The 72,089-nt window shown below is 40.4% G+C and overlaps 1 protein-coding gene across 1 annotated transcript; it reads left to right on the top strand.

Annotated features, from left to right (window-relative positions):
• The first annotated feature begins 39,425 nt into the window (after positions 1–39,425).
• On the top strand, positions 39,426–70,113 carry RNF144B (ring finger protein 144B). The gene is made up of 7 exons (XM_066545105.1): positions 39,426–39,592; positions 52,591–52,695; positions 60,911–60,971; positions 65,592–65,796; positions 66,954–67,098; positions 68,818–68,907; positions 69,105–70,113. The coding sequence occupies exons 1-7, from the start codon at positions 39,428–39,430 to the stop codon at positions 69,243–69,245; spliced, it is 912 nt and encodes a 303-aa protein (XP_066401202.1). The 5' UTR covers positions 39,426–39,427; the 3' UTR covers positions 69,246–70,113.
• Positions 70,114–72,089: the final 1,976 nt, after the last annotated feature.

The following is a 72,089-nucleotide window of genomic DNA, read 5'->3' as shown; positions in this document are numbered from 1 at the left end:
CTGGAGTCTAGGAGAATTGTGAGAGCTGAAGAAATCTCATAATCTCCTGTGCAAGTTTCATGTCTCTAAGGTGGCAGTCTTATATCCAACACTTTGCTGTTGCTAAGACCAAAGGCTCTGTCTGTTCCTCAGTAAATACAAGATATATAGGTCCTCAGCTAAACTAGAGGGCAGGTTTGGTGCTTTGGGGAGCTTCACAGGTTTTTTGGGTTTTTTTTTTTTGAAAGCTTCCTGCAGAGTCTGGGTATGGACTTTTGTATGATTTGTATGATACTGGCGTGTGTTTGTAAGTATATGTAAGTGTAAGTAGTTTCTTAAATTCAAAGTGCAGAGAATGTATATTTCTTTCACATCTGGATTCTGACTGCAGTTGACAAAACAGTGTTTCTAAGGTATAAGTGACAGTAAATTTCTGATATTAGGATAAGAAGAGGAAATTAGTTACAATTTTGTATTAACTTCATTCTAATATTACAGCTGCTTGGATTAGAATCAATTTCCCCTTAAAAATGGGAATGGTATTCATTCTAGGATAGCTGGCAACTACCCTTCACTGGTAAATCCATTATGTGATTGTTACTGGTGGGGGTTGGAAGATTCAATAACAAGTACTGTGCTGCTAAATGAAACTTTTTTAGGAACAGGAACTCAGCATATTGGACATTACAGAGTGGATCAAATTAGTCTATCAGTAGACTTCCTCCAGACAAAATGTAAGAAAATTTTGTGCAATTTTATGGATTGCCATATTTCTCTCTTGCAGCTCTTTTCAGTGGAGAAATTGGTTAAAATCCTTTTTCAGATGGTGGATAGGGAACTTGAAGCCATATTCTCTATGTGTTTTTTCTATAGCCTGTTGTAGCACTGAGGAATGTTGTGGTGTGGTTTACAGCTTATCTCCACAGGCAGTTTTGTTGACCCAAATGAGGGAGTGGGGCATGTGAATGAATAAGAAGTCTTAAGCTAATAGCACCTTTTCTCCACAACATGATCTGGAGGTTTTTATTTAAAGTGAATTAATTGTTTAAAGTGGAATGGGGTGGTCCTTCATGAACTTACCTGAATAGAACCTCTGTGGAAAAAAATACCTCTCTGGAGATGATTGCAGCGTGGCTCATTAGTCACTGACTTTCATCAGTGGTGACTGAGAGAGCTGAATCATTTTGAAAACTGAAGGCTCTTTTTCTATATATAAATAAACTTATTAGTTTATTAAAATTATTAGTGGATGACTGAAATGTTGTTTAAACTCATGAGTCCTTTAAAATTATAAGAAAACAATGTTAAACATATTTTCCAAATAACAAACTATGGAATTTAAGTTACTTGCTACATGTATCATCCAGTGCCTCAGATTCATTTTTTTTCCCCTTAGCTGGAGGTGTTTGGTAGAGCTAATAGGCAGAGATTTGCAAGGAAGTTCTTTACTTATTTGAGATAATATATTATGGTTGCCGTCAGTGAGCACTAGAGGGCTCCTTAGACTAAAGCAAAAGAGTACAATGTCATGTTTGTCATCAAGCATATGTCTGAGGCATTTTGGTATCTTGAATTAAACAATCAAAACCACTGTTTTCATTACAATAGTTTAAGGCTTCTCTTTTCAAGAAAAAAATAAATCAATGTATTTGAAAGGAGAGGAATATAGCCTATTGTTACATAGCAAGTGTTTGAATTTTTGAGAAGCATTGCCTTTATACGTAGGCATCCTACTGGCTTAAATTTTTATACATTTTTTGATTAGCAGTAAAGATTTTTTTCATGTTCCCTTTCCAAGTGGTTTATTTTAAGATAGCTTAAGTGCATGGTTTATATTTCTTTCTGCTTATCTGTCCACCTTTAAATGTCTTTCCTTACATGGTGGTTAGTTTATAATTGCCCCTGCATTATGAAGCCCAAGTCTGCCTTGTAATCTAATAAAAGTGATTGCTGTATCCAGAGATGAATGTAAAATGTAGCTATGCTTCTTTGGAAGTGTTTTTCAATCACTTTGAACTTGCTTTTCAAAAAAGGGCTGAACATTATATATTTCATGAATATCAAAAATGATTCTTAGCTGGTCTGAATTTCTAGTGCAGCCCAAAGAGGCTTTACCATCTTACACTGGCTGATATGTGGACTGAGTGTGTTTATTCCAGTGTTAGTTGATGCCTAGATAGTTGATTTGGGGGAGAGAGGAGGACCTATAAAACCTACTCTATGCTGATGGGAAAAAAAACCATAAAAAAGGACCACTTTATAAGCTGTAGGGGAACAGTGGTCTTGTTGTCTTGGTTTACAGAATCTTTGTAGTCAGATATATTTTTTTCATACATCCTCTTGATTTTTCCTTGTATAATGGTTCTTGTGCAGGATTTTTTGAGTATTTTTCAAGGACACCATGGTGTTGCAGAAGGTAATTGATATTAGAGAAAGTGAGAGACATTAAAAATTGAATTAGTTATTATAGTACCCAATTTACATCACTCTAGGTAGCATAATTTTTTATTGTCAGAGGGAAGCCTGAAATTATGAGCCAAAATTAGTTCAACTGTGCTTTCAATATGTAAAGCTTTTACATAGACACAAATGTACACTTGTTTCAAGTGTAGACTTTGCAGAGAACAATGAGTAGGCTGCTTATTTAGAAAAATGAAGGGCATTTTTTTCCCAATAGCAAGTCAATCATCAAAGCAGCAAATGGGACTTTAAATAAAGGCTGAGAGATAGTTTATTTATGGGACCAACGTCGTAGAAGCCAGTGGAGATTTTTCTGTCTTAAATAATGTTGGCAGCAGCAGCAGGGTAATTTTACTTAAAACACTTTCTTTGTCTGTCATACATTCCCCACTTTCTTGTATTTTCCTGGCCCTGATGTACTGTTTCCAGTCACAGGTATATGCAACTTATTTTTAGCCCTTGGTGGTGGTGTTCTTTACAAAACATTCTGCCTCCAAGTGGAATTTTTGGAAGTAAAGAAATGTAATGATGTAGTGGGCCCAAGAGCAGGAGACCTAGTTGAACTGTTTCAAGATCAGAGTGATCTATTCCCATCTGGCTTCTCTTTCAGGTTCCTGAGACTTGGTGACTCAAAATATCCATTGTTCAAAGGGGGACTATGAATTTACAAGAAGGAATCTTTTCTAGTCAGAGAAGATTCTTACTGATGTTGAGTGAAGTGTTAACTGACCAGAACAGCTTGCAAAGAGAGCAAGGAAAGAACATTGTGGTCCATTTTATAATTTTCTCTCCCCCACGTCCCATCAGGTTCACTTAATTGTTCTTACATGCTCTTGGGGGGAGTGGGAGAAAGAGAATATTTGGAGAAGGGTATCTAAGAGTGATGTAGGTGGAATTGGGGTGCTTTTCCTGCCAGGGAAAAAGATAGGGAAAGAAGACACAGTGTTGAAAAGCAATAGGCTGAGGCATCTGCTGTACTGAGGTCAGACTGTGAGGAGGAGTGGGGAAGGTTAGGGGGAAAGGAGACAAAGAAAACCTACTACAAGCACAAATTGTCCCTGGCTGCTCCTAAACCTTCTACCCCTCTCAGAACCCTCTAATCTCTTGCTGGTACCCACTCCCTAGGGACATTTGGGAATCCCTCCAGACCTCTTTCGTATCCTCACCCTTTCTCCACTGCAGTCCAACAACTTTCCCACCTACCATAACCCCACTCCTATCACCTCTGCCCTACCTTTATCACTGCTCTGCTACTGTTTCCAAATATTGCTGGCACAGGAATGAGTACAGAAGTATTAGTTTCTTCTCATCCTCGGGGCAGTAGCATTTAGTTTTATCCATCTTGCTGAGGTGCCTTGAAGTGATTCCATGGAGGATAGCATAGCTCTCTTCTCCCAAACACTGCCAATATTAGACCTAACAATTACCAGAATCAAAGTAATTTCATTTTTCTTTGAGGATGAATGCACTGTCTGTGTAGTTCAGTTTGCTGCACACAAAGTGAATTTGAGCTATGGATGTTAGACTTCATTAAAATGTCTTCTGGACACTCTATGGCCAAAGACGTGTCCAGATGCTATATTTCTATTTTTCATCACTGATGAAGCATGATGCTTGTGGTGACTTAGATTAGAAGATGACAGGCTTGGATCTGTCTCAGCTGCTGCTTCTAACTATCATAGAACCAAAATAGCATAAGCTACAACACAGTTCATAGAGCTTGCAAAACACACTTGCCTAGGGAAAATGCCAGCCAGGTATCAAACACTTTGGCAATGAGAAGGTTCCTTTGATATAATCAGCAGTTTATCCCATGAGTGCAGTCTAGGATTTAAGGGGAGGCTGTGTTGGCACTAGGCTGAACACACTGAATGCTCAGTGAAAGGAACATAATGCATTTAGAAAATATTTCAGTCTTCTGTGTCATGGTTAGCTCTATTTGACTAGGCTTTGTTTGAATAAAAAACAGAATGTGAAATTCTGTGATTCTGGGAAGCCTGAGCTCATTTCCTAGCTCTACTAAGTTTTTTCTAATGTGACTTAATATATACATATATGTAATTCTATGTAATTCCTACTTGAAATAATATTTTTAGCTTTTTCAAGTCTAGGTTTTAGGGCAAGATTCAAATAATTGTCAAGAATTGCAGCACATCAGGAAGAAACTAAATTGTGACAAATAGAGTCAGGAAAGATTAATGTATTTCACATTATTAGAAGATAAAGGCTTATGTTTAAAAGAATCAAGTAATTCTAAAATGCTAGCTTGTCTGAGGACAGGGTTCTTTGAAGAAGAATAATTTTGTTCAGTATTATATAAATTCTGAAGCAAAAACTTGCTGCAGACAACACTTGACTATACTGCTGATAAAAACATTTTAAAAAATTAATGAAATGTATAATTTTGACATTTTGTAAACAAGTAATTATGCCAAGCCTAATCATCAACAAAAAAATCAAGAATTAAAAGCACATTTAGAACTCTGTCTTTCTGATGAAAGAAATTCTGCTGGGAATTTTTACAAATGTAGGGATTGGGAATTTTAATAAATGTGGGGAATCCTCTTTCATATATAGTATTATTTGCCTCAATGCCTCTTTCAGTTTATAGTAAATTATATTAATACTGTTCTTCAAAGGCATGGCTCTTTCTAGAGAAAAAGAGAAAAAGGTAATGTCTACCTGGATTGTAGAGAGGCAGTGAAAGAAAAGGAAGGGAAGAAAGGGAAATGTTAATGTTAGACCCTGACTTCTGCTGATAGAAAACAGTGGTGATGGGGCCAAACCGATTCCCATTCTTTGTATACCAGTAGGTGTGGGAATGCTGAAGAGGTATATGGTTTTGATGAAGTTTATAAAACCCACAGATATTTAGTAACCCATATAAGCAATATAATTAATGTTAATATCTTCTCATATAAATGCAGCTTATTCTTAATCTCAGAAGGTGGGAGTTGGCGGCTATTATCACAGCTACTTTTCTTTAATAGGTATGCAGATATATTTTTCTCTACCCATTATCTAAAATTGATGTTTCCCAGTTTTCAGCTGAGAAGTTAGCTGGAAGTGGGAAATTTTATGTGGGTGGTGGTAAAAAATAACCCTCTTTCCAATGCAAAACATACAGATACTCTCAGTGTACCCATGACTGTGTCCCTATCTTTCCATTCTTGCTTTTTATTTAGTTTTCATGGGACAGCTTGTCCAAAGATTCACAAAGACAGGCTGGATCCTGCGGACTATCCCCAACTATCCATGTTCGTTTTGCCAAGAGTTCATACTTTTTCCAATTGCACATTTCCTCCATAAAGCAAATTTTGCTCTAGGCTCCATGACACAGTTTAAAAATACGAACACAAAAACTGCCTGACTGCTATTGAGATCTCTCTTATAACACAGCAGCCAAAACCTTATTAAATCTCTTGCTGATACAGCTCTGATATCTCACAGCTGAGGTGAGAAACTGAACAGCTTGCCACAAGTCCATCTTTTTTGAGGAACTGCATAGTGCATCCTCTTCTGTTATGCCAAGGCCTTTCTGTAGATGGAAGATAGGGCTGAGAACCTCAGTCTGAGGCCGCAGCACTGATCTTCTTAGACAGCTTCTTACTGGCTTTAATAAAGTGCATAAAACTTAATAACACACCTAGTGGCTATTTTCTCTCTTTTGGGTTAGCTGTGCAAATAAACTCCCAGAAGCAGAAGTTGTGCAATGAAAATAATTATCTCAGACAATTTTGAAGGGTAAATTTTCTGGTAAGTCTGTCATGCTGATGTGTTTCCTGAAAAGAAGCAAAAGGAAGCATCTCAGCAGCCTTCTCAAGAGATTAGATTTTCTGCTTTCAAAGAAAACACAGTGTGTGCAACCACTCTGTGTATCCCTTTGTCGGTCCATCTTCCCTCTCATGGTATTGGACTCACTGCCCAGCTTGTAGTGGTTCCTGCTAGGTTGGAGGAGACAGAGCACAGATCTAGTTCATTATGTTCAGCTGCTGCTGGTCACCCCTCAGTGCAGGTGTAGCACTAGGCTGGCAGGAGTTGGGAGGGATGAAGGACAAGTGCGGAGACTCTGGGAAGGGGAAGGGCATGGAGAGGAGGCAGTGGAGAAATGCTGTGGGAGGACACTGGGGCAGAGCTGTGTGTGTTAGAGCAGTTCAGGTATTGTGCCAGATTGCTGTGAGGGAACATAGGCAATACAACTGTGTTGCACTGGAGGGCTCAGACACTGCATTACACTGTGGGTGCTAAATGTAGGACATGATTCTGAAGGAAACCAGGCTTCATTAGTCCTGCTGTTCCCAGGGTGACTTACAGAACAGTAGGCATGCTTTCACATATGGCTGTATACCAGCAAAACTTTCTGTGAATGGCTGGAAGACTGAGTGCTTTCTTTTGTTCCAAAGACACATTTTCATTTCTACAGAAAATGGAATTATTGAGGGCCTGCTGAGGATAGAAAGCCTGTAATTTATCGGGGAACTGCACTGGTAGGCATATCTAATCTGCTTAATCCATTGCCATTAGCATTGAACAGACAAAATGTTGAAAGCATACCTAAGCCTGCTGGTGATACAAAAGCGCCTAAAGCTAAATAGATTTTTTTGTTTCTTGAGATTTATAGCTCACATATGTTTGCTATGCAAAAAAACCCAAATCCAACTGAATAATATTACTGTAACTTAGTTAAAGCTTTTCTATTGATGGTATAAATCATGAGGACAAAGCTAGATTCCATTTTATATGCCTTTAGAATATTGATATAAAAATAGATCTTTTTCTGTTCATATTTCTTCACAATAGTTTAAAAGAATGCAGAGGCAGTTGCTCTACTGAAATGTATCTTTAAAATTGAGACTGGCATGTAGTTGCATCAAAAGGGAAATTCAAGCTTTTCTGATGAGCCACAGTTTTGGAGGGGATGGAATCATATTTGGTCCTTCTGTGCAACTCCTCTGCTGATTCCCACTGAATTATTTCAAAAGGATACTTTTTTCTAACATTCACAAATGTGATTGTTTAACAACGTTATCCCACACATTGTAATTCAGAGCAAAATAAAAAGACAGAAAGAGGAGTGAATAAAGCAGCTATGGTCAGTGTGGAAAAACAAACCAAAAAAAAATAGGTAATGTGTAGTTTGGTACTCTGGATCTCAAAGGCATTTATCCTGCAAGTGAGCCACTGGGAACACCAATAACTTCCTCCTCCAGCAGTGTCTATCTGATTTCAGTTAACAAAGATCCTCATGAACCTGTTTGGTGTAGTCTGATGAGATAATGTGTTAAATCCTGTGATAGCTGGTCCTAATTGCACTTCAGATATTATTAATCTTTTACACAGTAGTGTGTTTTTCTTCAGCCTACTAATGCCAGACACCATCCGGTTATCACAGCTCTTAATTTGCATTCTCTCTTAAATGTTTTCTGTGTTTTTTTACTGCAGTAGCTTTGACTGAGTAGTCTTCTATTTTATTGACTATTCCCTTTTAAGCTAGGGTAAATAATAACTGTGACCTGCATTTTGAAGTGTTCAGTATTTATTTTGTTCTTGAAGATCCACTGAATAACTGGTCAGAGCTGGTTTTCAGGTGACCTTGTAGCATGTTCATTTAGCACTTTGCTCAGCAGCTCTTTGAAGGAGATGGGGTACAGAAGCAAAGGGCTTTTATCACCTTTTTTTTTGCTTCTTGGAAATCTTACTGGAAATTCACACACAGTGCTAGGATGCATTAGTGATTTTGCCTTTTGCAGAAGTTGAAAAGCTCATTAGATACCATCAGGTTTGTTTTGTGCATGACATTAAGACAAATAATGCAATTGTATGATCAAAATACTTGACTAAAGGTTGTCCAACACTCCAGATGTTGGTAACATTTTTTGACTTTTGACTTTCAGGCCAGACCCCTCTGTCTGTGGTTTTTTGTTTTACTGTAGTTTTACCCAACATGGAGCAGTTGTCCCAAGAGGAAGTCTATAAATGTAGCATGGCCCAGAAGAGGCTGAATAGGTGCAGGAAGCACAAATGGGCCAATACTATTTTTTGTAGTGGGTGTCAGTTTAGGGGGAAGGGACTGAAATATATATATATATATATATATATATATAAGAGAGTAGCTTGTTCAATTGGGTCAGGCTGGCAAAAAAGATTAATTGTTCTCACTTGGAAGTGGAGGTGGAAATGGAGGAGGAGCTCTGGAGGCCATGATGTTTCTCAAAGGCCGAAATCTTTCCCAGTGTCTAAAATCATGGCAAAGCAATGCTCAAGAGTTATCTGAGCTTCAGGGTAGCAGAATACTGTTCTGCACACACTTCATGAGTTTCAATTACTCTGCCAGACAGTATTGAGTAGTATTGAATCTGCCACTTGAGTGGAGGCGGGCTTGATAAAGACAGCATTCATGATAATTAAATGGCTCAAATGGACTTTGAAAAGAGAAACGTGTCTAGCTAAGGACTGGGACAGTTGATCCCTTGCTGACTTTGTCAGCAGGGCTTGGGCCTTTGTATCCAAGAAAAGGCAAAGCTTTGTGTGATACTGCAAGGGGACTGAGTCAGGGGATCACTAACCTGTCTGCCTGGCTACTGCCAACCCCAGTGACAGACAGACAGAAGCTTTCTAGAGCCTAGTCTCTGCATTCTTCTATGTCTGTTTTTCAGGAAGCTAAACCACACAGAACTGTTCCTCCAGAGTGATCTGTGGAGCGCTCCTTGATTTCATGGCATTTAAACACTCTGTTTTGTTTCTATCTCCTAACTAAGAGCTAATCCCTCCTAGAATAGTTTCCTTGTATCATTTTTCAGGACAATCAGTTTCTGAAGTTCCAATTACAAATGCCAGGGAAAGTTCCTCTCAGTTGTGCATGTCAGCAAAATGTCTTCCTTTATTAAGGTGACTCCCATTGTGGAGGAAGGCTACATGGCAAAACAGAGACTCTGCCAGAAACACCTCCACATCTGAGGTGTTGGCAATATTTGTGTCATGATGAAGTAATTGGAGCACCCTACTGATTACTAAAACAGGTTCTCCCCAGACCTGTCTGAAACAGTGAGGATTTTTGAGGTGGTGGGGGGGTGGGGTTGGTGGGTGAACTAGGAAAAGTTGAAAAGGGGGAAAGTCTCCCAGGAATTGTTCATTTAATGCCATGCAGGGACTGTCAGCTTTGTGATAAAATGTTTGACATCAACTGATGCAGGAGTGCTTCATGGGATGGGGCTCTTGAGTCTGGAAAAGTGTTCTAGCCAATGGATAAAATCTGCTTGAAAAAGTTTGTTGTTGTTTTGGGGATTTTTTGGGTTTTTTTGAAGTGACAAAATGACTGATTCTGGAAACAAGTGAAAGGAAATGTGTGGTTTTGTTGTGAGTGTTTTTCAGGCATTAGGTGTTACCATCAAATATCCTGTGGTGGTGGCTGTGGGTGTTTAGCTGTTTGTACAGTCCCTACACTGGCCTGTAGCTCATGCTGAGAACCCTCTCTCCCAACCACAACCTTTCAGAAGGGAGGATTGCTGCTTCTCCTCTCTACCTTTCTGATCCTCCACAACTCACTGCTACTCCCTTGTCTTCTGCCACTGATGTCATCCTTGCTTGTGTTGTTATGTTCTATGTGGGCCCATCTATAAAAAAAAGCACCTTGCCTTATTATTCATAAGGGAAACATCTCTTCTTTCAGCTTCTTTGCTTCCTCTATGACTTGTACCAGTGGCTACCCAACAGTGATGACTAGTTAATGCTGGTCAAGAATTGTAACTATTTATTTTCTTGATGAGGAGGAAAGGAGGCTCAAGAAGAAATATCAAATATTCAGACTGGTTTAATTGTGAACAAAGGTATCTTGTATCTTCTTCCTGTCACATTCTTCCTGCCTTGCTTTTTGTGTTATTTCACAACTCTTCCTCTGGTTCCCTCTGACTGCAACTCAGACTGTGAACTCTTTCTGACAGTGTGTTTGGGTGATGCCTTGCAGGGGACTGCAGTCTGAAGCAGGGCACAGAAAATCTGTAACATAAAAAGTATTGATACCAGGCTACTTCATAGTCTTACAAAGTACAGCCTCTGATCATTACTTTTAAAAGTAGAAATGTTAGCAGTTAGGAATTGTCAAATAGGTGTTACCTGAAGGAGTTGCCTTCTGATAATCCTATGCACACATTAATGACAAGCATTAAAATGTCATGGTCATGCACATTACATTGGCAGTAGCACAGGAACCCAGATGTAAATACTGAAGAAAAAATTGTTTGTTCAACACATTTCACAAGAAGGGCTTTAAGGCAAAAAAAAGATCAAGCACACTGGAGCATGTTATATATTTCTACAGATACAAAAAGTCATGAGCTAGTGCCATATTCACAGTGGGATATTTGGGATTTTGTTTACTGATGGAAGTAACTATTCTGAAGAAAAGGTGAAAAGATTTTATACTTTTAGAGTAGATTCAGACAGGTTTCAGACAGGTAGTGCAGGAAGTTTTATGAACTGTCTGCCAAACATTTTGTGTGGCTGAGATAACAAGATAGAAAGGGCATGAGTCAAAGGGAAGATGGTGGGAAGGTGGGAGGAAGAATACAGGAAGAGATTCAGAAATGAGAGGTATCAGTAGCCCCTTGGTTCCTCTGCAAGAATTTGCATTTATTTTGTATTAGCATCTAATATTTAGGCAGGTAGAATGTATATGGCATTTATCTCTCCTACCTCAGTTTGGCAGGATTGATGGAAACACATGTAGACACTTTGTATTATTTGAATGATCACTTGTATTATCTTCCAAACAAATATACTTCATCAGATCAGTGATGTTCACTAGAAAACTTATTTTTATAGGGACTAACTTTTTATCTTTTAATTCACTCCAGATTTCCCTTTGAAAATTTGTGTTTCACTGCTTTGCCCTTGAATGCAAGACACTTTACAGTCTGTAACAAAGTATACAGGACAGCTGAGGCATGTGTTGTATACTTTGTATACAAGTAAGTAAGTGGTGTTACAGATGATAAAATTACTGTGCTTTTCCAAGGTCAGAGGGTGTTTGTGGCAAAGCATAGAAAAGAAGAAGAAAAAATTCTAAACCTTTTATTTGTGCTCCAGGTGGTTTTTGTTAAAGAGCTGGAAAGCCTATTGCAAAACTCCTGAAGCTGACTTCCAATGGTCAAAACCAGCATGTCAAATGAAAGCGTTTCCTCTTTACTTCCTACTGTGTATAATGAAACTGAAAGGCTGGGTACTCTCCACACGTTTGGAGAGTACCCAGTAAAGACCCCTGACTTCTGCTATGATTTTGTGAAATAATCAGTCTAATCCTTAAAGGTTTGAACTGATTTAAGTCTCCTGCTTAAATGAATTTTTTAGGGTAATAGAGCTCATGTGGATTACACTATTTGTCTACTGATACGCTTGACAGCTTTCTGAGCCATAGATGTAAAAAGGCAGGCAGGGCTCCCTGTTGTACATTTTCTGGTACATCCAGTCAAAAAACCAGCATCACATATAAGGCTCAATAATAAGTGTGCATGTGGGGCAGTGCAGTTTATGACTGCTGCAGGGGCACTTTGGAAGCAATACCAGGGAACTAGGGTTATTGTTTTAGTAGTCTTAAGGCACATAAATCCTTAGAAACCAGGCTTTGTGAGTTTAGCTGCTCAACCATTTCTTCACATACAAGTTTGGAGCATAAAATTTGCCGAATTAATACACCTCCATTCCTGAGGAAAACCATGGTTTGCAATGCCTTCTGAGTGAGGAAAATAATTTACTCACTGGCTGTCTTTCAGCCACATGCTGGAAACACTTGTACAACTGTTCATTATTTTAAATTCATAAGCTTTTGGGAATCTTTTCACAATAGAAAAAATAAAGTTGTTTGGCAATGGATGGTATAGAGAGCAGAGATCTTGAGCAGCAGTTCAGGATACTTAATTGTGAGAGAATCTTAAACCGTCATACAGTGCCAATAACAGAGTTTGTGTGGTCTAGACAGAGTGAGGGATGGGCCTTGTGGCCCATAATAGTACTGAAACTCAAAACATCTTGGTATGTGGAGTGTTGCACATTTGGGTTATCACTAAGAGATAAAAAATTTATTGCGCACTTGTTGCCATTTGAAGGAGGCTGAAGCAACTTCTCTGTTTCCTGGAAAGACAATCAAAGAATGAAAGCACATTATTGGAATTTTTCCTTCACCATCACTATCTCCATTCCCGTCATACTCTGCTGTGTTTAGTGGAAATTAACTGCAGCAGAACATCCAGAGAACATCTGATTTCCTGTAAAGCATTAATTTTATTTATTCTTTCTACGTGTTTTTCAGTTCTCTCCTCTCCTTCCTAGTCCTATTGACAACAAAAGAAATCACACAAAAGATCAGCTGTTGGCTTTATGTAAAATATTGCATCAAAATAATGATTCATTAGAAAAAGATTTCACACAGTAAACACACTCACAAATACCCACTCAGGCCACAAAAACAAAAATGTTATAAATAAGGACAAAGGAAGTTGTTATTTTAGTTTTGAACAGTCTTGATTCATGTTTCCTGTCATTTTCCTTGGGGAAAGAGAAAAAATTATCCTTAAATAAACAATTTATCAGAACTGCCAGAAATTCTTCAAATCCTTAAACCAGTATTATCAGGAATAAATCCATAGTTGAAATAAGCTATGTTCTCCTGCTGTCCAAATTTGGTTTCCACATACAAGTTTGAGTGCTACATCTCACATCATTATCTGATACTGTTTTTAACCCAAAGGTGAGAAGCCATTGTTGTAAACCCTGTTCCTGTGGCATAGTGTGATGATCACCATATTTCAAGAGGATCTCAGGTGGAGTTTCTTGGTTCTTACCAAGTTGTGCTGCATAATTACTCTGAGGTTTGCTCAGTAGGAAGCAGCCTGTTTGTTCCAGTTTTGTCAGCTCAGAGAGATGCTTTGTGCTGAAGCCTGTGGCAGCTTGCTCCCTGGGACACCCAGAGACTGGTGGGATGTTTGTGATCACCAGGAGGGGTGCTGGGGATGCTACACGTCTAGATTTTGACACTGAGTTTGTTCTCTGCAAAGCTATTGGGAAGCACTGTTTGTCATCTTTTTGTTTATGTTGTTCAAAAAGCCATGAAGATATACAAAGCTAAAAGGTCTTAATGTTTTTTCATACAATGTTAGAAATATTCTGTAAATGTGTATGATTCTTCTTCCCTTTCACTTGCTTTTTTTTCAGTGTAGCAAATGTACTCTATTCATGAACCAAAACCAGAAAGACTGGAGAGTGTTATGCTCAGTCTCTTCATGCTGCTAATTTCATATTCAGGAGAATCAAATGGTTTCCCTGCCTTTTGGCCTCTGTTAGAATTATGGAGCATTTTGGCTTGAAAGGACCTGTCTAGTACAACTCTCCTGCAATGGGCAGGGACATCTTCAACAGGCTGAGGTCTCTCAGAGCCACATTCAACCTGACCTAGAACATTTGCAGGAATGGGGCATCACCAGCTTACTAGGCAATGTGTTCCAGGGTTTTACCACCCTCAGTTCCTCATTTCTAATTTAAACTGACTCTCAGTTTAAAGCCATTCCCCCTTAACCTGCCACTACCCACCTTTGTAAAAAGTTTCTCCCTAGCTCTCATGTAGGTCCCTGGAAAGTGCTATAAGGTCTCCCTGAACCCTTCTCTCAGCCTGTCTTCGTAGGAGGTGTGCTCCAGCCCTCTGATCATCTTTGTGGTCCTCCTCTGAACTCACCCCAGCAGGTCCATGGCCTTCTTGTGTGTGGGACCCGAGAGGGGTCCCACAAAATGAGAGCAGAGAGGGGGAGAATGCCCTCCCTCACTCTGCTGGCCATGGTTCCTGTTACACAGCCCTGCATACAGTTGGCTTTCTGGGCTGCAAGTGTACATTGCTGGGTCACGTCCAAACTCTCATCCACCAAACCTTCCTTGAACTTCGTGTTGAGTTCCTCCTTAAACTTCATGTTCTCTCACACCTCCTTGGCAGATTTCAAGATCCTGGAAGTTTGTTTCCATCTGCCTTCTGCAGGTGGGATCTGGCCTAGCTTTGCTCATTTGGTAAGTGAGAGAGGTGTCAGGACTTCTTCCTTGCAAGTAGGCCAGTTGTTTCTCCTTTTGTCTAAAGTCTCTTTCTCTTCTTCCATAATGCAGCATTTCCATTGCCTGTGATTTAGGATATTGTTTTTCCCAAGCTATGTAAATTGCAAGCATGTAGAGAGTTATCCTAAGGATATAGTAAGAAAAAATTTAGTTTAGAAAAATTTACTCACAGTCAGAGGTCACTAAACAGATTTCTTCACCTTGTAAGACAGAACTCATGGAAACTAAAAATTCAGAGTTCACACTTAAAAGCTTTATTTATATATTATATATATTTGTTTATATTGTATAATGCAAAATAATTCTCAGTGGAAACAGATTTTTTGATGCATTTTGCCCTGACTATGTTTTGTCATATATCAGGCAGTATATATACATGTATAAAATCAAAACTTGGAGGAAATACTTGATCTGTTTAAATTTCTTCCTGATGAGTATAGGGCAGTTAAGTGGAGCCAGGGGCTTTTCAAAGATGAAGTCAAGTTTAACAAAAAGATGACCTCACTTGTAATTTCTTCAATGACCGCAGATAGTACTGAAGCAAAAAACACTATTTGCTTGGATTTTAGCAGTGTTTGGAAAACCAAAGGTTTTGGTATTCCTCTTGCCCTCCTGCCCCTGATCAGTCTTGTAAAACTCAGATTTCTTTTCCTAGAGATTCTCTCTGCCCAGCTGGGTATCCCTAATTTTATAAGAGTCTTAAACAAATTGCTAGGTTAAAAGCACCTATTTTTAATGAAGTTACCTGGCAGTTGACACAAAAATAAACATTAACAAAATTTGTAACAGACACAAATTTAAATTGAATTTTAACAGAAACAAAAATAAGTATTAAGCAAACACTTCCCAAATTATTTCAGTACAACTGAATAAATTCTTACGTCACTTGCAGCAAGCAAGCCACTTGCTTGGTTTTGAGTTCCCACTATCATAATTTTGGAATTGTTGAATTTAACAACTGCTTGCTAGCTGGTGTGTGGAAGGTGTCCTTTCAAGGAGATTGTTGTAATTGCTGTCTGCTCTGCTCTGAGCAAAGAAAAAAGTTTTATCACTCTCCTAACGAGAATGTGAAGCAATCTTGGATTTTGTTACTACAGCTGTGATGTGATAAGAATGCTGCCAGCAAACAATTGCACATGTTTTAACACTTTGCTGCTTCTCATCTGGGAAGTGGTACTGTGTCCTTGTTGGATGCTGCCATTACAAAGGTGGCCAGCCTAAAGCAGCAGGGAGAAAACAGGATGACTCAAACATTGCCCTGCTGTGGTGCACTGAGAGGCTGAAATCCTTAGAAACTATTAGTTGTGTTACCTGACCAGGTGATTGAATTCCATAGAGAGAAAAGTGGATCTGGACAAATCTTTTCATATCTGGTCTCATCATAAAAGGGCGAGATGTAAATTCTGGTGGGGAAAGGAGACTGTAAAAGGGGAGTGGAATGGCATGGAAGTTGAGTAAGGAGAGGGATGCTGGGAGAGAGGATCAAGTTCTTGATTTTCCCCTATAGGTATGCTTCAGCTCCATTATTTCCCTGCATAGTCAGTCCATTGGAGTAAACCCTCTCCATCCCCTCTTGGAAACTATTTCTCACCCTAAATAAACCAAAGACTGTGTGTGTCATACTTAAATACTAAAGAAAAGTTATGACTCAAAGGTATATATTAGCTCCTCACCTTGGTCCTTCCTGCCAGATGTCAGTGAAAGCCCTCTTGTTGGCTTTTATAGCCATAAAATTAAGTGCCTCAGCTCTGTCTCATCTCTGACTTGCCCATCCTTGGCTTCAGAGATTAGTTAAATCAACCAAGTCTGGGCTGAAATGTATTATTAGGTGCCCCCTGCCACCCTCTCCTCCAAATTCTACCTGTCTTATAAATCTGTACATAGAGTCTCATCAGGCTAAGGCAAAACCATCACCTAGGAGACTGGCTTGGGTTGGAAGGAATAAAGCTGTCTCTATTTCCAAAAAAAGCAGTCAAGAGCTTGAGGCAGGACAGAAAACACAGTAGAATTGGAGACATGAAAACAGTGCACATTTTTATCTCATGACAAGGACAGGTTGATGACCTCCTCTGTTACAGAGGAAGCTTCCTGTATTGGCTGCCAGGATGGTTTTCCCCTCTCAGTTTTTAAACTGATGGTGATTCTGATGTCTGAAGTCATTGCAATTCCAGGTACATTACCAAAACACTTTGTTAAAAGTCAACAGAATGTGTCATTTTGGGCACACAATCAAAAGGAGAAAAAAAAATCTATGCATGATTGAAGGTCTGTGCCATGCTCTGAAGTTAGCTATAAGCACTGTTAATAGAAAAGAAATTAATTTATCTGAGTCTTAGGTTATCTCCATTCAATCATTATATACTCTTGTTAAAAATGTGTGCTAACTTTAAGAGAAGGCAGGAGAAGCGGACAACTTCAGTCCCTCCTCTTTCATGTGTATTTAGTATGGTTCCTTCAATGCTGCTTTATAAATTACTCTTTTCACAGCTAGAGAATCTCACCTGTTACCTGATGCCCATAAGAACTGAGCAACTCCACTTCTGTATGTGTAACACATGAATACGAGAGCAAAGCAAAGTGTTTGGTTCCATTTTATTTTTTATCATCAGTTCATGAGGTGGTGCTGGTTTGGGAGGGCTACATTTGCTGTCCAGCTGGGCCTGAGAGGTGTCCCATGAGCCTGGCTGCAGTGTCTCCAGAAGCAGTGCTGTCACCTCATTGATGGCCACTGTGTGGCTGGGGAGGGACAGAACTGCCTTGTGAGATGGTGGCTGGCACGCCTCATGTCACAGGAGAAGGTCAAGGGGGAGTGTGACAGCAGCCTGCCCCTTCCCTGCGTCCCAAGTGCAAGGAGGTGGCTGAGGATGTGCCCTGGGCTGAGGGTGCAGCTCTGGCTGCCCCTGGGCTGGATGACTGCTGCTCACTGGCATCAGTGTCTTATTTATGGCAGGCTTATAGGAACTTAGCTTGTTTTCTTCTAGCAGGCTGGTTCTTCATGCACCTAGTGAGCAGGAAGGAGTTAGCCTAAGCAAAAATTTCTGTAGAGCTGTTCCAGAGCAGTTTGGTGCCAGTGGCAAAATGCCCACTCCTGGTGGTACTGCCAGTAGAGCTCTGCCACCAGGAGGTTTTGCTATAGGGGCAAATCCACTTTGTCTCTTTTGATGCTTCCAGATCCCAAGGAGAGAAGTTGCACTGGAATTCCAGTAATACACTGTCAAAGCCATCAGCTTGGATCTTTAAGCTGAAATTTCTAAGCACCTGAAACTTACCCACTGGGGTAGCAGGCTGACTTCTCATGGTTTTCTGCTGAGGCTCTATTTTATTTTTTCCCCTCTAGCACAGTTCTGTATGGATCAAATACCAAAAGATAGTTTAAACACAGGAAAAAATATGGATGGAGAAGAAATATAGAACTTATGGAAGCCATATGATTTTGTTTGGAGATGATCCACTATGCCAACAAAGTCTAATGAATATTGCATTTTGCTTTGTTCGTAGGAACAGGATCAGTGTAAGTCACCTACCACTCTTCTTTGTGTCTGAGACAAATCCACTCATTTTTGAGATCATAATCATAAATGTTCAGTAGAGACAGTGTGCCATCCCACTCCCTTTTTTACTGTAAAATTAAAAGCTCTTTACATTGCACCAACAATTATTTCAAAATAATTTAACTTGATTTATTTCACTCTAATAGAAAACTCCTTATAATAAAGTTTTATGTTTTAGCTAAAGGGATTAATGAAGATTTCAAGCCTGGTTTGTCAGTGAGTGACTTGCATACCAAGTCAGAATTGTAGAACAATAGGTTTATTTAAACAGAAAAAGATGTGGTCCTGATTTTCTTGTAGCTATACTCATTAAAGCTTGTCTGCGTGCAAAATATTACATAGCTCTGTATTTTTCTGCACTGTCATCTGATTTCTAGCACTGTGTGATTATAAAAATACATATATGGAATAGAGATCCCTTTTTAAAACATTTGGTTTATGAAGGTACCACAAATGACTTTTTATGGTGTAATTCCCCTTTAAAATAGTTCCCATTGAAGACAACTATTAATAGTCCATGACATCAGGGGCGTCACACTTTCAACTTCAGATAATATATGTATACTCCCTGTGCAAAACCCCTTCCTGTTTTGTTTTCAACATTGGTTATGTTACTCATTAGTATCTATTTTTGTTGTGAAACTGTCTCTCTCACATCTACAAATACTTTCTTTTTCCATAGCAAAATGGATTATTTGCATGTACACTAAATAAAATTGATTAGGACTCATTTTTTTTAGTCAGGCTCTGATTTTAAAAAGCTTGTTATAAAACCTATTTTTGTATTACACCTATGGATGCCAATTGCTTTTCAGGTGATTTGTTTTCTTTTAGTTGAAAGCTGTGAAACAGGGCAGTGAAATTTTATTTTTCCCCTCGTAAGCTAGTCCTGTTTTCTTTATGTAGAACTGCAATGAAACCGTTAGTTATACACTAACTCAGTGTTTTCACTCGCTGTTAATGGTATTTTGTTTGTGGGATGTCAGCGATCTTTTCACTGGTTACGCTATTACTTTTTTACCCATCTATGTCAAAAATTAATTAGCAATTTCAGTTAATGAAGAGTGGCTTAGTCATTTCTGAAGTATTTCAAGTCACTGCAAGGATGACACAGCCTTGTTAGTAATTACTTAGGTCAGCCTTCATTCTTATTTTGGCTAGTAACTCAACTAAAAATTTCCAGTGATAGTGCATTTTGACATCTCAAAGGCTCAGCTATTCCCCCAGTCTGGAGGTATAAAAGCATCAGTTAAACATGTCCAAAAAGTTAATTGGACCCTTTCAGTTTTGTGCTTTATATCACAGCTGTCCAAGAAGAAAGCAAATGGGGAGAACTTAGCTTGTGCCTTGTCTTGGAATTGTGTGACAATGTGAAGTTTTATTTGCTGGCTCAGAAAGGAAGCCAATCAGTCTGGGTTAAGAGATTCAGGGATTTGAGCTGGGTAGCAATTTTAGCATGACTCAACACTTCATAAAATTAGCTTGCCAAGAAGATGTGCTTCTGTGAAACTGTGAAGTACCTGGGCTCAAAGTACAGCTGGAAGAGAAATCATTTTGACAGAAGAGCTCATAAAAGTCCAACTCACGTCTTTGGGTGATGGCAATTGAAAGAATCATCAGTATTGATCATCTCAAGTCCTTATAGCCTGAGCTCCTGCACAGTGCCACATCACCTTCAGCTCCCCTTTGTTGTGGAGATCCTGGAGAAGCAGAAAAGTAGGGGCAAATACTGAAGAGAAGATGGGAGCAGAGGCATAGCCAGCTGTCCACAGAGCATTAGTAAGTGATTGTCTGGAGTGAAAATTCGGGCCCCACAGTTTAGGACTTGATACCCTAGAAGTGGAGTGCTTGGAACAAGCATATCTTAACATTTCCAGTTAATTAAATGTCTCGAGAAACATTATTTTTCTCACCAATTTTGTGAAGTCTAAAGGAAAATAAATTTTTTGTAAGCAGTTTTGCACATTTATGCAATCACATTATAACTTGCATGGAGACAGTAGGAAATGGGATAAAAATACTATGGGATGTTTGTAGCTGAAGTTTCCAGAATTTTTGTGCATTTTAATGTACTAGATCTATTTTTCATAGTTTAAAAGAACATCCCCCCCAGATACAAGCTGGCCTCATCATTTATCTGAAGGGAAGATGGCTAATCTTTGTTGTAGTTCTGTCTCTTCACTGGTGGAGGCTACTTCAGTGAAGCTTGTTTTTGTTTTGTTGTGCCAGCAAGGAGTAAGTACCAAAGCAGATGCTACTTTTGCTACTCTGTTATTGGCAGCTGCCCTGCTCTGCTTCTGAACTTAACTGCCCTGATATTTTTCCTACACCTGCATGAATGACCTGATTTCCTTCATCCTCCCTCTCTCACCACTCTCCTCCTTGAGATAATTGCCTTTTGCTGTTCAGGTGCTGTGGTGCTGAGCACAGGGGCTGAGAACAGGAAGAGTTTTCATGCTGAGCTTATCAGTACTTGTGTGATCGAGGCAGAGTAGCAAAGGGGGCAGCTGCAAGAGGAAAATATGGGAGCTGGAAGCAGAGGGAAGGTAGTGAAGGGAGTAGTGCTAGAGGCTCAAGCTATTTCATACTAGAACAGAACATGGAGGATAAAAATCTAACCACAGAAAGAGAATCATTTTCTACTCGTAAAGTTTTCCAAGGAACTCCACATTTTCAGTACTGCTCTAGAGCCTAAAAAATAGCTCTGAGCCTTCAGTGTTTCTTGAGTCTTGTCTAGGACTGTCCACTGCTGAGAAAATGTATGTCTGCATCTGCTGGGAAATGCTTTGCTAGCTCAAGTGGCAGTAAATGTGACATGGCTCTAGTTTGCCTAACCTTGTTGTAACCCTGTTGATGAACACCATAAGGATCAACAAGATCCCACATGTTGGAAAAGCTATATTTTTTCTGGGTATTATCCTCTCCCTCCCTAAATATATATAAATATATAAAATTGTATCTATAAAATTATATAAATTATATAACTATATCTAAAATTATTTATAACACCCAATGTTAAATATATAAATTCTAAGTTTTTTCTTATTCTGAGAGGAAAAGAGTATATGATGATGACTCAAGCAAAGCTGTAATATAAAGGAATAATTCAGCAAGGAGGCTGAATTGAAGTTGCACAAGCTTTTTTTTTTTTTTTCCTTAAATTAATCTGATGCAGTATAATTGTCTGAAAATATCTAAAAGCTCAGCTGTGAGCTTTTATACACCCCGGAAGACATGCCTATATATAATTTTTCACAGGAAAGTACTGAAGGCAAAATGCCAGCAATGATTGCATGAAGTACAAAGTAAATTTATTTCATCATAAGAAAATTGTAGATTAACATTTATACTTCCTTCTGGTTTTCTGCACTCTCTGCACTCTGGTATATCTATATTTCTTATCTATGGGTGTGGTGCATTTCCTACAGCAGGAAAAGTTCTTGAGGGTTTGGTGTCATGTGGCACAATTAGATATTCTCCTGCTACTTGGCTGCTGTGAATCACACCCTTAGGTCTGGAATACGGAACTGCAGGATTCCCAACCCCTCTTGCACATAGGGACAGCTTAAAGAGTGTAATTTTAGTATTGACAGAGTAAGATGAGCACCATCATCATTAAACACTCAGATATGAAATTACACGGGTACTTTACTTTTGAGTTTAGATTTTTTGCTCACTTCCCCTCCAACGTGAAGAAATAATTTTTTTTTTAAGTTTTTTTTTTTGGATGACATTTTTCACAAGCAGAAGCCAGCGAGGTTTCAGACATCAGCAGCTATGCAAACTGCTCTCCCCAAACAGGTTAATTTGGGAGGGCTTTGATGAGTGTCACATCTGAAGCCTCGCTGCTTTCAGTTTTACCCTGTCAGGGCTGGGGTGGGAGTGGTGGCTGAGAGCTGCCCAGAGACCCAGAGCAGAAGGTGAGGGTGTGCCCTGGCTGGGAGCTGCCCGGGTGCCGGCGATCACCTGCGGCTGAAGTGAGTCTCGGATGGGAAGTAGGAAGTGCTGTGCTCACGCTTCCTGTACAAATAAATGCAGCTTTCCCACAGCCACTGCATGCGGGCTGTGAGGCGCCGGTAAGATATAATGGCAGCACGCACTTAATAGTAGGGAGGGGATGATTTCTCGGAGTGGCATAGGGGCTGGGAGACGAGCCCTGCTGCAGCCCTTACAAGTGTTCAGCTGTCAGAGAGCCAGGGACGAGGAAGGACGTGTGAGAGCAATCGGCTCCGCTCCTCGCTGCGAGCTCCGCGGCTCTGTGGCATCGTGGTTCTTTGGGAATGCCCGAGTCTGAGTGCAGCCACTGAAAAGTCACACAGCTGGCAGTGAGCGCTACTCTCCTTTCAAGGTATGTTGGAATACAGCTTTGTCTGTTTTAGAATACCCGCAAAGAACAGAAAGCCAGCATTTGCTATTTGCTTCTAATGGAAGAAAATGGAAAAGGCTTTTTTTTTTTTTTTTTTTTTTTTTTTTTTTTTTTTTCCCCAAGGTAAGGACTAGAATGGTTAAATAGCTAAAATAAATGTTATCTGTGGTTTGGCTAAAATCAATCTACGTGGTGCTTAGAGCTGAGGCAGAAGGAAAACTTGGTGTCCTGACTGTTAAAAGGCTGAAAATAAATACACGTCAAGTACTTCCCAAAAGGGTGAAATGACTTTTGTCAGTGTAACTTTTGGAGAAATATCTATGTGAAGTGTTTGAAAATGCTGCAGAATTAGGATATGTCTGGGTGAAAGGCAATTGCTAAAATGCCTTATGTTTTAGTTTAAATAGAAGAACTTCTTTCATACTGAAAAAATACCTGATTAAGCTGGAGGAAGCCTGAGTTTAAAATGCTGATACTTCCTCCTGGTTTAAAGGCATTTCTTCTGCCACAGTTTCATGCAGCTGGTATCAGGAAGGAAAAAAGACGTTCATCTGTATTGTACATGTGTTAACTTCTAATCCGTGTTAATGTACACTTCTAATCTGATCAGGGTTTAGGGTTATGTCATTTATGTAAGCACATACAAAATCTGCCATACTTTAGTTTTCTAGTTTGCATTTAAATTTTTTTTGATGCTGAGAATAGACAACTGCATTTACTGGAATGTTTGCCCTGCTTTCTCATCATAAGGCTTTCTCAGTGCAAAGCAGCTTTAGTAATAAAGATCTTTCAGTCTAGTTTATTTTACAGCTCTGTATTTTCTGTAATACAAAAGCACTTTGCTTCCTAACTGCATGCAGCAATATCGAATGTCTTCCTTCAGAGAGCACTGTAAGTTGTAAAATATTTAGAATTACTATAGTAAAGAAAGCATTGCAGGGTGCTTTTGAATCCTCTTGGTCAATAGACACTGAATGCTTTAAAGAAGTAAATTTTAGCAGAGATACACAGGCTGTGACTGAAAATACCCCCATGCAGCTTTCCAAGTGCCTGTGAGCAGGCAGAGCAATCTGATATGTTTGGCTGCCCTCAGCCTGAAGGGCAAGCGGTCTCGGTTAAGGGCAGGCACTGGGTTTGGGATTCCAATATTTACGGAAACAGAAGTTTCAAAATCCTGTTCTTAAATATTTTTCAAAACAAGCAGATTGTCCTGATGCTTGTCCTGTATAGGACTTGTCTGTGCCTGAATGTGAGTGGGTGTCTGGGTTGTTGCTTTAACATGAAAGTGGCTGAAACACTTCCATCAATGAACATAAGCTATTTTGGAGAAAGAACTACACATTGATAAGGCTGCATGGCTGCAGTTATGCTGCTGAAAGTAATGCTTTAGATTATGGATTGAGAAGTGTGTGTTTGCAGAGTGTCTAAAGCTGTAGTAAAGTGGAGGTATTCTTTCAAAATAAACCAGAGCTACTCCAGAGCCAAACAAGTGTGATGACAATCAAACTCCTTTTCTCCCATGCATCTTACTGGCTGATGGGGGTATTTCACATAAAGTCCTGTCTGCTCACGTAAGGACACAGAAACCTCCCTAGGTTTCATGTGGAACTAGCGTTTGGCAACCTGGAATAGTTTCTGTTCCCCATGCTGAGGTATTTTCTGCATGCACCTCGCTGGTGGTTGTGGGCTTCTTTCCCACAGATGTGACATTTTGGTGATTCTGTTTGTGTGGTAGTATGCCTTGGGGCAAAAGTTAGCAGTATAAATAGCAAACAATATGGAGTTTTTTCTTTCTAGCTCAGTTTTTGGATTGCACTCTATTCTCTAAATGGTTCATAAGCTTTGTAGAAATAAATAGTGTGGAAGTGGTTGTCTGCCCTTTCCCTTTTGGTGGAGGAAAGTGTGTACTTGTCCATATTATTATTGTGAGTTTAAAATGCAACTGTGAGAATTCAGCAAGCCACTCCGTAGGGAAACAAGCAGTGCTAATGCTTAACCTGGTTCACAGTTCATTAGTATGCCTCTGATATCATCTGTGATGTGAGCCTGAGCCCTGTGCCTGCAGTTCACCCTGTTCAGACCTTTCAGTGACTGAGACCCAGTGGAGTGTGTTGCTTTGATGCAGCTTGAAAGAACTGCTACAGACTTGCTGTCCCTCTTCTGGAGTGGGGAGTTTTCTTGAATGTGCCTGTAACTTCACAGTGCCTATAGGTTGTACGCATCAGATCCATAAATATCCCCTGGGCTAGTAGTACTGTGATATCTGAGACCATAATTACAGCTCTGGGCCCATGGATATCTCAGGCACACGTGAACAAAATACTGTGGCAGGCTGCCAGTGTCGCTTTGAGCTGAGTCCATCAGACCTCCTTGCATATCCTAAAGCAGACTTTGCCTTCAGCTTTGTGAGGCTGAAAGTGATTCTGGAGCTGTGCTTTTCCTCTGGTACTTGCCCAGAGCTGGGTACATTTCCCTTCTCTTCCTCTGGTTTCTCCATGCCAAAGCGGAGCCCAGTATAATGCACTTCTCAAATTGTCTTCTTTGCCCTTACATTCATTCCATTTGAAAACTAATCTTCTTTTGGTTTGCAAAAGGAAACATTGAAGAAAACAAGAAAGAACAGATCCAAAGGGAAAGATAGCAGTGATATTAAGCTCAGCCTATAGCATTCTGTATTTCTGCTGAAGCATATCTCAGCTGCAGTGCTAGACTATGAGCTTTCTCACTTGACAGAAGCACAGGTCTGAGGGCCATCGTACACTGCAAATTTACCTAGTCTTGGACAAACATTTACAGAGATGCTTGTGCCAAATAACTTTGTGCTGATCAGTAAGAAAATAGTGTTCAGTAATCGTTCTGTGTCTCTTCTAAATGGTTTCGGCTCAGTGGGAACCGAGTGGGCTTTGCATTCATAAAGTAGGTCACTGCTAGGAGATACTAAAACACTAAAAAAAAAAAAAATCTCAAATTACAAAGGTCCTTATCCTTCCCTTCCTGCTGAAGTAGAACTTTTCCAACTCCTAGTCTTCCAGGAGGAACAGAGGTGCCAAGTAGAAATTTTTAGGCTCTAGAGAATAACTAGGTTAATTGCATTGCAAACATACTTTCAAATAAAAATGCAGCTATGTAAAAAACCACTTTTTTTTGGAGTTTCCTAGATTTCTTTGTGTGTATTGGTACTTGTGCACAATGACATATGTGTTTCTCATTTTTGGTTTCTTTTATTCTATTATAATAATGAAAAAATGTCATTAGTTACCCAAGATCTGGGTGGGTTTTTTTCTATATTTTTAGGAGTGTGCTCAGCCTTCAAGAGAAAACTCATAATATGTAGTTAGAAGGTCACCAGTTTACCTTTGGCTTTGAGTGTCCTTGGTTCCTGCAAGCACAGTTCCAGCTTTGGTTGAGTTTGGGCTAACTTAGCATCCCTGCTCCTTTTGAGTGAGTCAATATCTCTTTGGAGTCCCAAAGCCAGCCAGCCAGGCACAATGATTTAGGACACGTGAATCTGACTTTTGGGTCCATGCACACTAGAACAAATTCCCTGCATGGAGTTTCTTCCTGTGTGTTTCCCGAGCCTTTTGTAGACACAGTCATCAGGGGTACTCGTTATATGTGCTTTTTATTGCAAGGAGAGACAAGAGAGCATAGAATTGTGGAATGGCTTGGGTTGAAAGGGACCTTGATGGCTATCTAGTTCCAGCCTACCTGCCATGGGCAGGGACACTTTCCACTAGACCAGGTTGTTCATAGTCCTATTCAACCTGGCCTTCCAAGGATGAGACATCCACAGCTTCTCTAGGCAGTCTGTTCCAGTATCTCACTACCCCTCTGAGGAAAGAATTTATTCTTAACACCTAATGTAAATCTCCCCTCCTCTAGTTTAAAACCATTCCACTTGTTTGATCACTATCTGCCTGTGTAAAAATTACTTTTCCTTTTTTATAGACCCCCCTTTAGCTACTGGAATGACACACTGATGTGTTCCTGCAGCCTTCCCCTCTCCAGGCGGAACAATCCCAGCTTTCTCAGCCTGTCTTTGGAGCAGAGTTGCTCCAGTCCTCTGATCATCTTTGTTGCCCTTTTCTAGACGTGCTCTAAACAGGGCTATGTGCTTCCTGTGCTGAGGACCACAGGGCTTGATTCAGAATTCCAGGTGGGGTCTCAGCAGAGTAGAGGGGCAGAATCCCCTCCCTTGATCTCCTGCCCACTTTGCTTTTGGTGCAGCTGAGGGTGTGGTTGGCATTTTGGACTGCAAGCACTGATGCTGTTGACTCGTGTCCAAGTTTTCATCCACGAGACCCGCCAAGTCCTTTTTGGCAGAGCAGCTCTCAGTGAGTTCTTCTTACATTCTGTACCCATGTCTGGGATTGGCCTGACCTAGGTGCAGCACTTTGCACTTGGACTTGCTGAACCATTTAGTTCTTATGCATTCACTTCTCTAGTTTGTCCAGATGCTGATTAGAAGACAGAATACATAATCACTTTTTATTAGAAGGAAAAATTACCATTTTACTGTCATGCTCATGCTTCTGCCCTTTAATTGAGACTGTCAGTATTTGTGTCTGTTGCAAGCTTTTCTGCCTTTTGCTTTGTTGTAAAAATGAGGAGAGGATGGAAAGTATAAGACATGAGTCATTACTCAAGGAGTGGACGTTGTCTGGATATTTGACAGAGGCTTTGATGATATTCATGTTTGATTATACAAACTATTGAATTTTCGGATAGACAGGAATGAAACTTGCAGATCTGAAAACATGGATGTGTTCTATATGTTTGCAAAAAGGAAAAATCATGGGCACAGAAGAGCTGTATCTGTTTCTGGGGACTGAAATGATTCCTTGAGGCTGCCTCTGCTTACACTCTTACATGCTGTATGTTGCTGTGGTGTAGGGGAGATTTCTTTGCACATGTATATATAGCTGCAAATAGTTCAAAATTCCACGCTCTAAATCCCTATGTACATAGAAGGAAAAACACATTTCATGACAACTAGCATCCAGGCTAAGCCATTGCATGCAAAGAAAATTCCAGAATTAAGTAGAAGCAGTGACACACAGGCTGGCACTGCTTATGTCTGAGCAGTAGATGAGAGAGTTCATATGTTCTGCCTGTGATTAATTTTTGAAGCATTTTGATGGAGGTGGGGAGATGATGAAGGAAAACAAGCCAGTCTTCCCCCCACCCCCTTCAAAAAAAAAAGAAGGTTACAGTGCTGTATCATTGGGGAAATGGAGCTGATCCTGTGGGCTGTTTACCATTGCAGTCACTGGAACATTTTTCACAGCAGCGGGCGCTCTGCCAACCACTGCTACTGGAACTTTTCCCCATGGGGTTTGCCCTTTTTAGGGCTAAGATAACATCCACGGGGCCAGCAATAACTTGCTTGCTGAAATTTTGCACAATGGAGAAGATGCAATCTTGCACCCTCTTGACCTCTCCACAGTTGCCCTGTTGGTTTCAGTGGTGGAGATTCTTCATCACACTTTCCACAGAAAATCTGTGGGAAAGGCAATCATGCCCTTTGCCAGGAGTGAATTAGAAGCAACATACATGTACATAATTTAGACAATACTACTATGAGGATGTGTATTTTTAGTATTGGTCAATGTTTTTGTTGCAAATACCCAAGCAGTGTGCATGGTTTGAGCAATTTCAACCCCCTTGTTAACTTTGCTTATCACATTTTGGGAGGCTGGACCAACAAATTAAGGAAACACACACTTGTGAAGAGTAGAAAAAAGTCAGGAATTCTTGTCTTTTCTCCAAATTCCGTGACAATGAGGACAAAATGCCTATTTTGCCTATGGACATTAGTTGTCATGGTCATAATTAAAAGCTAGCAGAAAGTTTCTAGAAAGTTTTCTGTAAGACTGTAATCCTATAATATAACAAGTCTATGAGTTCTTTTCAGTTCTACTTACTCATTTTTCTGAGAGTTTGGGAGGTGGGGCAGCTTCTTACAAAGATAAGCTCCCAGTTGCTTATCTTTGCACACATAATGCACAAGTCCATTGAAAAGCACTCCTTTGGAAACACTCCCCTTGGCAGGACTTGGACTGCATGGCTAAGATCATGTAGAGACTAGCCAATTGTTAGCAGAGGCTGAGGCACTTGAGGCTGAAATCTCTATGTTTACAGGTTGCTGTTCTCCCTTGTAATTATTTCTGCAATGAATGTTGAAATTTGGAATTGAAGTGAGGGAGTGATGAATGCAAACCTCTTACTGTGTTTGATGGACACTTCTGGTTTATTACATGTCTTATACTAACATCTGGATTTCTAAGTAGTTGCATCGAGCCCCTGAGAAACTTAATTGTGTTCCCTGTGCTTGGCACAGTACAGGCAGAAATCTTCTTGTGAATGCTTGGAGCCTGAAGCACAGAGAAAGAAGGGGGATGTGGAAAATAGGGTGGGAGAGGGCAGAGCAGCGATGAGACATCGTTGTGTTGTGTGATAGACAGTGTCATCAGCCATACAGCTTTTTTACTCAGGTTTAAGCAAATGTCATATTTGTTGTACGCTGTTAATAAAATGCAGAGCAAAATAGATAATGTGTGTTAAAAATGTTTATTTATAAAAATGGGAATATTCAGTTGTTTTAAAAATACATGTCCGTTAAAGTTCATCAAGAGTGTGAGACTAACAGTGGTTGAAGGTATTTTTGCAATTCCAGCATAGTTCACATCTTCTGTTCAGTAGCATGTATGTGAGGTCTGTCAGAGGTTAGAGGTGCTCCAAATTCAAAGCCTGGGCACGTGGGGCTCCTCCACACTGGAGTAGTAGGCAATATGGAAGGAATTGCCTGCAGCAGAATTCCTCCCAGGATCTGTCTCCCAGCATGCTGGGCTCTTACCTTTTCCCATGCGTGGGCTGGGAAAGAGGGAGATGAGATGTGAATACTGAGAGGACAAGCAGAGAGATGCTAAGTCAGGGGACTGTTACTGGTGTTTACTTCTCCTTTTTTGCTTCTGCAGATCAGAGGCAGAGCTGGAACTTGTCCTTTCCTCACCTCCAGTTGCCTTTGGAAGGACTTGTTGAGGAGCTGGCAGAGGAGTGGTTTAGGGATACACTCTGACTAGTTTAACTACCAGTCATGAAAAACAGTAGTAATAGTTACTTCAGTAAATGTGTTTGGTTTCAAAACAGCCTCATGTCCGGGTCCAAACCTCTACTATTGTTTCTTGCCAAATTTCAGCACAGTCAGTAGCTGTTCATGTTGTTTTCTTAATGGCAAAGGCTTATGTTAGAGATAGTGACTTCCCCAAGGTCTAATTCTCAGATTTGACTTCCAGTCTTTGATTCACTGACTGTCCTTGTAGCTAAGACTTGAAAGTTACCACTGGGTAAGCTTTCTAAGTCATTGAGATACATTTGGATCAAGGGCAGTTTTCAATGTTTCAATTCTTTTATTTTGGTTACCTCAAATAGCATATTTATTGTATAATAATCAGCAGTGTATTTGGCTGTAAGATTAGATAGGGGCAGATTAAAATATTATATGTATTAGTTTTGTTCACTGAGCAGTCACACAAAAATCTGTATATGAGGAAAATCAACTTATTCTGTCATTTCTGTTGATGTAAATCTAAAGTTGTTAAAAGTGCTTTTCAATGCTTGCAGAGAAAAAAGTCTGTAGGACCATATTCTTGCAAGTTTGCACTTTCTGTGGCTTAACAAAACTGCATGAGAGAGATGTTAAAGGTATCATCTTATTGCAAGCACTGAAAGAAACATTCTCAGGTCATCCCTTCTAAAAACAAACACACAGTCATTTTTTTTTTCCCAATAGTTGGCTTTCGGTACATTTTGCAGAATTCAGTGAAGGATCAGGTTCATTGTTCCTGTCAGCTGAGTTGTTCCTTGGCTTCTGGCAAACTCTGCATTCTCCTCTTGACACTAGTAAGGTTCTTGCTGGCCCTTTGGAGGCCTGGCTTTGTGTCATGTCTCTATTTTGCCTTGACCTGCTTGCCTTGCAGCTGGGACACTGCTTGCTCCAGACACAGCTTTGGCAGTCTCCAGCCAGGGGAGCCCAAGAGTCCAGTTAGTTTCTTGTTAGAAGAAGAGTGCAAACTACAGTCACATGGAGCTGGTCTCTCTGTTTTCCACTGCTTTTCCATTGCTTTCACTTTAACAAAGTGTGTTTACAAGTCTCTCCTAAAAATCTTTTATGTTAGAAAAGGCTAGTGTTGCAAATGTCTTCTGAACAGACTAAACTGTAAACATTCCAGCTCAGGGATTTAGCATATCCCAAGGTTTTGTTATCTGATTAACAAAAATAAACATTTTTTTCTGTGTCAAAGGCAAATTGTTACATCTGACTTTCTATTCCTGTTTTAGCAAAAACAGCTAGCCAAGTTATCAACCCATTTGACCTCTCAAAAGGTCAATTCCTTTTACTTAGTAAATTCCACAGTTACCAAAAGCCTTTATGTGGTCTGAAAGAAAGATCTGTCATTTGTCATTTTGAAGAATGTGTTTTTATTTAATAGTGGTATATTACTTCTTGTCAACAGGATGTTAAAAGTAAAGTACACCAAACTAGTTTGGGTGGAAATTCCTTGTAGCTTAGCATTAGCATATGTTGCATAGTGTCATTAAGAACAGAAGATGTTATTTAGGAAAGTTTTAGATTTTAATCTCAGACCTGGGAACTAGTACTTGGGATTCCACTTGGTATAATTTTGTTGTTTGAATATGTTTTGGAAATATTTGGAAATGTTTGATGCCAAAACCACTCTAGTTCTCTTCTCTGACTGCATTTTGTTTCACTGCATTTTGTGCTGATCAGCTTTGCTGAGCACTGTGACCAAGATGAACATAAAACCTTAGGAGAATCCTGCTGTTGACCTCCTGCAGGACCAGGGGGTCACCTCACCATAACCCTGTTTCTGGGGCCAACACCAGGCACAGTAAGCCTGATACATCTGGGTCATCCTGAGATAGAAACCCACAGGCCTGCCCAGCACTCACATCCAGGAGATCAGGTGCAGGAAGCTGTGGCTTGCCAGCCTGCCAGTGTTGATAGAGCTGTGTTCTGAACTTGGATATGTGCTGGTTTCAAGCACAGAACTGAGTGAAAGTGGTGGCTTCTGCAATATGGTCTGACCTCATCCCATGCGGAATGGCTTGCTCCCATCCTCATGGACTCCATGAGTATTGCCATTGTGTGGCTCCTTCAGTACTGGAAAGAGTTGAATACCATGTTTGGATTATGCCTTTCAGTTTAATAACAAGCTGAGTTATTTCTCTTTTAGTTGACATGTTTTTATCTTTAAGTGATCCAAAAGTGCTCTTCCTAGCTCCCTTCAGCTGTGAGTAGCAGCATTTATTTTTCACCATTATCTTGTAGATTCCCTGTTCTTGAACTCTCCTGCTTTTTAAGAGTGGAAGGGGGAAATCCCCACTTTTTTCCCTTCTTACCTGTTCTCAACAGTATTGCAAGGAAATCTATAAAGGATTCCCATAACTGCAGAGTCACATCTGTTTCAGAAAAAAAGTACATATTCTGCTATATTCAGTTAATATCCATGGTCTTCTTGCAAAAAACCCCGCCTCCCTGAGGACATACTGACATAGGCTCACAAGAAGTTGCTGTGAAGAACTAGTGTTCTAAATGTTCAAAGTTATTCATATCTCACAGTATTGCAGTACAGTAGAGAAATTATCCAACAAGTGTATTCTCAAAGCTTTGTGGAGACTGATGTGCATGTGTTCTAGTGGTGTTCTGGTTTATTAGAATGTTTTGGAATGATTGGATGTATGTGATATTTGGGAAGCTGTTCAAAGTGTATTTTAAATATCCTAAAGTGCTGGTAAAAAAAATTATTGGCAGAAATCCAGATCATATTCTGAATTACTGTAGTCAGTCCCTTAACTCCCTTAATTTTTTTTTTTTAATAGGCTTTCCACTCACTGCATTCCTTTAGAAGTATTTGACATATTTATTTTTTGGTTGCTAGCTTGATATGAAAATACTCCATATAGCTACTGCTTCTTGAACAGCAGCTCAAGGTTTTGGGGTTTTTTTCCGGGCATTCCAATGAAAACAAGTGAGAGAAATTGCCTTTGGTGTGTTCTCATCTACCAGCACATTTACTTAGGCTGCTTGTCCTTTAAACAAGTTTTCTGACAATAAAAATTTTACAGTGTAGAAAGCTGTCATGAAATATTATATGTCTGACTTTTCTTAAGCCTTGCTCAAAAAGAACAGATATTGAAATGCTTTTATTCTCTCTAATGCTTCGGCTTGGTAGCATATTATGGTAATCCAGAAATGGGTTCTCCTTGTACATGCATGTAATCAACTGCTTGCTGTTTTAAGGCTCAGATGTAATACAGTAATTTTGAATATATTAAAAATGTATTTAAAGTGAGACCTTCTATTTGTGGATCTGGTTGCTTTTTTTGAGACCATGATTTCAGAAAATCTAAGTACTTGTTTAACTTCTTAATAACCTCATTTAAATAAAGCAGAACATTCAGGCTTTGATACACAGGAGCACTTAAACATATGATTAAATGTCATTATTGAAGATGAAGGCTTTTTAAAATTGTGGCTTTAATCATATGTTTTACAGCCTAATTGGATCACTGCCTGATAAGTAATGCTGTATGGACTGGATAGGTAGCTCTGTGTAGGCAGTGGAGAAATTAATGCACCAAGGGTTAGTGGTCTGTGTGTAAGACCACAGAAGCTGTAGTGCACTTGACTCGGGCTAATCCTCTGAGCAGAGGTGCTGAGTTAAAAAAATCTGCCTTAGTAATGAATTTTGAATGACATTGTCTTGAGAGAGTTGGGACAGCTGAGGACTTGTAACCAAAAGTGGTAATGGCATTTCACTGAAATGGATAGAAGTGTGGGTTTCTGACAGTTGTCTTCACAAGTCCTAATTTCATAGCTCAGTTTATATCTTGTAATTTGACCCCATTATCTTAATACCACTCTCTTACATGTTTTAAATCTTTCTGTAATTACTCTTTTCCCCCAAGGACCTGATTTTTAGCATTGGTTTTGAACACTCATGTTTTTCAGGTAGTTTTCTTTTTCTATTTTGTTTATTAAGGAGGGAGCCTTGATTACAGGAAACAACAGAATCCTGAGTGAACAATGTCAAACGAGGTTTTTGCATAGCACTGAAGTAATTTCATAATGGGTGGATTACTTGAAAAATCTCTAGGGCATGAGAAAGAATTACTTGCAGTGCTTAAAAATGTGTCTTCAAGAGAGTTTAGTAAATACCTGGTACATTAAATAGGAGTGTAGCACATATGCTGTGAGTTTGTTTGATGGTAAATTCTTTCTTCTTTTTTTTTTTTTTTTTTTTTTTTTTTGTAAAAGAGAATTGCTGTGCTAGGTGTTAGACCCACATGTATCCTTATACCTTTTTTCAATCTCACCATGTTTATGCAAGTCCACATGCCTGGATGCTGGTTTATGGGTGTACTGGGGCAGAGGGGCCTCTCAGGTCTCACCCTGCCCACAGGATGGACATGCCAGCCTACAGGGGCAAACACATTAAGGACCCTTTTTGTTCTATTAATGTTTCCTGGAGCAATGTGTCTCATACCTGTGCGTTTCTTGGCTTCCTTCTACTTGCAGCTTGACTAACTTCAGCAGAATTTTTTATAAGCAAAGGACTTGAAGTAGCTTCTCCAAGAGCTCTGGTTTTTTTGCAATTGGATACAGCATGTGAAAAATGAAAGCATAACTTGTGGTGCTAAACATACTCCATTCATTCTCTTCAGCTTCAGTGCAGGAGGCTTTAATGAATTCTGTGTGATGTTTCTAAGTGGTGAAAGTCACATTCAGACACATTTTTTTTAGCTAAATACAGTGACTTGGTTGCAGGCATATCGACAATGTCCAGCTCAGGAGACTGCCTGGCTTGTTTTCTCTATTGCATATACAGAGTAACTTCTGTTCTTGGGTAGTAGTCATGGTTTGAGGCAGCTGGGCAGGCTCAGGTGAGCCTTTGTGTGACTGTAACAAGGATGTTACCTTAAAATTCCTGCTTATAGGAAATGTTTGAGCAGTAGGTTACATCAATTTTTGATACTTCTATGGAGCTGGGGTGGCTTGGCTTTGGATACTCCCAGACACTCACCCAGCTGCTCTCTCACTCCCATCATAGGGAGTTAGTAGTTTCCACTTTGGGATGCTAATGCCAGGATTTGCAATGGGTACCTCTCTAGAAGCAGGTATTACAGATATTTGCTGTTAGGAAATAATTTTCAAGGTTAGACATCAGACACTCTAATGTCAGGAGGCCCTGAAGTCAGACAAGTTCTGCATTCCTTCCTCCAGTGCTTTTCTTCTGATTTTCGTACTTCACTCAAAAGCTCCATGTTTTCGTGTTAGTGTTTCTGCTTGTCCTTACCCTTCTCAGCCCTTTCTGCTTTGAGCACACTCTAATGTTTGTTGTCTTATGGGCAGTGTTGAGATGTTCCAGTGCTACAAGAAAGTACAAAGCTTTGTCACCTCCCAGAGACAAAGGGAAAGTGTCCGCAGGCAGATGAGTGAAATGGAAACGTTGACAGGTGTGAGCGCTTGGCGAGCTGTGGTCCTGGTGACTGTGCAGTTTGCACCCCACAGGGCTGACCCTCACTATCTCGCTCACATTTATTCAGACTTTCTGGTCCTGCCTTGTCCTGTGCCATCAGCACCGTCAGGGTCACAGCCAGGGAAGTATGAGTGTTCTTATGAGCTGAGCAGCATACAATTTGAGGAAAGATGTCCAATTTCCTGGAAATCCTGTGCAATGTGAAAGGGGTATGATCTGCGTGTGTGTACGTGGCTGATAGAAGTAGATCCAAAAAAATGGATCTTTGAGTTCCTGAGTGTTGACGCGTGCCAGGGCCAGTTTGACCCTTCCTTGCCATGATTCACACTGGTGCAGGATTCAGACCAGTATATTTCTCTGGATTAGAATGCCCTCAAGAAGTCTTTGTCTGTATTCCACGACGTCTCATGGAGCCTGTGCTGCTGTTCAGTGGAGGTTTTTTTGCAGAGTTGAGGTGCTGCACTACAGTTTCAGTGACACATTTCTTGCTTTGTTTGGGATGCTTTCCTAAACAGGTCATTTGTGTTTGTAAGCACGAAAGAGAAGATTTTAATGTTTAACTATATGTTGTATTTATATGAGTGTCCATTGTTTTTCAGAAACTTTCAATTTACTTTAATTTCTGACCACTTTTGTTCATATAACTAAATACAGAATGAAGTTTTACTTTTTGTTCTTAACTCATTTTTCAGTGACTCCCTTTTCTCGTGCACAACACGTACACCCAAGATGCTTAATTTTCAATCTAACCTATTGGCACCTCACTTGTAATTACAATAGGAATTTTAATCCTCTGTAAAGAGGACTGATGGATGTGTAATTAAGTAATCACAGTCTGTGGGACAATTGTAGCAAAGTGAAAGCCATAAAAATTCAGAGCAGCTGAGGTGGAACTTCATGGCTTCCCTGCTGAACCTGGAAGAGTCAGTTCTGCTGGGCTTATAAAGTTGAGGAGATAGTTGGAGATCTTGAGAGAGGACAATGCATTTTGAAGTGTTGGAGAAGAACAGGAGGAGTAGAGGCTGGGAACTGGAGGAAGATACTGTTATCACCATCTGATCTGATGATGATGAGAATGAACTTCCCCTGCAGACCTGATCTCAGAGCCCAGCTGCTGGTGAATGGGGCTACCCTTCTTTGTAACCCTGAGCTCTTCCCCTAACAAGTGTCCCTTGGCAGCAGTAGCAGAAGTCCCAGTTCTCATGGGCAGATGGAAGGACCAGTGTGGGCTGGGTTGCTCTGGGAAAAGGAGCAGGGCCAGCAGGCCACGGGTGTGCTGTCCCTTTGACAGGCAGGTGTTCAGCACTAACAGGATGGCTTTTCCTGTGCCAGCCTGACCCAGAGAGCTGCTTGTTTGCAAGCTGGCCTCTCAGGGACCTGGGACCTCTCAGGGAGGAGTGCTCTTCCTGATAGCCATGGTGTTTCCTTCAAGAGCTGAGCATGCAGGACATGGAGCTGTCTCTGTGTTCTCTGATCCTGTTCTCTTTGTTTGATGAACTCTGATGGAGTTAATGAGGCTGCAGTGAACTGAGCCAGCCTGGGCTGGCTGGGGGTGGATCCTCTGATGTGCCAGGCTTGCTTGGTGTTGTCTGCTGGAGTTTTCCACAGGGTGCTCTGCCTTTTTTATGGAGAACCTCAGCTGTGCTCTGGCATCTTGGTGTGAGGGAAGGGTGAATAAAGGAGTAAAACTGAATTTAACCTACGGTCTTCAGGGACAAGGGTTATCATCAATGACAACAGGATATCATAATGAGTCCCTACAGCCATCACACTGTGGCATTAGGCTGCTACTAGCACAGAGCAGTGTGTCAGGAGCCTGTTCCTCACTGTCACACTAAATGCTGGATCTAGGCCATCTAAAATTAGCCTCTAGCCCTAAAACTCAGTCACACACCTGAATCTTCCTACAGCTGCCTTAATGCTGCCTGCATGCAGGGTCATAACCCTTTTAGTTATAAGAAAAACAGTGAGTTTTGAAACGGTTGTATCCATTTTATATCCATTCCCACATCTTGAAATATTCCTTCCTGTTCTTTTGTGCATCTGTCCTTTTACCTTTGCTGCTTTTTACTGTGTAGAAATCTCAGATCACTGCAGAGTGAGGGTGAGTAGCTCACCTGTACAGATGCAGCTGCTGTTGAAAAGCAATCTGAGTAAATGTGTTACAGTTCTCCTAAATACTGAGATAATGTCTAGCACGTGGGTTTAAATAACAGGTAGTTCTTGATCTGCCATAGCATTTTCAGTGACTCAGTGTTCCCCCCCACCCTTCTGCAGTAATTACAGAAGATTGTTGCAGTTCCTGACTCAGAGGGAGACTTCCTTCTAAGCCTTCTGGCCATGCTGGAGCTCAAGCTCTGGAGTTGTACAGAGCAAATTGTGAGGGGCATCAGGGTAGCAGGCCCCAGGACTGCAACAAGAATTGTGTGGGTGTACTGTATGTTATGAACTAGTGATAGCAAGCCATAAAAAGAGAGTTTGCTTTGGATTTGTGGTCAGGAGTTTGGTTGCCAGAATCTTGGCCATGATGCTCATATCTCTTGAAACTGTGTGCTTGCAAGAAAGACATTCCAAAATACAAATCTGATGGCTTCTCTGACAGGATAGTCTAGGAAACTACCACGTGTAAAAATTAAAAAGGGCTAAGTATCCTCTGACCCAGATTTATTGTGGATAAAGTGTCTTCCTGCAGATTGTGGGAGCACAGGGCATGAGGCTTTGGGGACAGGCCTGGGGATGGGCTCAGCTGTGAGTAAGGTTATGAGATGGGAGCCGCAGGGAAGGGTTCCACAAACTCCACGAGCCCCATCATTCTCCCCCTAGGGAGGAATTCAGCAGGCACTGCACATCAGTACATCACAAATGCATTGATGGTCTGCAGCTGCGTTGGACACTCCAGCAGCCACTGAATGGCAGCAGAGACGTGCTGCCAAATGTGACCTGACAGCCCTGCCCAGAGGGTGCTCAGGGCTGCAAGGGAGGCCAGCAGAAGAGGACCAAAGGGCTCAAGTCTCTGGTTTCCCTCATGAGATGTCGGATCTGACAGGCACATCAATAGGTTTTGATTGGTTTCATGTTCATGCAGCTTTCATTTGTGATGCAGCTCTTCAGATTTAGTAGAGCTGCACTCTTGGTGTTGCTGCAAGCAGCTGTGCACAGCTGGCCATCAGGTCTCTGCTTGTAAAATATGTGTGACGGTTGTCTTGCCATCAGCAAAGTGTATTCAGAAGGAGGTCTGTGGAAGCTGGGCCAAGTTTCTTAGAGATGTGGATAGATTTTTCTGTGCCTTAAATACTGTAGTGAACCTCACTGTCTGTGCTGAGGTGAGTAAAATCTGCAAATAGGCTTTGCATTGTTCCAGCTTAAGCACGAGGATATTCTCTTTAATTGCTTTTTCAGTGTTATGTGTAAGAATGAGGGTCTTGAGATTTTTTACGATTATGGTGCAGTGTTTTCAAATGTTTAGGCCAGAAAGCATTACATGCAGACATGGCATTTCCATCTGCTGCTCATCAAAGAAGAGAAATTTCATTCCCAAGCACTGCTGTGATGTTAGTGAAAACATGGCTTTGGTGAGCATCTCTCTGTCAAAGTACTAGTGCACTTGGTTCACAAACATCAGTTAAATGCCTCAGAGGTCTATGAAATAAATAGAAGAGCTGGATGCCAGGAAGTGAGATGCACAAAAGCTACTTTTTGGCATCATTAAGGCAATGCAAAAAAGAGGATTGTACATAAAATGCTCTTACTCATTTGGTTTTAAGCTCCAGCCCTGTGTGAAGTAGCACATGCAAGCTGAAGCCCTTTCCTGGGTTTAGATGCTTTCACCATCCCTCTTGCAATAAATAGACTGCCAGCTCACTATCTCAGTGACAGAGAAGGTGGAGTTCATGGTACCCACCACCAGCATTGCAGACTAAATGTTTGAAGCGCTTGCCTAGAAAGTGGGAGTCTGTTCTTGTCTTGCACTGCCTAGGGGAGTTTCCAAGCCACCAACTGGAATAGAAGGTGGGAGTGGAGACACTCAATGGAACTGTGTGGGTGCAGTGAAGACTGAAGGATCCCATTTGGGTGGGAGTATGAGTCTGAAACTCATTTGAAAAGGCCCCATCTGTGTGAGTTTTGTTTTGTGTTTGTTTGGCTTTTTCTTTATTTTGATGTTAAGCAGCTTGACTGAGATGCTTTGTGCCAGCAAGGTGAATGTTCTCAGAGAACTCAGCCAGTTCAGGTCTATTAAAGAGGTGTGATCTCTTTGTAAATCTTGAATGGTTCCAAGATGTTGAGTAGTACATTTGGGTGTGCAGGTACTTCTATGGATCTGAGATGTAAATTTTCAAAGCAATGGAAGTGACTGCATGGTTTGGACAAAGTTTCAGCTGCCAATTTCTCTTTTCAGGCTGAGTTGCACCATTAATGACTGAATGGGCTCTGCTGAGAAGGCTTGTCCTGACACCATGACAGCTGATGAGTCAGAAGCTGGAGAGTTAGCTCTGGAGCCTCTCCTCACGTGCAAGCTATGTCTCTGTGAATATTCCCGGGATAAGATGACCACTCTTCAGGAATGCAGCTGCGTCTTTTGTACAGCGGTAAGATCTGTCAGTGCCTTTACATTACAGAAGCAGGGTAACGGAAGATGGACAGAACTGTGAGATAGGATTGCTTGTCTTGTACAAGCATATGTTACACCCATGCTGACACAGGATGCTTTTCTAAAGAGCATTTGGTGTTAGACTATCTTGCCTTATTTAAAAGATTGCTCTTGTCATTTTACTTTTGATAATTTGTAACTAATAAATGTTCCCATAGCAAGCACTAGTAAAAAGTATAAATAAAAGGAAATAAGATGCAGTTTAAGAGTGTTGAACATACACAGTTTGCATGCAATCTCTGTATTTACTTTTTTCTGAAGCAAAACCTTGAAATATCATAGGATAGCTGTGAGCTTTTGTTTCCCTAGTATCCTTTTCTGAGTTCTCAGGGACCTTTAAAGTCTTCTATGTAACTTTTAAGGGCAATCAGAAAACCTAAACAAAAATGGCCTTTTGAACCTTTGTGCTGCAGAGATGTTGCTCAGGTCATGCATTGCCTATAGTAGTCAGTAAGGACTTTTTGGCCTGCAAATTCAGATCAAATAAAGCTGGTGGAAGTGATAGAGGGAGAAGTTGAACGAGCTGATAAAAGCCCTACAGATAGTAGTACTCTTCTGGTCTCTTTGTCAGCATGGGAAAAATGGACCTTGTTTCTCTGGTGGTAGTGACTTTGATGTACCTCACTAATGGTAACTAAAGTACCTGACCTGAAAACAGGTCAGAAGTCACTAGAGGATGTTGGTGTCTGCTTTTTGTTGTTTGTTTTTCATTTGTTTGCTTGTTTTGGTCTTTTTGTGCAGGGGGGTGGGGTGGGTGTTGGTTTGGTTTTATTTTAAACTCTAGAATAAATGTACTTGATTTTATTTTTAAAAAAATTGTGGATAAACATCAAGCAAGTATGTTTAAGTTTTACCCTTGCTTGTTCGAATTAATGAAGAAATTGGATATTTGTGAAGCCAGCTAGGGTGAGAATATCTTCACTTATGCTGAATTCAGGGTAGCTTAAACAGGATGAGAATCTAGCTGTGTATTTCAAGAAACTAAGATAAGATTGATTAATATGCATTTCAACCTGAACTTCTTGAAGTTTGTTTTCCATAATGACTTGCACGAAACATTTCTGTATTTTAGTTTGTAACAAAAGTTTGAAGAATGCGTAACCTAAAGGTAATGTGAAGATACTGCTTTAAAAACAAAAAAAAACCCCAGAAAACTGGAGAAGTTGATACTTTTACAGTGGTCCCACTCCTATGTCAAGAGTTCAGTGTCACTGATTTAATATTGTTAATGGTACATGAACCTCAATGTTAGCTGGGTAGAGTAACCCTTAGGGAAGCATGGGCTGCTGAGGACTGTGCCAGCCAGAGCTGGACTCTGCACTCCAACAGGACACTGGCCAAAGGGAGAGGTCAGGAATGGCTGGGGGTGTTGTTGTGCCTGCATGCCCCCTGTCAGTGCCACAGCTGCCATCACATCCATACACTCCTTCCCTGGCCAGCACCAGGAAGAGTGAATGCTGTGAGCTTGGTGCTCCAGTGCTGTGACAGTGTCAAGGAAGGTGCAGTCACAGTTACTTGGCATCTGTGCAAACTTTGACTTTGAACCAAGAGCCAGCCATGGGTGAGCCTGAATGCAGCTGGGAGAAGCCTTTAGACATGCTCTATTTGTTTCAATGGGCATAATATGTCTCAGTTGTGTTTATGCTCCCAAGTCCAGCATTTGTCTGACTGTTGCCTGTGTCCCAGTGTCCTCCCAACGGATGTGTCTGGGCTGATGTATGCCCAGACATGTAGATCTTGCATCCTGTAACAAAGAGGGCTCTGGAAACTCTTAACCTGGCTACATGGTTCTCTGTCTTAAAGCCAGAGCAGTTTCTGGGAGGCCATATGAGTTGCATTTTTGGGCAGCCTCCAAAAAACAGTGTCAGGAGCAGCTTGACTTGGGAGTGCTGAGACTTGCATGGGGGATTGCTTGGGGCACAGCCTGCAGCAGCTCTACTGGTGTGCCATGCCCTAAATTTCCTCTCACTCATGCCAGGACATCTAGATACCTTCATACTACACTTAAGAAAGATTTTGGGGTAAGAATATCCTCTGTGAGTTCTGGGATTGAGCACAAATCAGTTTTGCAGTTTTTCAGCTAGCAATGCTCTCAGCTTGTATAGCTTATTCTTCTGTCACTAAGGGTAATTTTATATATCCAGGAGTAGTATTAAACTTGAAATAGAAAAGGGCTTGACATGGAAATAATAGGTTCTGCTCCAATAAGCTGAAACCATTGTTTTTGTTAAATTTTTGTTCTGTTACATGTGAAGTCTTCTGTTTTTTTTTTTGGTTTTTTTTTTGTTTTTTTTTGGTTTTTTTTTTTTTTCCTTCCTAACTGTAATGGTGATGCTGCAACAATGATTATTTTTCATAGTATTTGTGGCTGTGGAAATAATTAGAAATTGTTACTATTTAGATATCTGTGGGGGTGAGGTTATGTTTCCTTTCCATTTGTAGACTGTAAAACCAAGGCATTCAGACAACTTAGAATTCTGTACAGCTATTTTTTTTCATCTTAGAAACTCTTGCAATAAACAAAATACCCCATAAAAGCTGTGTTCTAGCCAAAGTAAGTAAACTGTGCTTTAGCATGTGTATGTTTGCATTTTGGTGGAATGTTTCTAGTAGGGCAGGAGTTTTTCAAATAACTGTAAACATTTTTAGTCTCTCTCTTCTCAGCAGAAAAAGCAGATGGCTTGCAGAACATACTCGCCATCTTACTTGGTAGCTCAGTCAGGTCTGAAGAGGCATGAGCCTTGTATTTTTCAACATGTTGCACTTGGCATAAGATTCCACTGCAGTGTGAGATAAAGCACACATTTACACATCCCAAGAATTTGGAAATGGCTGTAGTGTACCTAATGACTTGGTTTCATTGTGTTCGGATTTAGATTAATTTTTAATGAAAGACTGATCTCTGAAGAGGGTTGGGAAGAGATGTGAGATATATTTTATCTGTGAAATTTTTAGAGGACTGAACTTTACATTATTCAGTTCATTTCCTGTATCTATAAAATCTTTGCAGAGTGCCATGCTGTGGTGCACACTTTTGCATATGGATATTCAGCAATATCTGTATTGATCAAGCTCCATGATTTTATGGTCCCTTTGTCACCTTTACTTATCCCTTTCCCAAAAGGGGAGGGGGGTCTCATCGTTCCTGATACTGCTCATCTTGTTCCTTGTCTTCCCACTCATCCTTGTATATTTGGTGGGGATGTCCTTCTTATCAGCAGGCCCTTACATTTACCTTTTGTTACAATTTTCTCTTCCTTGGATGTGCAGCTGCTCAGGTTTTTGCCCCCATGGTGGTGATGGTGTTCACATATGTATGTGAAATAATTATACACTGTGTTTGTCCACACCATTACAGTGTTAAAAAATACAGTATTTTACAGCACTTTAGTGCATCTGGGTCCAAAGCAAACTAATATTAATTACTTCTTGATTGATCCACTTACAGAATAATACTTTGAATATTATACTTACTTCTAATAAAAGTCCCTAAATGTTTGCTCTTTTCCTTCCTTCTTTGCCCAGACAGCTCTCGCAGCGCCTCACTCAGGTAAGACTCAGGAGTACTCTGGTGAGGCAGTGCCAGGAATGGACCGGCCACCCTCCCCACTTTGCCTTTGCACAGGGCACTGGGTCTTGCCTGGGCTTTGGTGCTCATTAGACAGTCTGGAAAGTGTGCATCTAGGAGACTCCTGCCTTTTCAAAACATGGCTGAAACTGGGAAAGCAGCAGGGAGAGTCAGTGAGTGGTGTGATCATGTGCACCTTGCATCCCCTGAGCTACAATTGCCCTGGTGTCTGGCACAGCGCACTCTACCCTTTGGAAGTGCTAGAGGGGAGTGCAGGACTGGCAGTAACACTGGAAATACCAAGGGCCCTAGGAAAGACTCCTTGTGAGTCTGTAGCCTGTAAGCAGTTGTGGAGGTGAGGTTTTAGCAGGTGGGGTAAGATTGCTCTGGTGGCAGTGGTGACAGGAGGAACCAGTGCACTGCTGTTGCAGAAACGTGGTCTTAGGGGTCAGTAAAAATTACCAGTGTTGGCTTTACCCTGCACCACACCAATTCTTTCTGGTTTTGTCTTTCATCTTTTCTTTGCCTCCTCTTAAGCATTTCAGGGCCCCAATGAGAGCCAGGTGAGCAATAAATGGGATTGCTGCTATTTATGTCAAGCAGCAGCTTATGTCCATTTGTCTTGTGTGTTATTTACTGACACAGGGTTTGAGATGTTGGAGACAATGTGTAACAAACTGAAAACAGAAAATGCTTTCAATTATGTTATTCTGTGTTGTTGGCACAGGTTTATGCAGAACTAGCATGATTCACCCTTTCTTTTTCCCAAGCAAATTCTTTGTTGAGTCTTGTACTTGTGAGAAGAGTGTGAGGCAACTGGGTTACAAAATGCGTAAAACAAATACCATGATGATCTACCTGTTTGTTATTTTGGTGCACACCATGCAGTCCAAATGAGATTAAACTTCAATGCAACCTTAGGAGAAGCAGGAGTCAGCATGCTAGCCCAGGTAGCTTCTGTGCTTGCTTGTGCTTCTACAAGTGGGCAGTGTTCCAAAGGTAATTGAAGAACAAGATTTTCTGCTGCAGCGGTGTATGACAGCAAGGCTAGGGCAAGGCATGGGCTCAGAAGGCTCCTTTGCTGCCGTGGATGGTGTGGTGCCATGGACAGTCACCTGCCTGGGCCCTGGGGAGGCTTCAGCCTCAGAAAGAGGCTGCTGATGGCTGCTTTTACTAGAGAAGAAACTGTTAGAGAAATAGGAGTTTCTCTGTTGGTACTTTGTCAACAGCAGACTCTAAGGCTCCTCTGTTTTCCTTAATCTTTTCAAGAACAGCTGTGCATTGTCCTGCCTCCTTTGGGTGGCTGAACAGAGACATTTGGCCCTTAGTGCTGTGATGTTTCAGATTGTTTGTGGAGGGGGGCACTGGGAAACTGGAAAAACTAATATGAGGGGTCTTTGCAAAAAACATGAGCAGAAGAGTCAGAGAGCAGAGGAGATCAAGCAAATCAAGGACAAGGAAGATGCAAAAAAGAATTGGATACCTGCTCAGTGAAACAACTGTGTATCAATAACCCACTGAAATAATACTTAGTGAAACTTATGAGTAAGGGAATATTTGGATTTGCCATCATCTAGCCAACACTGGGTTTTAGTATCACTTCTGTTTGTTTGTCCTCATTTTCAATAATGGGTTTGTTGTCTTTTTTTCTCCCCATCCTATGAGACACCTTCTCACAACTGCACCAGAACACTCACTACCTTCTCCTCTTCCTAAATATGCCTTGTGCTGCAATGCCCCACTTACTTTATATGAAACTCATCTCAGGTTGTTTTCCATTTGGAAGTGTTGACATTTGGGATTCTTTTTTTCCCTGCTTGACATTTGAAATGTTTCAGAATAAATTTTTTTCAAGTTTTAAAAAAGAGAATTCCTACACCTGGTAATACTGGCACTGAACACAGAGCACTTCCATAGTAATTTTGATGGTTTAAGAACTTCTTGCATTTATTTCTGTGCAGAATACCACCAAAGGCAGAGTTGGGTTATCAAGAGTATAGATGTACCCATTGACTTTTGAGGGATACTACAATTCAGGAAGAGGGACTGCATGTTTCTGAAGTCAGTAGAGGTGGCAGCCTCTGGATGGTAGCCAAGGGAGGATGGGAGGAAGAGGGAACTAATGTTTTAATGACAGCATTGCATCGATGCAGTTGGTGTTATCTCCATTTAACCAATGAAGAAATCTATATGAAGTAAGTTGTCAGTGCCTTGAAGTGCCACAGAGACTTCTGAGCCAGACTGTGACATAAGCCTCATGCTCGTGTCTGTTTTGTAGCTGTTGTAAGGCCAGGTTTGGCCTGACACGGATTTTTGGCAAGAGAAATTATATTTGCAGCAGGTTCAATTTTGTGAAGTATGAGTTTCTCTGGTTCTTTTCTATTTGGTGGTACCACTTCGTGGCAGCAATTACCAGGAACCTTTCCTGCTTTTTATGAAAGGCTGCTAGGATGTCTTGGGCCCCATGGTTTCATACTGTGTTTCTGAGCCGAATTCAGCATCACTGGTAGATATTTTGAGACAAAGCTGGTGACAGTATATTTCTCAGGTACATTTGAAGGATCCCATAAAAAATAGGCTTGTGGACCAAGAGGATGCAATTATGTTCTGGTCCACTGTCTTGTTTGCTTGGTGTTTTCATTTGGTCATGACAAAATTAAATTCTAGTTAGTGATGTTATTCCTTCCCTCCTTCTGAGCCATGAACTGACTATATTATGTTCTTTGAAGCTACAGGGGCATTTTTTCACTTCCTTTCAAGCATCTTTATTGATAAGGCTCTTATGTGGCCTGATCTTCTTTACATTTGATCTTCTATCTGTTCATTTATCACTGTATCTGGACCTTAGCAGCTAAAATAGAGATTGGGCAATATTTCATTGGAATTTTGCTTCTTGCTTTAAACTGTGCCTATCATAAGTTTATCTTAGCAAATGAAGAGATTTCTATTTTTGTCTAAAAACTTTAATTGGAAGAACCTCACTTTTTTTCCAAGTGAAGTGCAAATGCCTCCAAGCTAATTGCCAATAGACTTGTTTCATCTAGTTTTAAGACCTTCTGAGAGATACTTGAGGAGTTTGAGTACTACACATTGAAAGTGACTGATCCATTTTGGTGATGGATCATGTGGAAGTGCAGATGTCACAGCAATGATGAACATATTATTAAACATTATATAGATCTGCCATAAACACTATGAGTACTGTCTACGGGTGTACATTTATCTTAGTACATGTTTGATTAGATGCTGGGTAGATCAAGGTGGTATAAATTTAGAGTTCTGACGTGAACTGTCTCACCAAAATTCGTAATAGTAGATTGTGTACGCACTAAAGAACAGGTAACGTTTCTAAAGTATAAGAAATAAATGAATGTTATGTCTCACTGAATAAAAAGTACATAACCATGATCCAGAACTAAAATAAAAACGGAATGCCTATCTGTTCATCTGTTTTGAATCATGAGGCACTCTGGAATGTCAACTGAAAAGTGAAGTATTCTCTCCATGTACAGTATTTCTGCCCCCTGCCCTCAAACCTGGAGTTTGTAAAAAAGCCTAGGCTAAACAGAGCCTGAACCCCAAACAAACAGAGTTTTGAGAAGATCTTTGGAAGACAGATTTAACATTGTAAATAATTCCTGTGGATTTTAAGAGGGAGACCCGAGTTTTTCTTCTGTTTTTTTTGAATGGAAATTGTCTTCAAGTTACATGTTAGGAGGAAAGACCTTGTTTTGGCAACATGCCTTCAATAATTTTGTGCATTTTCACATTTAATGTAGATCATCGCCTCGTACTGTCTGGGAAATACTGTAGATCTGTTCTTTACCTTTCCATAACTGAATTAAAGACAAATACCCTTACTTACCAGCTGCTGCACAGGGGCTGGCAGCAGTATTGGTGGCATTTGACAGGAAAATAAGCCAGTGTTTTCTGTTTCTTTTTTGTTTCTAGCCCTCCCTCCTTGTTTCTTAATAAAGATATCTGTTCAGTTTTGTCATATTACATAAGGGGTTTCTTTTATGCTTTTGTATCCAAACTAATGAGGCTGTATTTTGGGATCTGAACAGCTGCAGGCAGGTCAGAGAGGAGCAAGGTAATGAAACATGTCCAGGTACTTGAAAAGCAGTATGTAGGAATGATTGAGATCCATCTTTTGTCTTTGATACATAAATTTTCTGAAAGTGGATTTGAATAGAAACTTCAGATCTCACAGTGAAAGGGATATAGTGCCTTTGTCACATCATTACCTAGCAACCTAACGCTAAAGTTACACTTTGAACTCATTTTTATGTTAAAATGCAGAACTGTTATGATCCCTTTGCAGAGTAAATACATAACCAAGCGGACATCTTTTTCTTGATAAGTACATTAAAAATAGCCTCTGTACAACATACTTTTGGGGAAAAAAAAAGTTGAAGTTAGAGCAGCATGCAGAAGTGTTGAAATAAAAAATCCATTAATAGCCTGAACAGAATTTTCATTCTTAGGCTCAAAGCTGACCATAGAAAGCACTTCTGTTTATTGTTGAAGAAGGAATCTTTTACATTACTAGTTTGTGCATTCCTTGATTAGGCTTTTCAGTGTATTATTAAAGATGACTCCGTTGCATTTCGATGTACTCTTTCAACAGACCCTTAGCTCCAGGAGGGGAATATTTACTTGGGGAATTTGTAAGAATTTGCCTAAATAATAATATTTCCTACAAGTTTTGCAAGGTACAAAAAAAACTAAACCAAAAAAAAAAAAAAAAAACAAACCCCACCAAAAAAAACTCATGAGTAGCATTTTGTGACATAGGTAACTGGATATTGATGTTATTTTATTAAATAGAGGAAGGCGATGGCCTTGAAAGACAAAACCAGCATAAGAGGAAAAAATCTTGCCCCAAAATGCTTAGACAGCAAATTATTGAAAAAAAAGTTATTACACATTATGAATCTCAGGCAGAGAAAAAAATACTTGTAGTCCTCTTTTGACTGAAGTTGTCAGTAGTCCTGTGTGAGCAAAACATGCTTCACAAAGCTAGATCAGCAACAAAACATTCTGTTAGGTGTACTGAATTTTACTAGTGGAATTATATTATCACATTTGAATTTATCTCTCTTGCTTGAATGCCTCAGGATTTTATTGTTTCCCAGAGCACAGATATGTACATGATATAGTTGCTCAGTGGGGCAAAATCTGAGTTAACTGATTAGAGCGCACTTGCAGGTATAAACTACTTGTGTTTCTGTCTGCTTTTTATTTGAGGGGTGAACATAACGGAGTCAAACCTCCAGTGTGTGTTCTGTGGTCAGCAGGATTCTAACCTGTTCAGCAGGACCTTGGTCAATTTTTAGTTTGTTGTCTCAACCATCCTTGCTTGGCTATGCGACACATTCATGGAAATTTTGCTGGCTCTGGCCATGGAAAGTAAGAGGATGGCATTAATGTCACCAAAAGGCACAGATCCTGTGTTGAGGCCACCCCAGCCACTGACAGCTCTCCGTGTTCAAAAGTCACCATACTGCAGGAAATTGGTGGGAGAGTGTAGCCCAGGATGTTGAGATCTCATGGTTTCTAGGATGTCAAGATTAAGACCCCTTCAGGAAATTCTTTGTATCACAGAAGGCAGAGCATCTTGATTCTCCCTTCATTTTGAAGAGCAATTAAGTAGCATATGTAGTGTATGCAGTTTTTCTGAGACACTGTTGATTTTTGTAGACAAAATGCCCAAAAAATCTTGCCATTTTATGTCTGTAATAATGTATTCTCTAAAGTGTGGGAGGACACACTGCTGAGAAGGTCAGTTGTGATTCATTATACAGACATGAAAACATCTTTTCATCACGTTTTTGGCTTGCATCTTTTCAGATATTCTTAGTTGCCACTTCTCAAGTAAGCAGCTGAATTAGTAGCTGAGCTGTAAATAATGGTAAAACCCCTCTGAAAAGAGTTTCTCTGCAAGATGAAGGCATATTTTAGAGTTTTAGTGATTTTCCAATGTTTCTTCTTTGGTGATAAGAGGGAACAAGAAATTCACATCTTCATTTATGTGCATACTTTGGTAAAAAGCCTAATCCTTCAGTAATAAATATTAAATGCTTCCTTCAAGTTTCCTGGCAACTTTAAGCCCTTCTTGTATTGCACCCAAAGCACCTTCTCCAAGCACAGAAAGTCAAGACCAAAGATTTCATATCTATAAAAATGATTTAACAGAGAGATTTTCTGGGAAATACTTGAAGATCCATGGCACTGCACAGCCCAATTACATAATCTCTCCAAGCTGAAAACATAGCAACCTCTAAAGAACCACAGAAGGCTGGATGGCCACTTATGTTCACCTACAACCAAGCAGTGAGTTGGAAGAGAAGAAGAATCCAGATCATTAGCAATCCTCAGAAACCTCTGTTCTCCTGGCTTGGTACCCATAATGACTTAGGTACTGCATATGGAAAATGATTGCAAAATCTATACTGTGGATCGAAGCTCCTTAAGAGCTTCGTGCCCATCCTTGTACAAAAGCGTAATCGTCAGTGCTCTGAGCTCCTGTCCTGAGAGTCTAAATTAAGAACAAGCCTCTGGGCTGCTGCTGGGCTTGCAGTAACTTCTCAGGCTTTGTCCTCCCTCTGTAACCACCTGACCTGAGCTGCCCCCAGAATACAAATCCACTGTACCATGCTGTCAAAACAAATTACTAAATATCAGGCAGCACCACAGAGGAGACAGGAGCCAGGATCTTAGCAAAAGTAAAAGGTTGCTCTCTCATGCTTGCTGAGGAATTAAGGCAACCTAAATGCTTTGGTGGGAAGGAAACATTTGCCCTTCACCAAATGCTGCCCTGAGACTTGATCCAGAAAGTAATCAGGTCTCCCATGAGGAGATGAAGTGAGATGTAAGGAGGTTCTGCCCACGGATTTAAGAAGTACACTTAACACACTGCAGCCTGTGCAGGCCTTGGGGAAGGGACTCTGAGGGCAGAATTTTCTGTTTACATCATTTGTGGAGGAGGCTGTGAACAGGTACAAACCAGGGAGAAAATCTGTGTAGGGAGTGAGTACTTGCTGCCCTATTTCTCCTGTGATACGTGCTGAAACATGTGGGCAATGCTCAGTGTTTAATGAATATGGAGCTGCAGGACAAGGTCACCCACAGCCTCCATCTGCATCAGTAACAGCACTGGGAGCCACCCTGGGCTCTGGGCATGCTTTTTTTGACTTTCCCTATGTCACCTGCTGCCACTGCCCAGCCCATGGTGGCAGATGTGGGCACAGCCCTGGCAGCTCCAGTGTCACCAGGAGCCCACTCCCAGGCACTACTGTGGTTCTATACCTGCTTCTGTTTGCTGCTCACTGCTCTGTGATGGAGCTGCTGTGCCAGGGAGTGCTTTGATCCCATTGGTAAACTGGCTTTGTAAAAGTGCTGTGCCTGGATGCCTTTGGGAGCAGTGGGTGAGAAGATGGGACAGGGCATGGAGACTGCTGTCGGAATAATAAAAGAATAACTCCTGATTAAATCTGGGCTGATAATCCCTAGGGAGCTCATACTGCCTTCAGTAACTGACATGATTTCTTTTTTGCTTTTCACCTGTGAGTATCTCCTTCACCTCCCACACACTACTTGCACCATCAATTCCTTACAACCTGCTCTGCTGCTTTCTTATAGGGGTGCATGCTGGATCTGAATACATTAGTTCTTAATGAGATACACATTTAAAGCTTACCAGTTAGGTTATATCCCAATGTTCTTCTAAGAGAATACACTTCAAATATTTACAAATCAAAAGTAAGTTAATTTAAAATGCCAGTAAGTTAAGATTATTCTACTTGCTTGAGCTAGTATCTCTTTAGCTCATCAGAATTCAACAAAATGTGAATTTGGAGATTTCAGTAGAGAGACAGACAGAATAATAAGGAAATCTCATTTCCATTTGTAAGGGTCCTTATTATCCTGATGGTTTAGAGGGAATCAGTTTTCCAATAAAAAATACAAATGAGGAAATTTCTTTCATCAGAGTGCAATATGCAAGGCCTTCTCAGAATAGTCCAGACTAATGCAGACTTGAGTGTTACATGCCTATAAATAATAAAACAATGTTTTTTGAAGAGTCTAAGGCTGCCATACTCGGAAGGGCTGTGATTTCCCCATCATTCACCTATTAGCTTTTGAACTCAGTACCTCTTCCAAAAGTTGGCAGAGAGACAGAGGTCTCAAAACCCTATTTCACTTTGACATATTTCTTGAAAATCGATGGGGCAATAATGAAGAAATCAGCAGTACTGGGGAGGAGGTTTGTAATGTGGGCATGAAATATAAAACTGTAGGGAAAAAAACTACATTAGTTCTACTTTTCATAACATGTTTATTTTCATTTACAGTAAACATTACAAGCTGATACCGAAATCTGTCTGAAGTCCATGCTTTGTTATTCTGTTAATGGTGACTTGCAATTTATTGTATGCTTTGCCATTATTTTGAAGAGACTTTGTTGTTTTGTTTTCTGTAGATGTGACCTTACTTACTTACCCAGGCAATTTGGAAGAACAGTTCAAGCACTGTTCTTTGGTCCATTGCATGAGTTTTGTGCCATGATTTTACTGAAGACTCTGTAATACATGTTAGGAAGACAAGTTGAATATATTTGAAACTGGCATACCAAATAAAGTGTGAGGAGAGTAGAGGGCTCTTTGAGCTTGGAGGGGAAGCCTACTGTTTTTGTAATGGAACAATTTGGATACATTCATAAAGGGGCTTCCATGCTGGAAATAGACTTTGGAGCCTATAGAGTAGAGGCTGATGATAAATTGTAATAAATTATGGATATTATTTGAACTATGGGGGGGGGCAGGGTTGAGGGGGAGGAAAAACTGATAGCTGCACATATCTTCTAGGGCACATTATAACCTCCCAAGCAGGTGCTAAACCCCTTTCTTCTTTTGTGCAGCTGAGAACAGTGTCTTTCTTGTAAATGAGTTCTCCTACAATGGCGACTGCTGGATGAAAGTCTGAATTAAGAACACAGGAGGAAAAACAAAGGCACAAAGCCTGTTTAATTAGGATAAAAGATACTCACCCCTGCCAAATTCTCCAATCCCAGTTTAGCAGAGCATAGGAGTTGTTAGGGCTGAAAGGTCTGACTTGCTGACTTAGGTAAATGCAATGCTTGGCAGATGAAGTTATGCATAATTAATTGTTCTTTGTTGCATTCTTTCCAATGTAATGACTTGTAGCATTCACACTTACAGTAATTGATGTTTGCTGTGTGCTGGAGCTTCAGGACAGCCAATTAAGGTGGTGAAGGTGGGAACTGCACAGCATCTCTGACATCTGGTTGTTACCAACATGTGGGCTATAACGTTTTTTTTTTTCTTTTCTTTGCTTGTTTCTAGTGTCTAAAACAGTACATGGAGCTGGCAATTCAAGAAGGTTGTGGTTCCCCTATCACATGTCCAGACATGGTATGCTTGAACCATGGGACCCTACAAGAAGCAGAGGTATCTATACTTCTCATACTTCTTTCTCTCTCTCTTTTTTTTTTTTAAACATATATCCCCCAAATTTCTTTATCTGCATCATAAGAAATGTAATCATACAATTTTTCCTCCCTTTAATTACTTTTAATGAGCTTTTGGCAAGAGGCCTGACTGACAAGAGGTGATAGAAACAAACAGATGTTTTCCAAGGGTTTTGCTCCTTTTTCCCTCCCTCTACGCCTTGGGGGAGAAGTTCCTTTTGCATCTGGACAGCCTCTGAATTATCCATGCAGGTGACTTAACCAGAATACCCTGTATCCCAGAATTGCTGAGCCTCCATTAGACTGTCATTTCAGTCAGATTTGATTTGACTGCAAACACTGAAATTCTTGCATCTTTCTTAAGAGCAAGAACTCGGATTGATGGTATGCAAGGCCAGAATTTCCTTGTGTATGTTGATCTTGGGTTGCAACAACCAATTTGCAGTCCAATCTAATCATGCAGGGCTGTATAATTATATTGAGAGAAAGGTACCTGCACAACACCAGGTAGAAGTAGGCCTTAAGAGATATGGAAGGTATCTCTTGGGATACACCCAAGGATGCTTGCTTGCCTGCTCTGTGAGGCAGGAATGTCTCTGCTGAGCCTGAGAATACAAGTAGGACAAAAAAAACCCCAAAAAATAACCCAAAAAACCCCCAAAAAACCAAAAAAACAAAAAAACCAAACAACAACAACAAAAAAACAACAAAACCAAAAACCAAAAAAAACCAAAAAAAACCAAACAGAAAACCAAAACCAAAGAAAAAAAACCAAAAACCAACCAAACAAACAAAAAACCCCACCAAAACCCCAAAAAACCAACAACACGCAAAAAAACCCAGGAAAAATAAGATGGCTAAGGGATTTTGATTAGTTTTGTACATTCTCTCAGTATTTGAGTAATAAAATCAAGGAGAATTAGATCTCCATCCTTGAACTGAAGAAGAGAAGTTTGTCTTCTGGATTATCTTGAGCTCTGTGCACACAGATGCCGTAACTATGGCAGAAGTATATAATCCTATTCAAATGCCATCAGTGACAGTGTGGTTCCCAATACCAAAAATTACTTTTTCTCCAGAAAAAATTCTGGATCTGCTCTCCAGCATACATTTGAAATGTTGTGCTTAGTTGAATCAGGTCATGGGGCTTTCAGCTGTCTTAGTTATGGTGGAGCCTTTTTTTTTGGCTGAATCCAGCTATTGTGAAAAGCAGCCAGCTGTTTCCCTTTCTCCTCTTTCTGCAAAGATACAGAGAGGGTGTAGCAATGTCCTTCCACCCACTGCATCTGATTGGAGGCATCTAGCCTTTATTGAAAATGTATTTTTAAAGAAAAATTACCAAATGACAGGAAGAGTTCTGCTCTGTTCAACCAGGGTTATAATGCTATAGGAATTAGGAAATATATATTTCCCCTTAGTAAAGGAGACTCCAGGGGCATTTAGTAATGGACCACTGGCCTAATCCTTGGGTGTTTTTTGGGCTGATAGCAGAATGACTAAACAGCCCGAATGTGCATTAGTGTCCCGTGGATGACTGAATGTTCTGAAACTCCCTTTTGGCAATGTGCTGGAAACACAAGCCTTCTGCTTGAATAGCAAACAAATCCCCAACCTGGTTAAAATTACTGCTTATGTATTTTACCAAATACCTATTTCTTTAAGCAAAAAAAAAAAAACCACCCAGAAAAACAGTATTGACATAAAGAATAAACTGACTCCATTCACAATCTAAAAGAACAGTATGTAAACTACAGATTTATGTATGAACACTCTCTATTACTTTTTTTCCTCTCTATAAATAAAGGCTGTTCTTTGTGAAAATGTGGCCTTTTAAAGCTATTTCTTAAAAAAGCAGAACCTTATCAGATGATACAGAATGTGTTTAACTAGGGCTATTGTTTGTCATGGAAGCACTATTTAGAGTTACAGTTCATTCCTTACACTCTCCAACTCCTGGTGTAAAACTAGGCGGCTTCTCACCTCTGGGGGGGGTCTGGATTTTTTTTCTCTGGCTTCTGGCAGGACAAGGTTCCTCACCAGGACCATGGTGTGAGGATCGACATGTTGCCTGTACTGTGGGGAGAAACAAAACTAAAAGGTCCCTTTTTTTCTCCTCTGAGATAGCATCAGTGTTTTGTAAAGGTATATTTTTCATGTCATGTTCATTTCAGACTATGCTGTGACTGCTGTTCATCAGGTACTGTTACAATTTGAAGAAAAAATAACAGTTCAAACTGTCTTTGTCATAGATGTGTTGCTAAATTGGGTCCTTTGAGCTAAATGCATCTCACTATGTTAGCTAAAGCAGTTGTTTTGTTTGCTTTTTTTAAATGCCTTTTGCCATAGCCTGCAAAAGGGAGATAAAGGTGAATTTGGGCATAATTTGAAGTGAAGGAAAGCCTCTTCATTGGCTTCAGTGCATTTTGGATTGAGCTTTCTTCAATAAGGAAACTGAACAATTAATAACAAAGCTTATAAGCATATATAACACAGTATAGCTATGAACACAGTATAGCTTTGAAAATTCACCTTCTTCTCCCTCTCAAGGTCCTTATTCAAGCTGCGTAACATTCCTTCAGTGCTTTCCAGTGACCAGTTTGTCTTCATTTAGACAAATCAGAATTAAGTCCTGTTTATTTTCTCAGTAAAATTCTGAAGAGTTTGTCTAGTTTGGTGCTAAATTACTAGAGCCTTTTCAAAGCTCTTGCCATGCTTCTGATTTGTGTTCTTCTTCAGTTGCTTTTGGGGGATGGAGGGAGGGAAAAACTCTGGTTAACAATTTTAACACAGAATAGAATTTCTTCTTGTATGTCTCATGAAGAAATGAGCAAGTATGAATAGTAGGAATGTGTTTCTTTAAAACAGTTGAATATTTAATCAGTGCTTGGGGAATAAACTGCTTATTCATAGAGTATAGGAGATGTTGGGAATTAAGGCTTTACTTTCTGAGGTCCCTCTGGACCTCAGAAAAAAATATTCCAGGTTTTTTGATCTTAAAATGCATAAAGTGAAAAGTCACTTGAACTAGAAAATTATACTTTTCAGTACTTTGAAAATATGTTTTCTGAAACCCCTCTGGCCTTGGTTTCTTTTTCCTTCAACAAAATCTAGTTGAAACTGGTTTATTTCCCAGTAGTTTTTTTGTTTTGACAAATAGTGCATTTGAACAGAAGGAACTGTTCCACTGAAGTGCTTGAAATCAAGTGCAATCCTAGGTCACATCTTGACCTGTTACATCTAGATAGCAGCTTGTAGTATAGCTGTCTTGTAGCAGAAGTAAATGAGGGGTGGTGGTGGTAAGGCAATGGTTTTGGCTACAGACTCTCTTTCAAATAGCTGGTTACACAAAACAGGGGAAGTTCAAAAACAATCTTGTTAAACAAAATGTTTGCCCTTTCAAGCTCCAGTGCCACAATAAACAAAGATTACTTGGATTCCTTCCTGGAAGCAGAAGGTAGAAGGAACATCTTATGTTAATACAGTTCTCTTTAAACATGCAGAATTCTTCTGTCTAGAATATTCCTGTCTCTCTTGGGAACTTGCTCCATTGATTTAATTGGACCAGTTAATATCACTAATCTAAATAAGGGGTAATTTATCATGGTTTGAAATTATTTTGCTTGGTGTGAATCCAGTCACCAGTGTAAGCGATGAATCAGGGTAAATCTCCACTGCATACAGGGATTTCTACTGTAATACTCACTTGGATAATATCTAGGGCATTGTGCTTTGCTGTTTCTGATTCCTGTATTGTTCTGGGGTTTATAACATCAATACAGCGATCCATGTGTACATAATCTGATTTGGATTAAAACTGTGCAGCAGTCAGTAAAGGAGGCACTGATTTGGGTTCTTAAGTTTTTCCAGAATTCCCCCTTTGCATGCAGTGCAGGTTCTGCTCGCTGTCCCTCTGTCTGTGTAAATCTGTGATCCACACCAGTGCCAGCCTGACAGAGGGTTGTCAGCACTCTGTAAAGCGATGCTGAAATAGGACAGTAACCCAGATCTTAGAATTCTTAATTGCCTTATATCCCATACCTAGCCAAACACAAAATCCCACTGGGACTCAGTCTAAAATATCAGTTTTATTTTTAATTTCAAAATTGGTTTATGCTTTGCTGCAGAAGAGATTGAAATGGTAAAATGAGAAGGAATGTAAGAAAATGTTCCAGGCTGACCTATCTTTTTCAGGGTCAAAATAAAAAATTCTGTTCTTCTTATTTTCTTGTTTTTAAGTAAAACCTAGGGGAGCAAGTGAGAGAGCCTTAATTTTGTTTTTATTTGTCGCTAAATAAGATAAGAGCTCTTTAATGGAGACCATGAATAATTTAGTATTTCATTATGAGTCTAGTGAGCATGGTAGCTTGACAAAGAAAGTTGTGGGTCTAATTTCTAACAGCATAGAGGCTGAGCTCCCATACCCGTTTCAAAAACAAACCAGAGGCTCTGTTGGAACTATTTTACACTGCTTGCAAAAGAAAACAGTGCCTCTGTGAGTGGGACTTTGGCAGAGGTGGGCAATGCCACCCTTTGCAAATTCTTCTGCCAGTATAGGATCTGCCCTTGCTGCCTGTCTGCTAAAGTGAGAAAGGGAGAAGCTTTTGGCCTGCTGAACTTCCCTTCCTTGGCATTATCAAAGTTTGATTCATATGGGTGTGAAAGGAAGTAAGATCTATTCAATTTGCTTGATTGCCTCCTTGCATGTCCCTTGAAAGTCTGAGAATAGGTGGAGTAGTGATTTTCCCTTTCCACTGTGGTAGCCAGTATTTGAAAACAGGGGAGTTGTTCTTCCTTGGGTCCTGGTTACTGCACTGCCTGGAAAAATTTGCTGCTGTGTACACTGAACCAAATTATTGTGATCCATTTCAATTTCCTTTCTTTGCTCTTTTGTCTCATGTAGTAGCAGGGACCCTGGTTATTGTGACACATTTCATGACATGATCTTTTTGGATGCTTGACAAGGATCCAGCTGGAGCCCTTTGTGGTAGTAAGCCTTCAGAATTTTGCTTTTGTCCATCAATATTTTTACTTCAGGTGAATGCTGTTGTACTTAGCAATAGCTTTTGTGTATTCTTGTGCTGTATAGCAAGAGGATTTTAACTCCATATATTGCTTACAGGGTGTGGGAAATCAGAAAACTTATTTCAACTCCTAACAGCCTGATAAGTCTCAAATCAAGATATTTTCAGGAGAGGTGTTCTTGCCTGTGTTTTTTTTTTTTTTAATTAAAACCCCCAGTATTAAAAAACAAAAAAGACAAGTTCACCAAACAGTCCTGTAGCATTTCTTCCTACATTGAATAATTTCATAGCATAGAATAAGAAAAGTCTGTTTTCTGGTATACTCATGGTCTTCCTCTTTTGGCTCTTTGCTATCTGCTGGGTTGCTGGTTTGCTGCCTCTCCAGATTTCCATGCCCTGAGCAGCCCAGAGACATGAGTGATTGTGCAGGAGAGGAGGTGTTTGGGATGGATAGACACCCAGGTGGGGCTTGAGAAGTTGTCTGGAAATGGACATTTAGACTGATGCCAAATAGGAGGAGATAAACACCTAATCCCCTTATTGTACTTACTACTGTCCTTCTTGATTAGGTATAAATAAGATTAAAAGTTCCCTGAGGAAAAGATTTGCTGGTTTTTTATAGGGACCTGATATTCATGTTTGTTTGGGTTGTTTTTTCAATTAAGTTTGCACATAGAGCTTTCACATGGCACTTAATTCAGGCAGCAGCAGGATTTTGTGCATTGTTTTCCTCATGCCTGAAGAGACTAAATCTGTGAGAGGCTTTGGCTCAGCACCTCTCAGGCTGACCTGTGTGGGGGTGCCATCAGGACCTGGTCTTTCCAAGCCTGTGGGAGTCAGTGGCACAGGTGATGGGCTGCAACCCATCAGCACCCAGAGCACGCAGGGAGGGGGAAGCTGAGCTGTGAAGAGGATATGTAGGAAAAAGAGTGGAGCTGAGTGAAGCCAGTGGGGAAAGCTGGCATGGTAAGCTCAAGTTTTCCCCAGGAGAATGGGAAGCTTTCAGCACTGCCTCTGCTTCCTATTGAAATCTGTGTTAAGATGCATAACTCTGCTCCCACTGTAATGAAAAAGGCTGATTTTTAATACATGGGAAATTCTGGGCTCAATAGAACTGCTCTTGAAAAAACTGTTTGTTAGAAGTAAAAGCAAGTACAGAAGGACCCCAGCCAACTAAACAATTCACTCAAGTGGCTCTTACAGCATTGAGACTCACTGTTTTAATTTAGTTGTAATGAAGGAAAATTTAAAGTAGTTGCCAAAGCTCACCCAGCTAGAGAAATGCAGATGACTCTTTTCCTTTTCCAAACTATTTATATGTGAAGCTGCCCTGGGGAGGAGTGGGCAGAACTGAAATGATGTGTTATTGCTGAAATTGCTAAACTTCACTCTTTTTACCCATTTGATTTTTTTTTTAAAATGTTTTCCAAGAGTGTTTCAGCTGACTTCTGATGAACAGGTGAAGAGTTTCCCAGAAAAATCTCTGTCTTACAGTCCTATTACTCTTAAATATTAATTAATTACAGCCATATGAATCTTTAAATTATTAAATCTTACATAATTTGGATTCATTTTTGTATTCCTCTGGCTTCAGTTAAATAAATGAGCCAAGTATCTGCTACAAAATACAGTTGTGTACAATCAAGTCTAAACTATTTGAGATATTAATAAAGCAATTTTGTATTTTATAATACAATTTTTTTCCATCTGTGAAAGAAATGTATTCATAGCATGATTCATAGCATGATGTTGAATATATATTGGATTTTTGTAATTATATTTCTTCTCATGGGTGCTATACCCTACAACTGAGGAGGACAGCAAGGGCCAGTGTCCACTTCACTGAGGGCAAATTTTGCCCTTTACAATAATCGGAAGGACTGTGGTTGGATACTGGATGTGAGATTTAAAAGCCTGTCACTTTGAAGCTGTCAGTTCTACACTGTCTCACAGTGCTTCAAATGATCAGGTCCCAGGTCTTATATTTGTCTAGGTTTATTTTCAGTAAAAGAGAAAAATATCTCCAGTGCTGGTACAATATTACAAATGGATCAGATAAAGAGAATGGTCCCACATTCTGAATCTGACAAACATGTGACTCCTGAAGTGCCTGTGAAGTTCCTTTTAAGCCCCTCCATACCCTGTATGCAGGTTTGCTTATTAGTTTAAATAGGACACTTGGTCTTCTTACGTAGAGTGTTAATTGGAGATTAGAGCATTTAGCCTTTTAGGCTGAGAGTTTAATTAGGGTAATGTGTAAAATGTATCAGCAAAGCCTGTTTGTCTATGCCAACTACATTTGTTAACTTCAGTCAGGTTCCCAATAGGTTGCTCCGTGTCTAAGGCAAATTCCAACAGCAGTGGCATTAGCTGTCTTGGCCCAAACCCCATGAAATGAATAAAAAATGGAAATCAGACTGCCTTTCAGTTCCTGAGAGCTAAGTGGCCCTTGCCATTAACACTGGGAGATGTGAATGAAGGACCATTCATCTGAGCTGTATTCTTGTGCATGAACAGCCTGCTGCAGTCTTCAGGGCTGGCAACGTCACCCTTTGTTACACTAAACCAACATGAAATAAAACTGGGAAGCCTGAAGTAAATATGGAAACCACAGAGAAGGTTTGCGTTTGCATGGAAAGAAAGACATGGGCTGAACTATTGACTTGTGTGGCTGAAATAGGGGAAGTTAAGAACTACTTTTTTAAAGTTTTGGAGAAGAAGTCAAGGTATGGAAGACTGTGGTGCTGAAAGCAAGCAGAAACAAAAAGGTGAATTTGAGAGCCAGCTCAGGAAAGCAGGTGTGTAGAACATAGTGCTTATTTGTCACCCTGTTCTTCTAAGTTCTTCTAAACCTTCTGATGTTTACATTTTTGTAATAGAGTTTCTCACATACTTTTCATGTAAATAATGATTGTTTTGCATTCCTTTCTGGAAGAAGAAAAATTTGACGAACTGTTAGTTTGACCAGTGTAGCTGGAGAAGTGGCAATTTCATCCTCCAATCCATAGTCACTTTTGCAAGTCTATAAATATTGGAGTTCAAAAATAAACTATGCTCTTTTTACCTTAGGCGTTTCAGCTTGTGTGTATCATTTGTTTCGTGTCCTAGTACAACACTTATTAACTTTTTAAAGCTTGTATTTTTAATGCTTCTTTTGTCTATTTCTCATTTCAGATTGCCTGTTTGGTTCCTGTTGACCAGTTTGAGTTATACAAGAGGTTGAAGTTTGAACGAGGTGTGAAGCTTTTTGTCTCTATTACCTTCTCTTTTGTCAGTGGAGGCAGCACTGTTATATATGGCAGAGACAGAGCGTGTGGAGTGAGTTAAGGAAGAGACAGAGAAGATGTCTTTGCTTTGAAATACTTCAGGAGCAGTCACTAGGTCTGGCTGTGCTCTGCAGACAAAGTCGAAATTCTGTTTTGCAGAATCAAAAAAGCAGCATCTTAATGAATTACCAGACTTCTACTCAAGCCTGTGGGCAACAATCTCAGACTGTGTGCCTGGGCTCCATTGTTCTTCGATGGCATGTTCATCTTGGGTCCTTGAGGTGGTTGTACTGGTAGAACTTGTCAAAGTGCTAGAGGCTGGTGCTGTCCAGGGCACACAGTCCTTTTACACATCCCTAGGGATCTTCAGAGCTTCTGGGGGACACATACTCTGAAATGCAGTGTGAATTTTTGCAAGCATCCCTGCAAAATAGCTTTGCTTGCGTAGAAGCTTCACATGTGTTCATCTAGTAGAGTTTTTCTTCCCAAGGAATAGTAGTCCCCTCATTCCTGAGGAAGGCCTACTTTGTAAAGAAGTTTGAAATTGAAGGTCTCACTGAGGTCAAGATTTCCTATGCCCAGAGGTAACTCTTCTGCATCAAGAGATGCTTCCTTGACAAGGCTGAAGAAGAAACTTGCTAGTCAGAAAGATGAGATCCCCTTCCTGGTTTTAAAGACTGCCACCAGCTTCAAAGTTTCAGCTGGAAGGTGCAGTGTTTTAAAGAACTCAGTGCATGGTAGCGTGCAGAGTGGTGTGTCTGAGACACTGCCCCACTCTGCCTGTTCTCAAACTTTCCTTGAAAGACTGGATTTATATTCTTACTCTGCATGCCTGCTTAGATGCAGTGGATTGTGTAAGACAATGCAGAGGTCTATAAAAATTAGGGAAAATAATGCACTTGAAAAGTTGGTCAGGTAGAAGAATGTATAGGTTTTTACAGAATTTCATCTGACGTGAATCCTTGTGAATGACCACAAACTAGAAAAACTGCAAAATATTCAAATATGCCCCAGAGTTTATGGGCAAATGCAGATTGTAGATACGATATTTAGGCACTCAGGTCAAACAAAAAGAAAAAAAAATCCCAAACCTTGGTTTTATTTTTTATTTCTTTCTCCTGTTTTACCACTTTCTTGTTTATTCTTAATTTCTTACAAAGTCTCTCCAGTTCATAATCTAATCAGTGGCTTGTCTACAGTCCTAGACAATGGAAATCAGAGCTTGTTAAATCAACATATTAAAGGTTTAAGAAAAAGGGACTTTCTTGCAATATATTAATCTGTTTTATGTAAAACCTTTTTTTCCTGAAGACTCTGAAACTATTGGTTTCCTGGTGTCTCTTCCTCTATAACTAGCCAAAACTGAACTCATGATCTTTTGTTCAACTCACTGTTACTTTTTTTTTACTGCCTCCCACACAGAGAAGCCTGAAACTTGTCTATTTTTTAAATCCTCTTTTCCTTTTCTTTCTTGCCTAAGTCTGACAAATCCTCTTCCACCTCTTGTATCTCTCTTCATTATGATTTTAAGATCTGTCCTTACTCCTTTATGATAAAACTGGTGTCCAAGCAGCAGACTTAGGCATAGCCCTTTTGCCTTGCCTTTTGGCCCCAGCAATAAATCCAGCTTACTGATGTCTGGGAACAACAATTCCTGCTAGCTAAAGCTCTGACCTGGACACCCAGCACTAATCCCAGCCTTAGCCAAGACCTTTTGTCTGTCCTGGATTTAATGCTGTCCCCAAGGCTGACCTTTCTGCACTCATCAGTAGAACTTGGGACTTAGCTTATTAGCTTCTGCTGGCCTGGAGCACCAGTCTCAGACCTGAGCCTTACCTGGCAAAGCCTGCCTGCCCTGGTCTGACACTCTTTTTCTGAAACTAGCGATAGACCTCACTGATGGCATCTGCTGGGTGTGAATTCTCACCCAGAATCTGTCCAGAGACTCCTTCCTGATCTTCAACTTATTGGTAGAGCCCTTCCAGATATTTTCCACTGTGAGATTAATTTTGAGGAAAATTTGGAACACTCCAAGAAGGACTTACACATCCAACAGCTGTTTCCCTCATCCCCAGTCTGTGCTAGCTATGTTAATAGAATATATTTCTTCTCATTTTCATTGCTTTCTTTTTTTAATGGGCCAATAATATTGTGTGGAAACATAGTGAGAAGTAATTGGTATAGAATGGTGTATCTATAGACATTTGTTAAATTTAATAATAGATGCACTGATAATAGGCTATTCTCTTGTGGATTTTGTGTTCTTAGAATGCAGATGTGTTTTTAAAACAAGATTTTTTTGCATATCTGTAACTTCTCTGCATCCTGTCAGGGCTAAGCCACAGAGTTTCTGTGAAGCATATTTATTAGAAAAACAGGAATTGCTCTATGTATATTTAGGATGGTGTTGATGTAGTCAACAGAAGTAAAGAAATAGAGGACTGGTAAGTGGTTAGGGCACATGCATAATATTTGTCAGTAGGCCGAGTGGTGGTTGAGGAGAATCTCCATTTTATGCCTGACTCAAAAGTAGTCTGTTTTAAATGGAGATTTCTGTGAAACAAAGTCTTATCCTTTCAGTGAGTACCTCTTCTGAGCCAGAAATTATTTTCTTCAGGGTGCTGCATTCCTCCTATCTGCCACCTACATCTCACCTGCTTGCTTGCATGTTTTATGAAAACTGGCCAGATCCCTGTCCAAAACTGGCACTGTTTGGGAAGGCTTTCCTCCTGGGAGTTGAGGGAGCTGTGGCTGAACTGGCTGCAGGGTAGCAGGGGAAAAGCTCAGGAGAGAAATGGCCCTAACCAAGAGATGGAGCAACTTGCCAGAGCAGGCTGATAGCCTCTTTCCCTTTTTTGGCTGTGCCTTTTTAGCTGTTTCTGGTTTCGCTTGTGCTCCATGGCAAACCAAACAGTATGAGACAGCGTGGATTGCAAAACACCATCTGTAGGTTCTTTGTAAGATGGAGGAAGTGGGAGAGGAGGGACTTTCATCTCTTGCATTACATCTTGCTGCAACAAATTCGTACAAAAACAGGTTTACAACCCAATTCTCCTCCTCCCAATGATGTCAAAACCAGACATTCTGTCTTTCACCTAAAGACAGGATTTAGGTTTACAAAGCTGAATTTTCAACAAAAAACATGCAGAATCTATTGTGTGAAGGATTAAATGCAATAGCAAGTACTAGGCCATAGTCTTAACCAATTCAGGGTTTCTTTTAAGAGACACCAAAGGAACCTAGAGAAATAAAAATTTCTCAGTCAGGACATTACCTTTTAAAAGTGTGTAAATATGAAAAGTTACTTGATTTGCTGTGGCTCTCTTCTCCCTACTAATGAAGCTGAGATCTAATTTGTTTTTGCTTTCATTCAATAGAAAGCAAAATGTTTTTCTAATAAATATGCTTCACAGAAACTCTGTTTGTTTTGGGAGGCAAACAAAGTGTGTGCAAGACAGTAAGAGAAAATAATGCAACTAGATCCATGAAATGGCTGAAGGTAGATGGCACAGGTGTTTTGCTGTCATTGCCTAAATTATAGGTGACAACCTTTGCATGGAAATAGAAATTCTCTACATCTGTTGGAGCTCTCTGACACAGACTCAGAAATTACCCAGAGTACTGTGTACCTGTGTGTCCATATGTGCTTTCAGTAAAATTTGCCAGAGAACACATATATGAGGTCCTTGTGCAGCTTTTTGTTTCAAGTGGGACAACTAATTTTATCTGCTGGAGGTACCTTGTAATGCCTTTTGCCATCTCACAGTCAGGAATTCCATTGACTTTGGAGACATCCCCTCCATCTATTTATTTTCAGTGGTGGTACCAGAGAGCTCCCAGGGAAGGAGGGTCAAGGTAGCTCCTGCAGGCATGACAGCCCTTTTCTGGGGAGGCTCTGCACGATGTGAGTGTTTAGCTACACCTCATGGAATTGAGTAGCAAATGACCAACAGTGAATGTGTCCCAGCTGGGTTTTTGTTGCAAATTCCTTAAATAAAGATTGGGAAGTGAGAGAGAGGATCAACATTTATCATTCTCTGCCATGTGGTGATGACTGTAATTCAGTGTCTACACCCTGAATCTTGACTCCTGTAATAATCTGATACCGGACAAATAGTAATGATATGATACAATGAATATGAACTGCAATTTATAGATAAAGGATAGTAAATAAGGCATGGAAAGTGACTTGACATTAATTTAATTACAGTCCTTCTGCTGTTTACATGGAAGTTACTGCATGGCTTGCACATGTCCAAGACATGGAGTGGCCTAGTGCTACAAAAGACACGTGCTTCTCAGCCAGCAGCACCTAGGTTCATATTGTGAGCCTTGCTATAAAAAAACAAGGAACATATTCTGTGTAGTGTATTTCTATTGTTGCATTGCTTTCAGTGCAACTGCTTAGCAGAGGACAAATGCAGACCTGCCTAAAGAAGAGCAGGGCCAAATGCCCATGGGTGTGGGTGTGGAGCGCTGTGGCTTCTACACCCTTGTGCAGAACTGGGTGCTGTATACCTAGACACATGTCACTGGAGCAAGAAGGGGACTGCATAAAGAGTTTTATTTCTCTCTCTGTTGCATTTCAGAAGTCCACTTGGACCCCCAGAGAACATGGTGCCCCACAGCCGACTGCCAAACCGTGTGCCACATCGCACTGAGCGAGGCGGGAGCGCCGGTGCCAGTGGAGTGCCCCACCTGCCACCTGACCTTCTGCTCCTCCTGCAAGGAGCCGTGGCATGGGCAGCACCTGTGCCAGGAAAACCAAATTACTCCAGTACCAACTGAGCAGGGGTAAGATTGGAATCCATGAGGGCCGTGCCATCTTTTGGTTCTTTTCATCACAGGGCCTCTTGTTGGGTTCATGGAGCAGCTTCCTTCTAGGTCCACAGCTTCAGCTTGGAGACTGTCCATCTCTCGTGGTGTTTTCTAAATACAATTCCAGTCTAAATATTACTTTAAATGCTAAATTTTATTTTTTAATACTTAATATTATCTGTGTACTTGTCAAGCTTGGGTTGCAACTGACACTTCTAAAAGGTGAAGCCCTCCAGGACTTTAAATCTGCCTGAAGGCTTTGTTCACATACTAGAATTATGATCTGTGCCCATACCAAAAATCCAATATAACAATATTGCAGGATCCAAATTTTGCTTATACTGTGATTAAGAAATCACCCCTGCTTAATATTTATAGAATCTTTGCATAGAAAAACCTTAACTCCTACACAGTGTAAATTTCACTTGGAGTGAGAAGCCTTATTTATGCTCATTTTCCTTAACTGCAAACAACCTGCAGATCAGGTTGTAAAAGCCTCATTAATCTATAGAAGAGAGGCTTTTGCGTTTAAACTATGTAATGTCTTTGACTATCCATCTTTGTTTTCAGAATTAGGTTATGTTGAGTCATGTTTTCAAAGTTTTCTATCATTTTTTTCAATAAATGAAAAACTTAAAACCTAGAGCATTCTGCCTGCTAAAAACTCCATGGAATAGGTGTTGCCAAAAAGCTATGGCTATGATTTTTTTTCTCTAGGTGTGATCTCTGGCTGTGGTAGAGTTTAAGCCTATTTTATTCAGACAAGGAGGATTCAGACAAGGATTATGAGTTGCATAATCCAGTCCTGTTAAAATAATTGTGTAAGGTCTCTGTAACAAAGTGCTACGTTTTAATGCTATAGGTGATTAATTTGTGGGTGTAGTGAGTGTTAGTTTTATACAGCATAAAGGAACAAGGCAAGGGATTTTCACTTTTATGTGGTATTAATAGTCTTACGCCTAGTAGTGAGTATGTTTCAATGTATTGTACTGACTATAAGAAGCTTCACACACTGAGGACACTTAGGACAACATTAGATGCTCTGAAAAATAAGCACAATACACATCAGGCAGTGGACCTGAATACCAACAATTATGTTCACATCTCACTTTAATGTTTCCTTACTTTTCTAGATTCCTTATTGGAGCAGAGACAGAGGCACCAATTAAGCAGTGCCCAGTTTGTCGAATTTATATTGAGCGGAATGAGGGCTGTGCTCAGATGATGTGCAAGAACTGCAAGCACACGTTTTGCTGGTATTGTCTACAGAACTTGGATGTAAGTGCTGCAGAAAAAACACCAGGATAAAGAATAATGGGGTTAAGGGTTAGTCTGAGGCCCTGTGCAAGCTCTTTGTTAGTTCATTGCTGTCCTAGCGAATTTCTTGGCTCAATTCAGCTTCTGACTCAGTTGCTTTCTCTTCTTTCACACAGTCCTTTTATTTATATCAATACAGTTTTTTATTTCTTCCATAAAGGGTTATGGCCATGACTGTGGGTCCCATGTTAGTTCTTTGAGGGAGATGGGACTAACACATTGCTTTCTGGAGGTTTGTTCCAGCAATACCTTGCTTGGATTCTCTCTTTCTAAAAACAGTTTGGTTGAGAGTGAGAGACATAGGTGTCTTCCACCTGTTTCAACAGCAAAGGACACAGCCTGTCTAAAAAATGGTATGGTGCTGGGTGAAGGGGGTTTTTGCATGGTATGGTGGCTAGGGAGCACAAGGTCTCCTTTACTAGTCCATCTCTAGTGCCGTGTTTGCTGAAGAGAATGATTGGCTATTAGGCTTGGGGATAAAAATGTTGGATCATGAACACAAATGGTGAAGTGCATGTTGCTAGTTACTTCTCAAAGGTTGCAAACCAGTCTCAACTTGTGTGGACTTCAAGTATCCTAGCAGCATGAAGAGTCCTGGAAGTAATGCACTTGTATATATGGCAACTTGCCCTTTTGGCACAGTCATCAGTAACAGCTGTGGGAGCGTGAAAAGGACTTTACCAGCACTTAAAATAAAATGTTATGTGCTGCGTGGCTTTTCTTATCTTTTTTCTACTCCACAGCCAGCAAACAATGAAACTTCCTCAGTCTTCATCCTTTACTCAGCAAGCTAAACAGGTTTCCCTTAGTGTTATGTCCCCTTTCTGTGTGGGTGAACGTGCTTTTTCAACATGAGTCTTAGGGCTTGCCTCAGAGTACATGCAGTACACGGTGATTGCTTAACACTGTGCTGAACCTGAAGAGTGTCACATTCTTGCAGACTCCGCAGACATGCCCTTATCGAGTTTTTGTCAGTTCAAAGGGAGAAAGAGAGAAAGAAACTGTAGTTTTGTGATTCAATTGTAGTTTTTCTGAATGTGTAGGGGTGCCAGGAGCTCCAGGCATAGATGAAGGTAGAACCTGCAAAGCCAGAGAGCAGAGCTGAAAAATGAAAGGGGAAACAGCATCAGGTTACAGCACAGTGTTTAGGGAGGGTAATGCAGGGCATGAGTCACCTTCTGAAGAAAAGAATGAGTAGTTTAATAAGTATTAATGGTAAAAGAGAAATAAAAGAGGATTTTTGTACCTTTTATATTTTCCTGTTAAGTCTAAGAAGAGAATTACTGTGAAGTAGGTACAGCAGGAGAACAGAAGGTAAAATACTTCAGGAAGATGATCCCTCACATTGCTAGGTTTCAGAAATGCCTGTTGTTTTCAGTTCCCTTTATCATCACCAAATTATAGACTAGGTACTTGTGCAATTAGGTGAAACTCATGTGCTTATGCTTTTTAAAAGTGGAGGAGGAAAGACGATGTATGATAGCTCAGGTGTCAAATATATGCCAATTTCTGAAACTGCAAGAAGTTACTCTAGGTAATTATTTGGAAGACAGGTGAACTTGTCTGCTGGCAGCTGGCAATTTCAAAACAGTGCTAGGAAGGTTGTGTTTCCACTCTGGTCTTGAACTTCTCCCTGCAGTTCTGTAACCTGCTCTTACAGCTTCTCCTTTTGTTTTTCAGAATGATATTTTCTTACGGCATTACGACAGAGGCCCTTGCAGAAACAAGCTGGGCCACTCACGGGCTTCAGTGATGTGGAACAGAACACAGGTGTGTTCCTAGCCAGCTGGGCAGAGCTCTCATGCATGCATGAAGCAAAGAGATTTTAGCCTTCAGAGAAGAACCAGGATGATTATTTTCATATTTTCATCTTTTTTTTGGTGACCTATGCTATGTTTATGTATGCACGTGCATATTTTATTTTCCATGCTATCTAAATTGGTATTTTTCACCACCCTGTCTTTCAGGTTGTGGGGATCCTCGTTGGACTAGGTATCATAGCGTTGGTGACCTCCCCCTTGCTGCTTGTGGCATCTCCATGCATCATCTGTTGCATTTGCAAATCTTGCCGGAGCAAAAAGAAAAAACCCAGCCTGCCGACAACCTAAAACTCTTGTGTCTTTTTGAGTCTCCATCTGTACAGCATAAGTATGTGAGGAAGCACAATGGTTGTGTTTTGGTGCCATACCTACCAAATAATGCTCCCTTTTTTTTGCCAGTTCTTGGGATAAGTGCCTATTCTTTACAGGCTACTCTATCACTAACAAGTCCAGATTATTGTGCAGTACATGCAGTGTAGGTTTTTGCTTCCTGAAGAGGAAAACAGGACACCATTCAGTCCTTCATGCCCTATTCAAGACTGATAGAACATTCCCATTTTCCATCAGCTGCACATGACTTGATCCTGCTGCATTACTCTGTCTTTGCAGATTCAGTCATTACTGTTGTGCTTGCTGTTGGTTCTTGGTAGCACTCAGATTTTTCAGAAAGTTTTGGGTCTTTTGTGAAAGAGGGAGAGGGAAAAGCCTGATTAGGTTCTTCTGTCTGATAGGTCGTGTACAGTTAAATGTAACAAACCATTAAGAAAATATGTTTGGTAGTTTCCTGTCAATTGGCTGCCATGGCATTTCTTTCAGCATTGAAATCCATTTGATTTTTGCCATTGATCTCAACTACAGAAGTAAAAAACCAACAAAACTGTTTCTAAGATAGGACTCTCTTTTGAGAGACTGGACCTTGAGAAAGCTGCTATTTTTTTTACATCAAACATGACATATCTACCATGAAATATTAGGAATATGCATATTTCCCTTCCATTGGACATGCCTTTTGTCAGTACCATGGGTGTAGAAAATTCACAGTGAAGGTAATATTGTAAGAAAGATGTGATCCAGTTCCCATTTTGTGCAGAGCGTTGGGATCCTGGTTGGGTGTGTGCAGAGTGGTGGCATGGGTGCAGATATACCAAGTACATATGAGCAGTCAGTATATTTTTTTCAACAGTTTACATGGGGTGGCAGCAAGAACCCTGATAAAAAGTTATTGAAACCAGGCTAAGCCAAGCCCTCCTTCAAAACCTTATGGACCTGCTGAAGTGAATACTTGAGAAATGCTGTGTAAATGTGACCTCCGTCCATTGGTGGGTATTTCTTTTGTCCTGCTCAAGGTCAACAAACTCTGTTACTGAGTTTTTAGTTACTCTAAATCTGGAAGGCTGTCAGTTAATAAGTGCTTCATTTTAATTTGGTGCCTCACCACCAAACCAGTTCAAACCCTGGTATCAGTTACACATGTAAAAGTTCACTGAAAGCTCACTGAAGAGCTGGAATTACTGCAGCTCTTCAGTCAGGAGTAGCTGAGATCAGACTCTGCTCCCTGGAGTTTATTTCCTTAATGGATGGTGCTCCTCAGAACCAGGGCTGGTGGCGCTTTTGTTCTGGACTCCCGTCTGTGCATTCTATATCTGTGGGAGCAGATTCAAGTTTGCACTGTACAATTGGTTGTAATTCCAAACCCCTTTCCACAAGGGCTGCAGGGTTTGAAGGAGATGCTCGGCCCGAGCGCGGTGTTGGGCTGGCGCTCCGCCCGGCTGCCCCTCTCGGAGCTCACAGCGCGGCTCAGCCGGGAGTGCTGCGAGGGTGCTGTGAGTGCTGCCTGTGTGTGCTGCTTGGCCGAGCCTCAGGAACTTTGCCTTCTTGGCAGCTGTAAATGTGACCTTTTTTCTGTTTAACTTAGCTCTCTGGTTACTGTAACAAAAGTGGCAGGTTTTCTTCTTTTGAGAAAGTGTAGTCTGTTGAGCAGACTAGCAAGGACAGAGGCCTTAAATGATATTGTCTGTTTTACTTTTTAATTGATTTCTTTTATAAATACTGTCTGACTTTGCTAGCAGTCGTGGCTGGAGGGCAGGCAGTGCTCACCAGTGTGAAAGGCTGTATTTATTCTTCATCCTCAGCTTTGAAGGGAAGCAGAACGGTAGACAGTACATTCTAAATACAGAGTGCAATGCAGGCAACTGCCATTTATAATAAATAAAGAATGTTTTCTGTATGTGTTTTCTTGAAGAGCACTAATGGTAGTGCTTTGGGGTACTTGTGACAGATTAAAGTGTCCAGCCCTTGGCTTTGCACTATTTTTCTACCTATGTTTTTATGGCACTACTGTCATTTCCATTTTATTTATGAACTTGAAGTTGCAAGTCTTACTTTAACAAAGCCTCAAGGACAAATACGTAGGAGCTGTACAGTCTCTTTAACCATAACCAGCATTGCAATGTGCTTTGCATGTTAAAATACGAGCGTTTTTCATGTTTTGTGATCTTACCCATGACTGATGCATCCTTTACTAGTCTGTTTTCTTTCCTTGTCTTCTCCCTCCTTCTGTTGGCCTGTTTTTGCTAAAATGCCTATTGGAATGAGGGTGGCAGATCTTTTTTTCATTAACACTGTTGTGTTAATGAAACTGTCAGGTTCTCCCTCTGCTAAAGAAAGGCAGCTGAAGGCAGCTCTCTTGCACCAGTTTAGGTGCCTGGTGGGCATAGCAAAACTGGCATAAATTAATCATGCAGGAGTTAACACAGCCTGGAAGTCTCAGTGCCAGTCCAGGCATCTAAGAAATCTAGATGTGGATTGGTAGCCCAAGCTTTTGCTGGAGGTCTTTACACAAAAACTGGATAAGGAGAACACGAGCTACAGGCACCCCTTCCTTTGGCTGTGTAGGTGCAACAAATGGACCAAGAAAAGCTCTAGACATCTTAAGAGCTCAAAATTAAAGCTTTACAACATTGATTTTTTAAAAAAGGTTGTATCCAGTGCCCCATGTATCCTGGCTTTTCATTGCATGGGAATACTTGAGCATGTGCATTAAGTAGACCCTGGCCTGGCTGAGTCAAGCAATACCTGTGCTGAAGTGCTGGGAGCACGAAAGCCCTGATGCTTTGTTTTCCAGAAGGCAGC

The sequence above is a fragment of the Molothrus aeneus genome, chromosome 1, assembly GCF_037042795.1.
Source record: "Molothrus aeneus isolate 106 chromosome 1, BPBGC_Maene_1.0, whole genome shotgun sequence".
NCBI classification, from domain to species: Eukaryota; Metazoa; Chordata; class Aves; order Passeriformes; family Icteridae; genus Molothrus; species Molothrus aeneus.
This window is presented reverse-complemented; position numbering and strand designations above follow the sequence as displayed.

Coding starts and splice junctions, on each gene's coding strand:
- RNF144B (XM_066545105.1), top strand. CDS start 39,428: ATGGGCTCTGCTGAGAAGGCTTGTCCTGACACCATGACAGCTGATGAG. Junction 52,696..60,910: donor GGACCCTACAAGAAGCAGAG/GTATCTATACTT, acceptor TTCTCATTTCAG/ATTGCCTGTTTGGTTCCTGT. Junction 65,797..66,953: donor CCAGTACCAACTGAGCAGGG/GTAAGATTGGAA, acceptor TTACTTTTCTAG/ATTCCTTATTGGAGCAGAGA.